We start from the raw sequence: 72,089 nt of genomic DNA, 5'->3' as shown, positions 1-72,089 counted from the left end.
CCAAAAATAATTGTCATAGCTATATTCCGAACAAATAAAAAGCGAAATCTTAATTAACACCAAATAAAGTATATTTCATTTCGTATCTTTTGCAATTACAATATACCTCTACAACCAAATGTTTCTCTAATCAGTATTTATCTCGTCCTTCCTTATTTTCTGAGAAAATGAAAAATGAAAGAATGGCAACAATAATTGTACGTAAATTCTTTAACACCTTCGTGCAAAAACATGTTAATAAGAAAGAAAAAAAGAAACAGAAAAAATAAGAAAGTGTCTAAAGTTTGAGATTGAGTATAAGATTATCCTCTGACTAATGACCAGGACCTTTCCGGCTTGGTCCAGAAACCATTATAAACGCCATGTCTTTCACTGAACGTTGAGTGTTTTTCTTAGAATCATTGGAAGAAACACCAAAAACTGGGACAGTACTGGAATCTTCAGAAATGGTGTTTTTCTTTAACTCTCGTAGTGCTCGGCAATGGACACCACCACTTAGTTGTGCAATGATAATCAAAACAACAAGAAAAACCAACGTGAAATATGAAGTTTTTCTAGCAGCCATGATACTGTATATATGAATCTTGAAAAGGTTCGTTAATTTGTGTATAATTGTGTGTAGGAAGTGTTGACGATGGAGTAGTTTGATTTTACAACTGCTGTACGTTGTATTTATAATGAGAAATTAAGTATAAGAGAGGGACGGTGAAGAGCTTTTTGAACTAGAATTCGATACTTAAAAGATCACCTTTGACTTAAGAGGAGAGAGACTAGTTTACTTTTTCTTTGTTTGTACAATTCTTTCGGCTAATTTTACTTGGAAGATTGTGGGGCAAGGACCGAGTTGGTGAGGTTGGAAGTTGAAGGCGGAGGCCTTTTTAACTTTTTTTGGAGAATGTTTAGTGTGTAGTTGGAATGTAGACTTTACACTGATGATGATATCTCATACGTAAATGAGTAGTAATATATTATGCATTGAAGAAACTAAAGCAGATGGGTTTCATTTCACACGAGAAATTTTTATTGAAGAAATTAAATGCGTGTGCGCTTTGTTTTTCTACGTACGCGGTCTCTATTGTTTTGGTCATTCCTATTGCATTTGGGGTTACAATTTCTTATTAGTACGGAAAATTCCAAAGAGAGGGGCAGACAGCCAGTTTTGATGGCAGGTGGCATGACAAGAAAACCTGTGAAAAAGGATAGCCTATATGGAGAGTAGAATGATGTAACTTTCGTGGAAAGCTCCTATTTTATATGCCAAGACGGTGCTCATTGCATACTGGTATTAATTAGTACCTAAATATATAGAAGTGTAAACCAATCCTTGATACTAAGAATAATGTTTACTTTGTTAGGGGTGCTTTGATACTAAGAATAATGTTTACTTTGTTAGGGGTGCTATACCCCTAATATAAGATTTTTCGACCCAAATCAAGATTTAATCGTATTTTAATACGAGTATCGAATACTGGGTGAAAAATAATTAAAACATTACTAGAAACTATCAAAAAGCATCCGAAAAAACCGACCGAAATCAATCAGAATCCAAGAAAAATTGACTGATTTCCGACTGAATTTAATACGTCGAAAAAATATTGGCCGCTAACGTTTGGCGACCGTAGACGGCCGATATTTCCGACCGAAGTTGGTCAGTAATTTCAACTCACCTTTGACTAAATAATCTGACACAAAACTAAATATACCAATCGAATTCGGTCGGTATTCTAGAAAATAATTTTTTAAGTAGTGACCGATCGATATCGGTCAATATCTTAATTTATTTATTTTTTAAAATTGTACGTTTGATTGAAATCGGTTGGTATTATTAAAATATATTAAATTTAAAATCAAAAAATCCGACCAATTTCGATAGGTAATTTCAAATCCTGAAAAAAAATTATTGCTGTTACCGCCTGACTTTAAATTTCTAGGAATTTTTTTTTAACATTTTCGACCGACCTCGGTAGGTATGCGGTCGATTTTTTAGGTAAAAGTTTTGCATAATACATCTGTTTTACAGTTGCACCACCTGCCAACAACCAATAACAACCTACAATGGCAGTATTACATTGCTGCCATTTAACCAATAACAACAATAACATCTATCAAAACTATATTAACAATATTTATAGATTTTCAAAAAATCCAACAACAAAATATTTCACAAGTTAAAACTTCAAACATCATTCAATGAGTATTTTGTACTACATCATCTCCATTTCCACTACTAGAAGCTTCATCATCGGCATGGTTCGAAGGATCACGACGGGAAGGATTAGCATTTGGGGAAGACTCACGAGACCGGGAAATCAAAAACCACTAGCAAGAAGATTGGCCAGCTGACCTTGAAGGACTTTAAATTGTTCGTCCCTCTTTTCTTGCTGACTTTGAAGACTATCAAATTGTTTCTCTCTTTTCTTCTCTAGCCTTTGCCTCTTCAAGCTCTACTGACAACTTTGCAATCTTCTTCTCCATAGCCGAGAGAGTCGATCTATTAAGTGCCTCACCCTGGGCGGAAGTCCCTATACCTTGCGCTCCAGTCTTGTAGCGCCAAAATGATCTCTCTGGAAAGTCGTATGCTATCCCCTTTTTAGGACCACTGACAACATCCAACCATATCTTCTGCGCTTTTTCGTCTGAAATGGAAGGTAGCTCGCCTTGCTCATTCGGTGGCAATCTCTGACTGTACTTCTCCACAGTAGTCATGTAGCGACCCTTTATTTAGAAGATAGAAAATTATTAACTATATAATATTATAAATATTAATTTTAAGTTATAGTAGTTATGAAACTTACATCTATAGTCTCTGCCTGGTCCTCGACCCATCTAGTTGGATCTTTCGGTGCCTTCTTCTTCCGGATGTGAGTCTCCATGAAGAAGTCATCATGCGTCATCTTTCTCCCATATTTTTTTCCTGCAAATATAATAAAACATGTTAACTAAATTAAAATATATAAATATAGTTCGATAAAAATAGATTTAAATACTTTAAGGAATTACTAGTAGTCTCCTCGCAGTCCACATGCTTCTTGCACCCACGCAGTGCAAGGAACCACCCTTCTCAGATGGTCGGGCCTTCTTTCCCTGTTTACTCATCTTCTCGAAATTCTTAGTGGCCCACTATCTCAGCAGATCCTCCCATAAATGCGGTAGAACCCATGAAGGCTTCTTATTCTTCTTCCGAGCAGAACAAAAGGAATCAGATAGTCTCTTACGACATTTGAACTCAAAATATGCAATAATGATATTGTTATGCCGGTCCTCTCAGGCACACTTAGTCTGCAAATGAAGTGTGTAACGTTAGATGAAAATATTGTTAATATAATTCTTAAATAAATAAGAATTATATTAAAACCTTAAATTGGTTAAAAACACACACACACACACACACACACACACACACACACACACACACACACACACACACACACACACACACACACACACACACACACACACACACACACACACACACACACACACACACACACACACACACACACACACACACACACACACACACACACACACACACACACACACACACACACACACACACACACACACACACACACACACACACACACACACACACACACACACACACACACACACACACACACACACACACACACACACACACACACACACACACACACACACACACACACACACACACACACACACACACACACACACACACACACACACACACACACACACACACACACACACACACATATATATATATATTGACCGAGTATATAGCACTACATCTTATAGCACTATACATTTTATTTTTAAATGTGATAGCGTATTGGATGCCCATACTTAGACTTGATCATTCCCACATTAAAACTCAATATTTAATTTACTAAGTCCGTCAGTATGCCTGAAGTCGGTCGGTTTTAGCCAAGATCCAAATTATAGGTACTATTTAATATTTAATTAATTATGTATGTGTGTGTAAATATATATACAGTTTAGGATGTTATATATATGTATATTGTAAATAACAATAATCTATACGTGTTTGACCATTTTGATCACTAATACCGATCGATTTCAGTCGGTAACTTTATAAATATATTAAAACTATTTTTTTTATTATCGAAAAAAATAATTGACAGCACTGGACAGGAAAAAAAAATTAGAATTTCCGACCGACATAGGTCGGTATTCTATAAAAATTTTAATTAATCTTTTCTTTGGTAGATAATATGCAAGTTTGACTAGGTTTTGATCAAATATTGATCATTTTCCGACCGTAGTTGGTCGAAATTTTTAACTGTGTCAGATAAAGCAAACTTTCTTTTTTGTGGGATCACGTTTTCCGACCGATTGTGGTCGGCATATTTATGTACAATTTGTTATTTGAATTTTTCGACCAATTTACTTTGTTTTCGACCGACTTCGGTCGATTTTCTTTTTCGATCAATTTCGGTCGGTATGCTCGGGACGAATTTTGATAATTTTTTAGTAGTGAAAGAATGATACTAAGGAGTGTAAACCAATAATTTTGAAGACCATTAAATGGAAGAGCGTATATAATTATATGAGGCTTTAACTTATATATATTGACGTGTAAAGAATTCTTAAAGGGCGTCAACATCTAGTACTTATGCATATAAAAAAAATTTACTTATCTATACAGTGTAATTTTTTTCGCAAATGGGTGTCAGTTGACACCCCTTGTTATAAGGTGGCTCAGTCATTGGTGTAAATGAATTGTTGATACTAAAAGCTGACTTTGTTAGGAAGTGTTAATTTTACCATATAATGTAAGATTCTTCAGCATAAATCATTATTTAGTTGGGCTCCGATACGAGTTGAAAAATAAAAATAAAAAGAGATACTAAGAAGTGTAAACCAATGCTTTTGGAAGACTATTAAATGGAAGAATATACATAATTATACAAGGATTTAACTTATCCGTATCATATTTTGTAAACGGTTAGTTGTAATTATCTTTAAAATTAACTTTGATAGTGTAAACTGTAAAGTTAATGTATAAAAGTTAAATTCATTAGACAGTCGTATACCTTGATCAAATGAAAAGAGTCTAAGGAAATTCTGAAAGAAAAAAAGAGTATACTTACTAATATGAATATATATAAACTAATCTAAGAGATTGTTTGAGGATAATATTTTTTTTAAAAATTATTTGACCTATTCTGCTTTTGGTTATCTGTGCATATTAAGGGGACATACAGTATGATTTACTTGTGCAGTCGTAATCACTGAAAGAAGCTTTATTCTAATTCTAGTTGATAATATTGTTGAACAGAATAAGCATAGTTGACCTTAACTACTTTTTCCTTGAACTGCCTTACTTACCCTAACGTTAGTTCACAATAGCGCTTTGCCTAGCTCTCATTAAGAAAATAAATTAAGGTTGTTGAGGGCTTGAGAATTTTTTTTTTCCAGTGCACATTATGACACGTTATATAAAATTATATGCAGTTAGGTAAGTCGATAATTAATCTACCCCAAAATCAGCATATGTCTTCCGTAACCTTTTTTTTATTTTGGTAAAATCAAACATTTATTAGTAACTCTCACCTAACATGTTTCGTTGTTTTACTCTGAGACTGAGAGTGGTAGGTGATTTTTCATCTATAATATTTTCTATTTGTTTCTTGTTATGAAATACAGACTCGACTATAATGTCATTATTATGGCATTCAACATGATGAAAACTTAATTGTGGTGATGATGTCACCATAGTAAACATTTAAATGAATTAATTTTCCAAAGTCGAACAGATACTAAATTACAACGAGTTAATTCTAATATGCTTCTATTGAGGAAAGGGGGTGTAAACTGATTTATTCAGGCCGATGACTTTAACAAATTAAATTGCTGACAGAACTGGTCTAATAAACGGAAGCTCAAATTTTACCAATTGTTAAAGTCAAAAGTTGAACAAAATTATAGTAGCAAAGATAACGGAGGCGCGGTTTCAACATAACACATTATGACTAGCTAGCTGAATATTAGGCAATTTGCTATATTTGTTCCAACATCACCCTACATACTTAGTTTTCCAACTAAAAATTCAAAGCATGTTTCTTGCCATTGCCTCTACTTTGAAATCCCTAGCTAGAATTTTAACATAGCGTGCCACCGTATTTATCGAACAAATATTCTTATTAACCAATTGGAGTCACATTGGTCAAATTGATGAGGTCGAGTTGAAAAGGAAAAGATAAGTATTAATTATCTTGGTGAATTGATAATCTATGCCCATTGCATTGACGAATTGTAGCTTGCACTTTAATTTGACTTGACATTCAAGACATTATACCTCAAGTTCTATGCATCATTGATAAATGATAATGTGATAATATTCACAGAATCATATCAGTAGAAACAATTGCAAGTAATCTTACATAATTAGCATTTATTAGCGACATGAAATAAATTGTTAAGTAACGTACTATAATATATTAATATAAACATTCTTTGAACGGTTAAGATTTGGAAAAAGAGATTAACATATATATCTGTAAGCTCTTAGTTCAATTGTGGGAAGACAAGGATATTCCGTAGATTGAGATATTCCATAGGATTAGGCTATTAGCTATCCCATCTACTAATATCATCATTTTGATATTAGAGGAATATAATTTCCCATCTACCCCATAATGTATAGAAATTTATACCTCCATTTTGCCTAAAGAGCCAAAACGCCAATTAAAGGAATTTCTACAACAAGCATACATTGGGAATTGAAAAAAGATGATTAATTATAACTTATTATTGTCGAAAAAACTAACACTACGAATTCTTTTGCATTGTAATATACATTATTTAAATACTGGAGAAAATTTTGGTAAGAAGAAGAAGACGAAATACTGCATCAAAGAGTTGGTGTAACTTGCTCCAGTATTTTATTGAAGAACTCAACTCTCTTTACCAAATTCATTTAATTCTCCGTTAATGTTAGGATGATAAGCTCTATTTAAAGAAAACTGTCAATTTTGAATTTGACTATATATTCTCTCCTCCAATCCACCTTCCCCTGATTAGTGATTACACAATAGCAAAATGCTTAGTCTGAATTAATCAAATACTTAGTTGGTTATAAGGGAACTTCAAAATCAAGTGTAAAGTTGAAGTGATCATCACAGTTAAGGTCAATTAATCACTAGCGGATCACTTAATACTGGTTAACAATGTCAATGCAAGGATAAACGAAACTGACTCCCATTACAACCCTAATTAAGTTTTACACACATAAGAGACCGAGGCGCATATTTGTTCTGGATTCTATCCCTTTTAAGTTAGCAGGTTGTAAATTAATAATTTATACATATTAAATAAAAAATTTAAGACAAATACAGATGTTGGACCGAAGTCACTGGGTTCGGTTGAAAGCATACCTCCCAGGCTAGCTTCACCCATGATCAAAAGAGAAAAAAGGGTAAGTTTTTCAGGACACTTAATTGAGTTTCACAGAAAACATAGGTTGACTTTTATTTTATTTTTAATTATACACTCGAAAATATGATCAAATTGATGCTAACATTTTTCATTGCTAACATTTTCCATCCAACGCGTGAACCCTCACATCCCAAGATTACGATCTCAATTTTTTTCCTACTTGCGAAGCACGAGGGTGACTAATCGGGCTGTTCTTACTTATAATAATAACATATTATTTCTTTAATCGAGTGCATTGTGCATCACATGTACCTCTAGCAAATTCCTCCTTAAATCCAACTTGGGGTTTTGTAAAATAAAGTATTACTGTATATATTTAATTCTGTAGAATACCGCCACGGAAATAGTTATTCTCTATCGAATCTGACATATATATATTATCAACTACTAAATCCCACTATCACGGAACGAGAATGTTAATTTTAAGCGTTAGATGAAGTAGTACGAAATCTTTATTAAATCGTTTTTAATAATCTTATATATCCATTGAGAGAATATATATATATATATATATATATATATATATATATATATATATATATATATATATATATATATATATATATATATATATATATATATATATATATATATATATATATATATATATATATATATATATATATATATATATATATATATATATATATATATATATATTTGGTTGAAGTTTAACAAAAACGTTTAAGCTGAAGTTGCAAAAAGAATTTAATTTGGACTTCAACGTTTAACGATTTTATTCATGCTCTCCTTTTTCTTTTCAAACGTCTTTACCAAGACCAAAAAAAAAGGTATCGTAATAGGTTTAGACTGCAAATTCTTAGGAATACTGTAATACCACAATTTTTTAGGATATCCAGCTGGGCCGAATATATGATCTTATACATAGAGCAGGTTGGCGTAATATGTGCTTAAATGTTACTTCCAATTTTATAGGACACATGACAAGATCTCTGATAATTTTTGTTGGTATAACCACTAACAATCCAAATTCAATAGCTAGCAGATAGGTTAAATGCCATAATAATCCTTTTGGAAAAGATATTATAGAATCGACTATTAGCGAAAACGAGTGAGTGAAAACTCTCCGATCATCTTTTAGGTGAGACGTTGTATGTTAATTCCCTTTGCATGTGACGTATAATTGAAGTATATTTGGCTTCTAATCTTTTTTAATCGTTCTTTTTGTGTAAAGAGTTTAGAGATAATTAGCCTTTGTGCACTGATAGTACTATATATGTTTTTTATATCATTAGATTATAATGACCACTATAATAGGTAAATCCCTATAAATATAGTAAACAATCTCCTACAATCGATTAAAAATACTGACCAATATAATAAATTATATACATTGTCAGTGCATAGGTTTTTTCTTTTTTTTTTTTGAAATGCTGCAAATAAATTTTGCATAGTATATACATATAGATTAGAATTTAGCTGCCTAGAAAGTTAATTAAAGGAATGGTGCGTACGTACTTAATTCTTCTTACTGGGATTTGTTTGAAAGAATTCCGACAAATCTGCATGGAAGTCAAAGTGCCTGATCACACGACCTAGTTGGTGAATATGGTGATCCCTCTATAAAACACCAACTTCATCTCTTCGTACAAGCATAACACAATTAGTTTCAAGAAGATCAAAGCAAAAGACAGAAAAACTGTTAAGTAAATCATGAAACAACATCTTAGAATAATCCTAGTAATTCTCGTCCTTGTATCCTTCCTCCAACTCCAAGTTCAAGGTTCGAGGAAACTCAAAGACCACCACCACCATCATCTTTCTTCGCCACCAAAGATTGCTGAGCAAGAAAAACAAAGATTCAATGTTAGCGAATCAAAATGGTTTAATCAGAATCGAAATAACTCTATTTCTTCTTCATCCATTGATGTTGCCATGACAAATCAAGCAGATTCTGGCCCTAGTCCGAGAGGAATTGGCCATTAGTAAAATTTCCTTTGGTTTACTGTTATTTAGCCTTTAAAATGTTGTTACGATTTATTTTGTTCTTTCGTACTTCCTATTCATTTTCCTATACAAATTTTTGAAATGAAACACCGATTTGTTTGTCGTGGCTATTGCACAAGATTGCAAAGCCAGCATGTGCCATGTCCTTTTCGCAAGAATTGAAGTGAGTGAAATGTTTTATACTAGTGAGTGATATCTTGTTGTTGATTAAGTAATTTCATTTTCGAATTGATGGTACTTTTTGCAATTCAATTTGATGATCCAAATGTATCGCATATTTACTGTTAAAGATTGTGTTCACGGTAAACCAGAGAATGTTGTTTTTGGTGTCCGAAGGGGTTAATGTTGCCCAAAAAAAAAAGCACAACATTATACTAGAACTAGTAAATTATTCATCATAAAAAACATCAATGAATTTACTAAGAGTTCAATAGAATAATAATCATGGATTTAAATATCATTCCTTTTTTGCCGTGAGAAAGAAGACACTTTTATAAAACATACATTTGGGTTAATTCACCTGTTAGCTCATAAATTTTGCTTATTTAAAGTAGAATTCAAATTGCATAAATTTTCATTTAAAACTACTAAGCACACAAGTAAGAGTATATAAATTATTATTAGTCGTATATTAGAAGATGAAAATTATAGAAATAAAATATAAAGTTTTTTATTAGCATCAAATAATCATAGGAAAGACTACCGTCTCTTGTCTTGCAACATATATTGAATTGTTTGTATTGCAATCATCATGTTCTTAGAGGGTACATACCTTGTAGATAACAAATTAATGTTTTGAAGTAAACAAAAGAATTATAAATTTGAAGAGAATATTATGATTGAGAAAAGCAAGAGTTCCTTATATTCTCTCTTCTAAATGCATATTCTAACTTAAATAAAATATATCAAATATACTTTTTATGGGGGACAAAAGATGCAGGAGTGGTCAAATCCCCCCCCCCCATCCCCCCCCCCCCCATTTTTCGGAGAGAAAATGAGAAACTATAAGCTAACTTTTTCTTAGATATATTCTATTTTTATCATCTCAAAATTTTCTTTCAGCAAAAATTAAGAAATATATGTACAATATATTATTTGTTAACTGACCCTTTATTTATAAACACAATTTAAACTTGAAAATCAAATAAGGTATTATTCTAAGCACTTTTATAAGATGCTTATTTTATTGAGTAATTGTAACATTATATTAACAAAAATGACACACGTTTAGGAATAAAAATCTAAGGTATTTACATAACATTCAAATAGAGAAAAATATTAGATACAAAAAACTTAAAATAAGAAAAGGAAGCAAAACTAACTTTGTGCAAATCTTATGACTAAAAAATTATTAATTGCCTTACAAACAGTTGATCATGCATTTCACTAATTCGCAAGGCAGAATATTCAACAAAAAAATTAAAGAAAAAATTAGTTTAAAAATATACTTTAAGAAAAGAATGAACCAAACCGGTTCTATTTTGTTTTTCCCTCGTAGCAAGATGTGATTTGTACTCATCAAGATTCAAAGTATATTTGACTCTATAAAATAACAGTTTTCAATTATCTACGACACAAACAAAAACCTAGTGCATATATTATGGTGTTGTATTCTATAATTGTTAATGCAAATATTAAAGTATTGTTAATTACCTTCAAAATCGATGGATTAATGTTTGGCCTTCTCGACACTACTTTCACAGTAAAACTCAAGGTTTAGAATGATGGTGGTGGAACTGATATTCTCCATACCACTGACATTATTGTCATATTCATTTTTCTCCAGCTTCATTCTTCTATTCTTCTTTAATAATGTATCCGTTTTTCTCCGGCGTCATTATTCTAGTCTTTTCTTAATTGGTTTTTTCCTTCTGTTCATAAGAGGATTTTTTTTTCTTGAGCATTAAGAATGACAACAGAAGGATTTTTGAGAAAACATATAGATGGGCGACGATAATAGGAGGTAAGCGAAGGGTAGAGGAAAGTAAATTGCACGCATATTTGAAGGAAATTGAAGAGTTATGATTGTTGAAAAAAAATCAAAGATAAAAACGTAAGGTGCAACCGTTACAATTATTAGGGAAGTAATGGGAGAAATAGTAGGAGAAATAGAATGAAAGAGAGGATGTAACGGTCCGACCGGTCGTTTTGAGGATTAACATCTTGTTCGGTGGCTTAAGGACTCGAGCAACTTCGTATTATGTGTTATGACATGCGTGCGTGGTCGAGTTCGGATGATTCGGGATTGATTTGGAAGAAGGATTCTTGTTTTAGAAGCTTAAGCGGTGAGAGTTAACCGGAGTTTGACTTTTATGTTGACGATTCTGAAATGACGTTTTGATGGTTCCAATAGCTCCGTATGGTGATTTTGGTCTTTTGAGAGTATCCGGATATTGATTTGGAGGTCCGTAGGTCGTTTCGGCATGAATTGGCGAAAGTTGGAAAAAATGAAAGATTTTGGAAAGTTTGACCGTGAGTTGACTTTATTGATGTCGGGGTCGGATCCAGATTCTGGAAGTTGGAATAGGTATGTACTGTCATTTATGACTTGTGTACAAAATTTAAAGTCAATCGGAGTTGGTTTGATATGAATCGACATTAGTTTTGGAATTCGGATGTTCATAAGTTTCTTAGGGTTGAATCGATGCACGATTCGTAATTCTAGTGTTGTTAGAGGAAATTTGAGGCTTCGAGCAAGTTCATATCATATTTTGGGACTTGATAGTATACTTGGTTGGGGTCCCATGGGGCTCGGGTGAGTTTTGGATGGGTTTGGATTGTGCCGCGTTCTTATTTGATATTTCGACGTCATTTCTTTTGGCACAAAGGGCACCACATTGTGCAAACAACCTTTGATTTATGATTCGATTGAACCATCAGATCCGTATCGTAATTACAGAACCATAGCAATAAGAATCAGTGCATTCTGAGGTCGTATGAGGGAGTTATGCCCATTTTCGTGTCAGAAAAGACTAATATTTTCTTGGTGTTTGAGGGAACATAGGCAAATCGCAGGTGTCAATGCGATTTATAAATCTCAGTTGTCAAATGCAACTTGCCTTGGGAGGTTTCTAAAAATGGGGGTTTAACCATTTTTAACATAATTAGAGTTGGGGAGCTCGGTTTGGGCGATTTTCATAGGCAAACTTTATAAATTGGACTCGGGTAAGTAATCTTAACTTGATTTGGTCCGTTATTCATGAATCTAACACTATTTTCAACATCTATTTTTGTGATTTGGGAGATTAGAATAGAAATTTTTTCTAACTTGATTTGAGGTTTTTGAAGGCCGAATTAGAGTCAAAATTTAGTAATTTTGGTAGGGATAAACTCGTTATCGAATGAGTATTTAGATTTTATAATTTTAGTCGGGTTCTGAGGCGCGGGCCCGAGTTGACTTTTTATTTGTTTGCAAAATCGTAATTTTTTTGTTCGAATTAGTTTCCTATAGTTTATATTTATCGTATGAAGTTGTTTTGACTAGATTCGAGCCGTTCGGAGTTGGATAATCGAGGGAAAGGCTTACTAGTGGATTGATTTAGTGTGATTTGAGGTAAGTGACTTGCCTAACCTTGTGTGGGAGAACTACCCCTTAGGAGTTAGTCATTTGTGCTAATTGGGTCATGTGAAGGTCGTGTACGCGAGATGACGAGTACGTACTCGGGCTTATTTGTAGAAATTTTGACCGTTTAGGGCTCTTAGGTTCTTATGTTCATTAGATATGAAGTTGTTTTATCATGTTAAATCTTCCATTTACTAAATTCATCCTTACATGTCTTATTTAGAATTAATTTATTCATGTTCTACCCTTATTGCCAATTAAACTCTTATGTACCTTGATTGAAGTTGTTGCCTCTTTTACTACCATGTTGTCTTTTCCGTAATTGCTTAACCTTAATTGAAGTTATGTTATCTTTTCTGTAATTGCTTAACCTTAATTGAAGTTATGCTGTCTTTTCTGTAATTGCTTAACCTTAATTGAATTTATGTTATATTTTCTATAATTGCTTAACCTTAATTGAAGTTATCGTCATCCTTTACGTAATTTGCTTAACCTTAATTGAAGTTTTGTTATGCCTTTCACTATTGACTTATCCTTATTTAGAATCATTGATTCATGCTATCTCTCTTATCGTCGAGATGTACCTACGTGGAATCAGTGTTGCACATTATCTCTTCCCTTGTTGAGCTATTCTTGTTGAGACCATTATTCCTTGTTGTGTCTTTCTTTGTGAGCTCGTTCTTCCGTTCCTTAGTGTTATGAAGTTCTTGTGTTGATTTACTTGTTGTACTCTCGTGTTATTATTGTTGATGATGTTGTACTCAGTGTTGTTGAGCCGAGGGCTATGCGTGGTTGTGGTATTGAAATTGTTTTAAGGAAAAGTTGTGGCATATGGGCACATGTGGTGAAAGACCTTATATTGTGTCGTTATATTTTGGTGCACGTGATATTGTTGAGAGGATTGTTGGAGTGTTCGCACGTGAGTTGTCCGTGCTATTATTATTATTATTATTATTATTATTGATATTTGCACATGCGGCGTGACAAGGCGGGCTATATATGTGGGTTGTGCACGTGGCGATACAAGGTGGATATATTATTATGCGCGTGTGGCAAGACAAGGCGGATATTTACTTTATTGTTACGCACGGCGCGAGACAAAGTGGGCTATGTTGGGGATGATTTGTGATGACTTGTGATGGTCTGGAGGTATTGTTGGTGCTGATATTTGTGTAGTGGTGTGCCTACCTGGTGTGAGTAATGCATTTTACGTCTTGTTGTGTTGTTTCCTGTGTGCCATTTGTCATCTCTACTCTTACATGTTGACTCGAGTTTTGATAGAACACTTGCACAAGCATACACATAATTAATCACTCATATCGGTTTGAGAAGATGAACCCTGATGTCTATTGATCATTTACATATATTCTCATATACTTGCATTCTATGTGAAAGTTATTCTTATGGCACGTGAGTTGTCTGTGTGGTCAAGGTCATTATTATTGTTGGCACGTGAGTTGTCCACGCGGGTATGAGATATTATTACTCCCTTGGCATGTGAGTCGCCCATGCGGTTATGAATTGTAATGTGGGTATAAGATGCTAAGTGATTAGGGTTTATGAGTTGGGACCCGTGAAATGTGACTATGAGGTGAAGTACCTCGGGAAAGTCCTTGAACAAATCTTGTGAGAAAGTGATTGCTCTTATTGAGTGTTACTTGTTTTTCCTTACTTGGTTTCATCAGACTTAAACTGTATTCATCTTACTCCACGACGTTATTACCTGTTGTATCTCGTTGCTAATTGCTGCTCTTAGTTTCCTATTACCAGCATTGTTTCATTATTGTTATCATACTTAGCTTTAGATTGATATTGTTCCCTGTTAGTTTCATATTTATACTTGTACAGGTTATTAAGTCTAGTAGGTGTCTTGACTGTCCCTCGTCACTATTCTACCGAGGTTAATCTTGATACTTAATGGATACCATCGTGGTGTACTCATGCTACGCTTTCTGTACATTTTTGTGCATATACAAGTACTCGGAGTTTGTTGATCATTAGCTAGGTGATCAGGCATAATTGTGGAGACTCAAGGTATACCTGCTGTTGCGTTCGCAGGCCTCGAAATTACCTTCTGAAATTTTACTTTGTACTGTTTATTTCTATACCGGAATAGTTGTACATATAGATCTTCTAGTAAACTCAGTAGAGCTTATGACTTGTACTATCGGTTTTGGGATTGTAAGTTTTGTATAGAGATTTTTATTTCATATTTAACAGTTATTGGTTGAATTTTGCTATTAATTCAGTAAGTGTTAGGCTTACCTAGTTTTAGATACTAGGTGCTGTGATGCCGTCACGATATCCTACGGAGGGAAATTAGGGTCGTGACAGAGGAGGTGCAATTAAGAGAATTGAAGAAGTGCCTTTTGGATTTTGTAATAACGGAAAAAATATGAAAGAAGTAAAAATTTGAGAAACTAGAAAAATGTGTATGATGGTTAAAGAGACTTGCCACATCATTGGCTAATGTCCCTCCATTATATAGATTTTATTGTCTAATTGAATTTTTTTTGGTAACATTGTGAATATTATCATTGATCAACCAAATTATTATACCTAAAGAGCACCTTACATCATAATCTCCTTCTAAGAATGGTACTACGAATGTTTAGCCTCAACACAAATTCTATACATCAGTGATACTCCTCAAGAATTCTCTACATCTACTTGCCTTTTGTGACATATGTATATCATTTAATCTAACTAATGTTTTCTTTTTTATCTGCTCCACAACCTCTATAGTATTTACACTTACGCCTTTGAAGATCTTCTAATTTCTTGCCTTCCACGTATGCTAGAAAACAACTCCCATAATTGTTGCAATCAAATTCCTTCTTTAATTATTTCCATCGCTTCTTTTAATGTTGTCCAGTGTGCTCGTTATGTCCCCTTCTTGTAATTGTACACCAAGTCATCGCAGAACCTTAGCACGAGCATTTTTTATCCAATTGCATTCCATAAATAGACGCTGATTTGTTTCAGTTATTTGTTTTTCACATAAGCAGCAATGCATGTTTTTACATGTATCTGCAACTTTACCAGTCTCTCCTTTGTAAGCAATCGCCTTTAAGCTCCAAGCCACAGAAAAACCTGTGTTTTGGTTGTGCTACCCTACTCCATATCAGATATGTTATATGGTCTTTGCATTCCCCCTAATAATGCAATATAGCTCCTAGTTATAGAATAGCCACCACCCCTACTCAGAGTGTAATCACCTTGTACATACCACGTATACATGTCATACTTCAAAGAGTTAATTTTCGTCCAATACCAACTGCAGTCAGCTCGAATTTTATGAGTCCATATATTGGTATCAGTTTTCATATACAAACCATGCATCCACTTCACCTATATAGCTTCCTTATTATTGAGCAGTTGCCATAATAATTTTTCCACATATGCCACATTCCATAATTTACTACCTTTAACATTCAGCCCTCCATACTTTTTAGGAAAACATATTCTTTTCCATGCCACTAGTGCCAGCTTTTTCCTGTCTTCAGTACTCCCCATCAGTGGCGGATCCACATATGCAATTATGGGTGATTAAGCACCCATTACCTTTGATCATATGTAGTAAATTTGCATAAGCAATTATAAAAATATTTACATATATATTGATGAGCACCCACAACTAAAATCCTTCTTTCTCTTCTTTTGGAATTTTTATCGATTAGCACCCATGACTTTAAAATCTCGAATTCGCCACTGCCCCCATAGGTTATCCCTACATATTCTATCCACCTCCTTAACTACTGTTTGAGGCAAAATGAATACTGCACTTCAGAAGTTGTAAATGAAAATCAGCACAGAGTTAACCACATGCAATTTGCCTGCATCTGAAAGTTGCTTTGAGTAGCTAGTTTTTATCCTCTTGGTTATTCTATCTACTAGCTTAATACAGTCCAATTTGTTCCATTTCTTTTATGAAAGGGGAAGACCAAGATATTTAATTGGAAAAGAACCTTGGGTGAATCCTGTTTTTGCTATCAACTGCTCCTTTGTCAATGCCCCATCAATGAAGATATTTGATTTATCCTGATTAGCAATAAGTCTTGTTGCCTCACTAAAATGATTTACAGCTTCAACCACCCTAGTAACTGATGCCAGATTATCTTTGCAGAAGATCATGGGATCATCTGCAAAGATCAAGTGAGTTAGCTTCAACTGGATTTCCATATTTCTTGTTAATTATGTGGAAAACATTTTTTTTTCTTCAAATTATTTAACTATGGATATACAATATCAACATCTCATAGCATCAAATTTTGAGCAACAATTTATTTATATATTATACTTCATCATTAATGAGTTTCTATGATCTAATGAATATATGTAACCCCTAATATGGACTTTTAGTAATTTTGGGGCAGCATATAGCCGCATTATGTGTATTTAATCTTAGAAGTAAGCCCATAAACTTTGACATTGGATGCACATATTGGACCCTTTTTCTCACCGAGAGGAGAAACCCGAGTTGGTAACTAGGTCCAGTTCAAGCCCATAATTGGCGGCCCAAGTAATAAGAATATCCTTTCTATCATAAAATAATTGGAGATAGACAAACATCAAGTGTTAAGGTGTTATTTTCTGAAGCGATTTCCTAAGCAGGAGCGGCCCATCCATAAAGCGGGTAAAGCAGTTGCTTTAGGCCCCACATTTATGGGGGCCCCATTTTTTAGTTATATCTATATTATATATATACATTAAAAAATATATAAAATAAAACGGAAAGTTTAAACACAAATTTAAAATAGTGGACCACGAGTCCACAACTTTCTCAAAGTTTGCAAAGTGAACACAAGCAGAACGTGTGCACTGTGCATTGTGCAATTGTGCACTGTGCACTAATACTCTAATAGCTATGCCATTATATTATATATTATATTGTGTTCTTACTCACAAAACTTTGTTGAGCAAAGTGAAGACAAGTAGACAACTTGTGCAATGTGCACTAATAACTATGACACTATATTATATTTTATATTTTGTTTTTACTTCATTTTTCAACGGTTCAACTTATACCTAACGTGAGTAACACTATTGACTATACCACTATATTATTTTTTTATACTTTGTTCTTCATTCTTCAATTAATCACACTCCATTCTTCATTCTTCAATAGCCAACGATCAAAGCTTTATTTTGGAGTGTTTTTGTTTGTTCTATTTTCATGATTCAAGTCTTACAAGTTACAACAAGCATACTAGAACAGAAAATTTAATTTCATATCAAGCTATCCGTTTTTTAACCAGGTTCTATTATTCTATCTTTTATTATTTTCTCATCTAAAATTTAATATTTTGTTATTTAGTGTATTTTTAGATTATTTATTATTATTAGAAGATAAGTATGTCAAATAGAAAGTGTGAATCTGGTTATGAAAAACTCAAGAAAAAAAGAAGAATTCAAAATCTAATACAATCTCAAAAAGGTACTCTTGACAAATTTTTATTGAATAATAAAAATCTTGAATCAGAAAAGTTGGGAGAGTATTCTCTAGATGACCAAGTTAGTAATTCAGTTGAGTTAGATAATTCGAAAATTAATAATATTCAAGTAGAAAAAGAACAAGTAAGTGACAAGCCAGAAATAGATCCTCAAAATAATACATTGATGCTTATGAATGAAATAAATAATTTAACTCCTATAAATATATATATGATCCTAGTCAATGGACTAATATAGATACAAAGTTGAGAGATCTATTGGTAGAAAATGGGCCAATTAGAATAATTGACACAAATTTTTCGAATGATACATTTTCAAGATATTTTTTTACTACACATTATATTCAAAAATTGGTGAATGGTGAAAGACATGATAGAAGATGGTTAGTTTATTCTAAAGACTTAGATAAAGTATTTTGTTTTTGTTGTAAGTTGTTTAGTTTGAGTTCCGGAACTTGTAGTAGTAAACTAGCTAGTGAAGGTAGTAATGATTGGAGAAATATTAGTACTAAGCTCAAAACTCATGAAACAACAAATGAACATATTATTAACATGGCTGCATGGATTGATTTAGAAATAAGACTGCAAAAAGATAAAACAATCGATAAAGATGTTCAAGAACAAATCAATAGAGATAGAGAGCATTGGAAAAATGTATTGTCAAGAATTATTGCCGTGATCAAAACTCTTGGAAAAAATAATTTAGCATTTAGAGGAAAAAATGAAAAGATATATCAAGAGAATAATGGAAATTTTTTAAGTTTAATTGAAATGATTTCAGAATTTGACCCTGTCATGCAAGAACATATTCGACGAATTAAGCATGATGAAATTCATAGTCATTACCTTGGGCATAGAATACAAAATGAATTGATAAACTTATTGACAAGTGAAATTAAGAATAAAATTATTAAAAAAATTATAGAAGCAAAATATTTCTCTATCATACTTGATTGCACTCCAGATACAAGTCATCAAGAACAAATGTCTTTTATACTGCGGAGTGTGGATATTTCGGCAACTCCAATAAAAATTAATGAATATTTTTTAGAATTTTTAAAAGTAGATGATACAAGCGGAAAAGGTCTTTTTGAAGTTATTATAGATGAAATAAAAAATATTGGACTTGATATTGATAATTTAAGAGGGCAAGGATATGATAATGGGTCAAATATGAAGGGAAAACATCAAGGAGTGCAAAAAAGACTTCTTGATGTAAATCCTAGATCATTTTATACACCATGTGGTTGTCATAATCTAAATTTGTTACTTTGTGATATGGCTAATTCTTGTACAAAAGCTATATCATTTTTTGGAGTGGTACAACGTATATATTCACTATTTTCATCTTCTACTAAGCGATGGAAAGTATTAAAGGATAGTGTACCTAGTCTAACTCTTAAATCATTGTCACAAACTCGTTGGGAAAGTCGTATTGAAAGTATTAAAGCAATAAGATTTCAAACTCCAAAAATAAGAGATGCTTTATTGAAATTAGTAGAAATTAGTGATGATCCAAAAATTAAAAGTGAAGCTAATTCCTTAGTAACATATGAACTCGAAAATTTTGAATTTTTATTGGGTATGGCTATTTGGTATGATATATTATTTGTTGTTAATTCAGTTAGCAAAAGTATGCAGTCAAAAGACATGCATATTGATGTTGCCATAGATCAATTAAAAGGTTTGATTTCTTTTTTTAACAAATATAGAGAAGAAGGATTTGTAACTGCTATGATTTCTGCCAAAGAAATTGCATTTGAAATGAATATTGAATCCGAATTTCGTAAGAAACGTGTGATATCTAGGAAGAAATTTTTTGATGAGAATGTTGCTAATGAAATCTCAAAGTCTCTTGAAGAGTCCTTTAGAGTTGATTACTTTTTATACATTGTAGACAAGGCTATTGTTTCACTTCAAAATAGATTTGAACAATTTGAAGCATATGAAAATATTTTTGGTTTTCTATTTAGTGGTAAAAAACTAAGATCACTAAATGATGGAAATTTAAAAACACATTGCCTTAATCTTGAATTTTTCTTAAAGCATAATAATCAATCCGATATTGATGGTTTAGATTTATTTTCTGAGTTAAAAGTATTAAGGAAAATAGTACAAGTAGAAGATAATAGTTTAATCGATATACTCAATCAAATAAAGAGACTTGATTCTTTTCCAAATGCCTATATTGCTTATAGAATAATGTTAACAATTCCAGTTACCGTTGCTTCAGCGGAAAGAAGTTTTTCAAAATTAAAATTGATAAAATCTTACCTAAGATCAACAATGTCTCAAGAGAGATTAAATGGGTTAGCTATATTGTCAATTGAGAAAGACTTATTAGGAGAAATTGATTATAAGAAAATTATTAGTAACTTTGCATCTAAAAAAGCTAGAAAAATTGACTTCAAATAATAATAAAAAAATTAAAACATTAAGGCCCCTCATTAAAATTTGGCTTTAGGCCCCAAAATACGTCGGGCCGCCCCTGTTCCTAAGATATTGTTCTGGCGATTGTTTAACTCTCCTAACCTCTTCTTCTAACTGCTTCTTGTCCTTACACAAATAGCCAACCAATTTTATTGTTTACTTTTTCTAGCTGGTATACATTGATTATACATATATTATATATTCGCCGACTATTTTTAGTTTAATTAATTAAGTGGATAGTTATTTAGGTTAATTCTTCTTTTTACTAAGTAAGCACTGATATGACTTTATTTATACTTTCTTAATATCTTTTACAATACGAAAGAGATATAAGAATTTGGTAAGATTAAGATCTCAGGTAAATATTAGGTGTGTTTCACTATGTAAGTACTAATAGATTAGATAAGAATTTGACTAGTGAGTCTTGTTACTAAGTTCTAAGGTAGATTTTCTCCTTCTATCATATTTCCACCGGCCGTTGCCGACTTGCCGTAAATATTAATCAAATAAAAAAACATAATCTTCCTTTTTTCTCCTCTATTTCATCCTTTTACATAAATTACATAAACTAAGCATTTCCATTTCAAAATGACATACAAATTTAAATGTCAAAGCATCTTTTAATGTTTAGAATCAATTCTCTTATCGATTCCTTTTTAATTATTCATTACCCGAGATCAATGGTATGACTAATTCGAATTCGCGCCCATAAGAAAAGTGAATGAATCGTCCAAATATTCTTCATTTTCAAGGCTAACTTAAAATTTATCGATAAAAATGAAATAATTTTATTCATCTCACACGCTCCTTTGTTATGGTTAAAAGCACCTAACTAGGGTGCTTATCGGGCGAATCAGACGGATAATTACGCTTAACGGTTTGGCTTCACGTTTATCGGATTATAAATATAGTAATCTGCTAGCCATCCAATAAGATAATTGGCGGATTGGTATCGGATTGACGATTATCGGACGATTTATCGGCTAAACCAAATAGAAATTTTTTGAACAATCAAGTACATACAAGAACTAGTGATAAGGAAGACATAACAAATACGAGCTAATCTATGCAAAGAACATAGTTCAAGTTCATTGCACTGTACAAAATCTAGATGAGCATCCTAAACATGAAGAAAACTAGCTTCATCTATCTTACTACAGATCCATCTAACTTTACTGTGCTATAATATGAGCTAACCGTAAAAGTTAGGGATTTAGCTAGCGTTTGGCCATAGATTCTCAAATTTATTCTGAAAAATCTGATTTGGGTGAAGTTTGGTTTGAAGATGAAAATGTGTTTGGACATATGTTTTGGGTGAAATTTGGTTTGGAAAAACATGAAACATGACTTATACCCACAAGTTTTAAAAACTATCACAAAAACCCAACAATATCATTATCAATAACATTCATTATATTATCGCAAACCATAGTCCTGAACATAAATAAATCTGATACAAAATTATCATTTTTATAATGAACTACATGATACAATATTAGATGACCGAGAAAACGAAGCAACATCGTTACAAAATAATAAATTGTGGGCTCTTTTATAAAATACAAAAGTTTGGAGTAATTTTTAAAAAATATAATAGTGATATTTTGGCCAAAAACCAGCTATTGAGCTGGTTTTGGGATTTGAGATTTGGGACTTGGGATTTGGCCAAAATGTATGCAAAATCTATGGCCAAACATGTGTTTGCCAAATAAAACCCAAGTTTATTTTGGCAAAATCTATGGCCAAACGAGTCCTTAGCCATTTAGGGTTTCAATAGTACTTTATATACATAGGGGTAAAAATATAAATATAAAAATTCTTAGCGGGTTAACGGTTTACCCGATAAGAAAATTGAGTAATTTGCCCCAAACCGTTAAGTCGTTAATTATAAAATCTTAATCCGTTCATCATTCATTACTTCGATAATCCGATACCAATAAGCAATAAGTCATCGGTTTGATTCGGTTAACGGTTTCGGTTCAATTTTGAACAGCGCTACACCTAACTCATATAAAAGGAGTGTATAGAGTCGCATGTGAAAAACAAGTGTTTAAAAGGGAGATATGCGAAAAATTCACTATAAGCATAACATCTTCGTTTACCTCAAAGAAAGTAGAATGGAAGAAAATACAATCTTCGTACCATTAATTTTTGGTTTGATTACTCTTCAAAGTCAAATCAAACTTTGTTATTTGGTACTTTTTTATAGGAGTAAATTTTATGGCGTTTTGCATCCCAACTATAAACTCTTTACGTTGTCCTGTTCCCAACCCAAAATTAGTTGTTTGACAAATAAGTTCTTTTCAAAATATGTGATGTTTTAGAAATACAGAATTACTTTTTTATAACATTATATTAAAAATTACACTTAACTGTTTCTATTAGTATTGTGTTAATTAAGTATGACATTTAGAATGAGATAAATTTATTACTGGTAGTGTTAGTGAGACCAAATACTCTTAAATTCACAAATACTTTTTAGTAGAAAATTGCGAAAGTTGCTTTTACTACCCCCCCCCCCCCCTCCCCCACCCGAATTGAGGGAATAAAAGACTTCCTCCTATTACAATTCGACGGCGGAGAAACCGATTGCGCCAATTTCGCCGGCGACGGTGAGTTGATGAAGAAGATGAAGCAAGTTATAGAGTGCGAGGAAGAGAAGAAGCTTCCGATGAAGCGGCAAATGGACGATGGAGAAACCAACTGCTCAACCTCCGCCGGAGACGGGGACTTAAGGAAGAACCTGAGGCGGAAGCTGAGGCGGTGTTGTTGGATGAGAATCTGACCATGTTATCTTCCTGTTTGCGCAAACGGTTTTTCTTCTCTGAAACTTATGGAATACTGTTTGGATCCTGTTTTGGAACGGTTTATCAGCTGTGAAGAATTCATTACAAGTTTGACGAAACTATAGATTTAAGTACTGATTTCAATAAAACTAACGCGAAACACGGCTCTGTCACTGACTATAAACCCTTAATGTGCTCGCCCTTAAAATTAAAATATTCGAAAAGCATTCATTCTGAATGCGGAGATTGCTTTTCTAAGTCTTGTATCATGTGCTTATCACCTGACTAGGAATTGCTAACGTGATTACTCCAAGTTTTACGTCAACTTAGTTATTTATATAGATTTAATTTCCAATCTCGAGATTAGATTTGCTTCTAAAAGTCGGTGAAATAGTGTGCTTCTCTGTGCTAGTCACTAAGATTCATCTTTAGCTTAATTGATGGAAATGGAAGATCATCTCAAGTCATACACTCAGAGCGAGAACAAATGCTTCTCCACAAAATTCATCAGCATTTTTGTTTCCTCCTTGTTTCTGGTTTTCATCCTTTTTCACATTCAATACTCATCCCCTTTTGATTTCACCTTATCAACGTCCCAAAGATGGGCTTTTCTTTCCCAAGAGAATAACTCTGATGTCATTGAGACCATCACTGCAGAACTCAAAGACTCTGTCACTTTTCTTCCCCTTACGGACCTTAGATTTAGAGAAACGGCCACAACTGGCCACACCTGGTTTATGAGCTCTTTGAACGACACACTCGAGGAAAATGAAGCAGAATACTTGTATTTCCCTTCTAAGGCATCCAAAGGACGGCTTCTTTGCTTTAAGGGACGGGATATTAAGGATGGCACAAAGAATTCATATGTGCTGGCATGGCGAGAAGGTCTTCCCGACTCTGCTATTCTACTGGAAGGCTTAACGTTTGTATCAGACACATATTACGACCACCTAAATCTGTGGCATGGATTATGTGCAATGGCCCCTCTAGTGAGATGGTCAATGAAAAATGAGTGTTTGAAGCCATCAAGATGGGTGCTATTTCATTGGGGAGAACTGAGATTAAGAATGGGATCATGGATTCAACAACTTATGCAAGCGAATTTTGGTGAAGTCAAGGTGGAAGGATTTGATAGAGGAGATGTACCTTACTGTTTTGAGAAAGCCATTGTCACGAGGCATGATCTAGGCCAAATGAGTCTGGACAGTAAGCTGAAGGTGTTCGACCTGCTGCGCTGCAAAGCTAGGAGTTACTGTGGCCTTAATCCTGCAGGCAAAGGTAAAGAGATGAATGAAAGAGGATTTCCAATTATAAGACTTACACTGCTGATGAGAAGAGGTTCCCGCTCATTCAAGAATGCAACTGCTGTGACTGATATATTTGCAAAGGAATGTGCAAGGGTCGAAGGCTGCATTCTGCGTGTAGTTCAGTCAGAAGATCTATCTTTCTGCGACCAGGTACATATTTTCCTCTTTCTATTATCAGTATTGAGTAATTACTCCAGATGAAATAATAGTACTTTACAGAACAAAATATACAACTAAAGCATACCAAGAAACATTGATAGACAAGATTCACATTATTCTGCTTAGAAACTTCAGTAGTATCTGAAATAATGCCAATGTCCTTTATTAGGTAAAAGTGCTGACCAACACTGACATTGTTGTGTCTCCACATGGAGCGCAATTAACTAATATGCTCTTCATGGACCGAGAGAGCAGTGTAATGGAATTCTTCCCAAAGGGTTGGTTAGAGAATGCTGGCCCGGGCCAATATGCTCACCACTGGATGGCGAATCAATCAGGGATGAAACATCAAGGTGCATGGTGGGATTCAATAGGCGAGGAGTGTCCATCTCCACAAGATCATCAACAGTGCTTTCATTTTCATAAAGATGGGATGGTTGGACACAATGAAACCTATTTTGCAGAATGGGCTAGAAGAGTCATTGATCAAGTTAAGCTAAGCAAGGTGGAGCAAGCCTCTGTTGATCAAGCAAACAAGCAACAAAATGATTCAAAAGCATGTGTATGCTAGGCCTTCTGTTAAAGCATTGAATAGAACAACTAAGGGTATATTTTATAAGAGTTAAAATCGAATGTATACACTGTTTTGCCTGACATCATTGTATGGGTCGAAATCCGCCTCAGTACTCAGGATTAAGAAGCATCGAGAAAGGAGTCGGCCGAGGTCGACCAGGAGATGACAAAGTCCGTGGTCGAGATGCGGAAGATGGTCGATGTCAAGTGCCGTAAACAGAGTAGTAACAGTTAGTTTATTAGGGTAGGATATTAAAGGGAATATTCTATTGGATATTTTCTATACCTGTACTATTAGGGTTTATTGGGGGTATGTCCCATATAAATAGAAAAAAAGATAATGAATAGAAGCATGTGATATTCATTGTGATAATAGGAGACTTTACAAAATATTCTCTCTCTTGAAAAGATACAAAGAACACTTTTTTTATCAAGATTCTTGTTCATATTATCCTGCACTTTTCCATCAGTTCCGAGAAAATTTTGTATGTTCTAGGATCTGTCTGTCATTCATCATTGTCAGGAAGAATAATCACCTAGCTCATTATTTATTGCGTGAATCACTCCTCCTATTTACTCAAATGTCATTTATTGCTATTTATTATCAGCCCTCCTTCCATTGTTATTTATATTTTATGACTATTTAATGCTTGCTATTGTCAACCCCATGGTGGATCTGTCCCACATCGCACACGCTTTCAAAACTCGCATATAGATATTTTATCATTAACTAGATTTAACCCATAATTACATAAATATAATAGTTTTAACCGAAAGTTATACTATTTGGTCAAACAATTTAGCGCCGTCTGTGGGGATTATCTAGTTTAATTTTTAGTTTCTTCTAGATTTACAACTGACACCGGTTACTAACGAAAAAAAAAAAAGAGTAAGATCTTTTTCTCTCTGCATACATAGACCTAATATGGCAGGTAACAGAGAAGAAAGAATGAGAATAATGAGTGACCTCCCAACCAATCTCACGAACATAATCAATGAGAGTTCTGAAGCAGTGGACAGGGGTGCAACGCCCAATGCCTTTCCATGCGAGGTGGATCACCCCCTCCTAAAGGTGACAGGGGTCCGGTCCGGGTTATTGGAAAAGTTGACCAGTCGGTCACCGAACCGGGTCGGTTACCGATTTTCCCATACCGGGTTTACCGGGTCTGAGTCCATCCGGTTATTTAATGAACCGAAACGGTTCCGGGCCTAAAGGGTCGGCCCTGGCCGGTTTTATTTAATTGTTTTTTGAATTTTGTATAACTACCGTAATTTATATTAAGATAAAATAAAAATATAAAACAAAAAAAATAATGTTATAAAAAGAGTGTTTGAATAAAGGATGCAAATGCTTTAAAATCCTTATATTTGAATATTTCATTAAGAATTTAATATAATAGAATACAATGAAGATGGATAAAAATTGCACTTATAATTTGCATTTTTTTTTTCAAACTTGCAAATTAAAGTTTACATTTAACAACAACTAAATTAACAAAAAAAGAGTAAATTCAAAGTTTAATTATTAAATATAAATCCAGAACTTCAAAGGTTTTGCATTGCCTTAGTAAGTTCTTTGTAATCAATATGAATTTCTTGGTCATCTTCTGGAGTGTTAAATTCAGATGGGTTACTATGTGTTAATATGTCTCCAAGTTTCTCGTCTTCTAGTTTATCAACATCTTCACGTCCCTAATTTCTTCGTTCCGATCTAATCCAATCTCTGAAACATACTAAAACTTCTAAAGCATTGCTTCCCAATGAGTGACAGGTGTCTCCTAGTTGTTGTCTTGCTTGACTAAATACACTCTCTGAGCAACAGTTGAAATTGGCACATTCAGCACGTCCCGAGCCATAGCGGAAAGAACAAGAGATTGCTTTTCATTCTCATGCCACCATCCCAACGGTGAAAATTTCTTTGTGCGAGGCTCTGTTTGCTTTTGTAAGTAGAATTGAAGTTCATTAATGTTCTTGCTACTGGTTTGAGTGAAAGGAAATGTAGACCAAATATTATAACCATCAAGGCCTTCATCTTCATCCATAGTAGCAAATGCAGTAGAAGTAGTACAATGCATAGTGGGATTAATATTGCCTACATTAATAGCAGCATCATCAACTATATTTGCATAATAATTATATAATTGTTGTAAATAATCATTTAGTTTGTTCATACAACAATATATATATATATATATATATATATATATATATATATATATATATATATATATATATATATATATATATATATATATATATATGGGTTTCAGTTGGTCCAATCTCCATATAAGTATATAAATCATTGATTAATTGGTGACAATTAGACATCTTAATAGAATGATTTAAAACAACACCAATTAAATAAATCGGAGAAATTAGAAAGAAATATTTTTTGAATTTTACTTGCATTTTTTCAACATCCTTATATTTTTTTTTCTTCTTAAATTCAGAGAGTAGAAAAGAAATTTCAGCTATATGTACTAAAGCCATAGTAACAGCAGGGTAATATGCTCCAGAAAACTGAACAGTAGCTGTATAAAATTTATGTAAAAATTTAACAACATCATTAATGGCTTCCCAGGTATTAGTTGTTAACATATAATTTGGATCAGTACAATGCGCATTAGCAACTTCAGTTATCGGTAATATATATTTGTAGCAATATTTTAAAAATAAGTATGTATAATTCCATCTAGTAACAATTTCATCTGGCATGAATCTGGGTTAAGGTTATGCTCGGTACACTTAGTCTTAAATTTCCTAATTCTAGATTGTCTATTATTTCCTTAAATAACACCACCTGTTCTTTTAACATGAGTAAACTCAGTTGAAAATAAATCAAGCCCACTTTTAACAATTAAATTATAAATATGACATGCACACCTAACATGAAAAATTCGTCAAGTGGTGGTTTCAAATGCAGTCTTAATATTGAAATAGCGGTATTATTGTTAGAACCATTATCAAAAGACATATACAATACTTTTTTATTAAGATTATAAAATTCAACAGCTTCTCAAATAGTAGTACTTATAAAAATAGCAGTATGACTTTGATCTTCATCATATTTAAAAGCGATAATACGTTTTTGCATACAATAATTATTATCTATCCAATGACATGTAGTTGTCAAATAATCATTTTCATTAACATCATGGCCAATATCAGAAGTTAGAGAAACTCTACAAGGAAGGTGGTCAAACAAATAACGTATGTATGTCTAATATTGTCCATGAAGTCTAAAGATATCAGATCTACAAGTACTTCTAGGGATACCTTTAAATAAAGGATTACAAATCCTTTGAATATACATAATAAGATATGATGAAGAAGCAAAAGAAAAAGGTAGACAACGCAAAGCAATCATTTTTGCTAACTCCTCACGATCCTTCATTTTATCATATTTCATAAGTCCTCCAGTACTAGGGTTTAGAGTTCCTTAATTTCATCTAAATCAGAGCACCATTCTATAGGATGAGTAATTCTCAGATGCCTACTAAGTGTCCCAGTCCCCACTAAACTTTCTCCAGCCTTATATTTAAAGTCATCTTTACAAATTTTGCATCTAACTCTATCAGAATTCTCTATTTCCTCAAAATATTTCCAAACTTTACTTCTCCTCAGTGTTGTGAAGAGCATGAAGCGAGAAAAAGCGACAACTCCCATTTCGCTTAAAGCGAGAAGCGAAGCGCTCGCTTTTTTGAAGTGAAGCGGATTTTTAAAAAATAAATTAAAATAAAGAACCGAAGGTAATAAGAACTAAGAATAAAGGATATAAAAATTAGAGGAATTCTCTATTAAAAACTGAGCAGTAATTTTCTGAGAAAGAACCGAAGGTAAAAAAAATATTCGTCAGCATTTCGCTGCTTTTTGGACGTTTAAACAGTGAAAGAAAAAGAATTCCGCAGCTTTTTGGACGTTTAAATAGTGAAAGAAGAAGAAGAAGAAGAAGAAGAAGAAGAAGAAGAAGAGAAGAAGAATAAGAAGAAGAAGAAGAAGAAGAAGAACCCTAGTTGATGCTTTCAGATGCTGTCAGAAATCAGAAGTCGATGAAGAAGAAGAAATCGACCAGTGTCTCTTCTTTAAAACCCTAATCGTTGTTGTTCGATTAATGAAAGACCAGTGTTTAATCACAAAATCTCATTTTTAATAAAATAGGGCTGGATCTGTTTTAAAATACAGAAGCGGGCGCTTCTCTCACTTCGCTTTCTCACTTTTCACTTTTTAGTGTGAATCGGTCGCTTTTCTACACCTGAGTCACTTCACCCTGCTGAAGTGTGCCCCTTCTCGCTTCGCTTCGCTTCTTGCTTAAAGCGAGGAAGCGGGCACTTTTGAAAACACTGCTTCTCCTTCTCTGATTATTAGTCGGGGTCACAAGTGGTCTACTACTAGCGCCACGACTACCACCCCTGCTACCAACTCCAACACTACAAGGTGTAAGTGGTGTCTCATCTTTAATTTCTAATTCATTATCCTCTATATCGAAATCTTCCTGTAATTGTTTATAATCTATATTATTATCAGGTGATATTTCAGAAACGTGTGTAAAGTCATTTAAATTACTACTAGAAGTTGAAGTAGTACTTATTTTTCTATTTCCCTGATTACCCCGATTAGCAACCTTATTATAAACTCTTTTTGCATCATTAAACATATTGTAAAAATTTAGGTACTAACAAAAAATAAATATGCAAATAAATAGTAAATAAAAGAAAGAGTTAGAGGGAGTACACCGAATTCCTCGATAAATTGAACACTTGATGATTTTTGAAGTCTTGAATATTTGAAATTGAATTTCGCAACTCTAATGTTACCACGAAAAACGTCAATTTTCAAAGTTCAAACTTCAAACTTCAAATAATACCATAAATTAAATTCCAAAAAAAATGAGAGCCAAATAGTTGATTGCAATTTAGGTGAAAAATGAGAGAATGACAATTGAGAATTTGAGTTTGAGAAATGAGAGATGAGTGAAGAAATGAAGGGGGGAGGGGGGGAGGGTGTATTTATAGTTTTTCAAATGGCTAAATTAGTAATAACTAAAAGTGTTATTTTTTTTTAAAAATGCCCAAAAGGGCTATTCTTGCAAAATATCCGTTGGGCAACGGTCAAATTGGAAGCTGACCGTTGCCAACAGTCAAGTTAATTTTTTTTTCAAAACAAATTCTGAAATAGTCGTTGGACCGGTCCGGTTAACCGGTTCACCAGTGAATTGACTTTACCAGTTTAGCCCGGTCTGATTAACCGGAATTTCGAAGCTAGCCGGCTCAACCCCTTACCCCCTCCCCCGAACCCAGCCCTGCCCTGCTCCCTACCTACTAGTCCGGTCCAGTTTAATACCGGTCTGGGCCGGTTCGGAACAGGGTCAAACCGGCCCGTTAAACACCCATACCCCCTCCCCACGGAAGCATCACAAAGTCTCTTGGCAAGGACGCCTCCACATCTGTGGCGGATGAGGCGCCACCAACAATAAAAAAGCTCCTAGAGGCCTGGCTAACTGACACGCTAATCAACGTTCTCCATAAGCCCGCTCAAGATGCGGTTACAGATAACGCAAGGACTTGCGTTATACCACCAGCGGACAAGCAACATGGACAACTCCCTCCTCCTCTGACGACAGGTATTACTCCTAATGTCGTTAATAATACAGGTGATGACACTCTCACAACCATTTTGAAAAGAATGGAGGAAATGAAAAATGAGAACAAAATGCTTCGAGATCAAATGAGAGAACACAAAAAGAGGGTCGATAAGATACTCGGTGCCCCTAAGCTCTTGCCGAAGAGAGATGCCGGACGGTTCGTCGAGCAGTCGTACAGTGATGATGCCGCCCCTCATGCCATACTAAAGACCTTTAAGATGCCGCCTTATCTGAAAATATATAATGGCACTACCGACCCCGAGGACCATGTGACTCACTACGTCACCGCTGTGAAAGGCAATGACCTTGCCAAGGAACAAGTATCTTCCATTTTGTTAAAAAGGTTCGGCGAAGCCCTCACGGGAGGAGCGTTAACTTGGTACTCACACTCTTTTGAAACCTTCGAAGAAATGGCCGATAAGTTCGTAACGGCCCATGCTGGAGCCAAAAAGGCAGAGGCGAGAGTAAACAACATATTTTCTATTAAATAGTCTCCGGGAGAAGGATTGAAGGATTTCCTCGCCCGATTCAACCAAGTGAGAATGACCTTGCGAAATGTATCGAAAGGGATGGCGGTCGCAGCTTTTCAAAACGGACTAAGAAGAAATGATTCGAGGGCGACAAGAAAGCTACTGAGTCAACTTATGAAGTACCCCCCAACTACTTGGGATGAGATACACAATGCATATTGTGCCGAAGTCCGAGCAGGCGAGGATGACCTCAATGGGCCCACCCATCGACTGACCTCGGTGCAAGCAGAATCCAGGAAAGATAGAAGAAATGATATAAAAAAAGACTTCGCAGCCTCGCAACCCAACCGGGAACGACATCTACCATACGTCAGAACCGCCATTGCGTCCTCATCACGCCACGAAGAAGGCCCACCCCAATCAAAAATAAGGACTCACCGGAACGATAGAGGTATACCCCCTTTATTACCTGATCACAATTTTTGCATGTCGCCTATAGAGATAGTCTACACCATGGAGAAGCTCGGACCAAAAGTGAAGTGGCTGAAAAAGATGAGGTCAGACCCGAATACCAGAAAATTAGATGCCCTCTACGAGTTCCATCAAGAGCGAGGACACAAAACCAAAGATTGTATCGCCCTAGGATAGGAAGTCATAAATGCTATGGAAGGGACACCTCAAAAAGAAACCGGGGAAGGATCAACTTTGCCAGAGGACGTGAACAACATCAATGACCGACCACCCTCGCCGACCCGTACCATCCACATGATCATCGAGGGAGGCGACGATACTTCCATCAACAGTGTGAAGTTCACCACAACCTACAAGCTCAAACGGTCGATCACCCACGAACGGTATGATGAACTCGAAGAAAGTATCATCTTCGCTAAGTCAGATATCAATGGTTTGGTTCTCCCTCATTATGATGCTCTTGTTATCATTTTACGAATTTTATATACTGACGTGAGGCGCATTATGGTAGACGATGGGAGCAGCACATGAATTATCCACCCTCGAGTGCTTGCGCAAATAAAACTCGAGGATAGGATAGTGCAGCGCTGCATCACACTAACGGGTTTTAACAATGCAGTTGAGCGAACATCCGGTGAGATCACACTCCCCATCCTGGATGGTGGCGTCATGCTTGAAACCATGTTCTATATCATGGACCAAGACACATCGTACAACGCCATAATAGGGCGACCATGGATACACACCATGAGACCCATCCCCTCCAGCTTGTACCAAGTTATCAAATTCCCAACTCCAGGGAGGATATTCAGTATATAAGGGGAACAACACATCCCAGGAATGCTACCACATTGCCTTAGACTGTACAGCCACCCAATAAACAAATGATAAAGAAAAAGAGGCATAACAATCAACGGGGTCGAGGTCGATATGTGATGACAACGAGGACGTTATCGAAGACCCCGATACGGTCGAAGCTGCAGGATCAACCGTAGAGGACCTCGACCCCATTCAGTTAGATAGCAACGACCACAATAAGAATTCTTATATCGGCTGCAAACTTCAGGAGCCGGGTAAGTTTTGTGAATTCTTAACTGCTAATGCAGACTTGTTTTCTTTCAGCCATGCAGATATGCCATGTATCCCAAAGAAGATTGCCGCATTGGGCTTCGACACCCCTACTTACCTCCAGCTCCTCTTCTTAATCTCTTAGCAACCCTTCAAGAACACTGCATTATTCGATGACCCTCACTATCTCGTCATCCTTTTCCTTCAGCTCGTTTCGGAGAGCTCGGAAGTTGCCACCCTCACCAAACCACCTACAAATCTCACGGTACTTGTCACGGTACTGGCGGTATTTTTGCTCCATCTTCAGAAAAATAGCCTTACGCCTCTCCTCTCTTCGGGTGTTTTCAAATTCCAAAATCACAGTCTAAAAGATAGAAAAGGAGAACTGAGAGTAACAACGAAGCAAAAACTTTGAACTTGACAAACAAAAATGAAAGAAGTCTAAAAGCTTACCCTGAGAGCGAGGTCGACTATGCTCCTAGATAAGGTAGCGTCATCTAGCGTTTCAAGGGTTTTACCCACCACGTCGGAACAGAGGGGACCAAGGGAAGGAACCACGTTCTCCGTATTAACCAACAAATCTCGATCTATGGGGATCGCAATGGTCTGCGTGGAACCCTCCGATCTTACTTCGAGTCGGGTAAATCCCTCCCCTATCATCCTTACATCATGGGCGTCAACATCAGACCTCGTCTCATAACTATCCTTGGCAACACTCTTTCCTTTCCTGTCGGTCAACGAAGGAGGACCCCCAGTCAGTCGCGAGGCCGATGGCTCATCTTCCCGCAAAAGATCAGAAACTATCACCGATGGCCCTTCAGCTTCCATCGTGGCTTCGGGAAGGGACACACCCTCTGCGGCCTCAGCCAATGGCGGAATCTTGGACTGAAACTCAATGTCGTCTCCAAGCACTATTATCACCGTCTCACGAATCACATAGTCTCCCCTTCCTGAATCCACAACCCTAGCGATCCTGTCACCGATATCAACCGACCTTCTCTTACGGGGAACTAAATTCTCACCGCTCGGTGATGACTCTTCCTCCTCATCCACTAGATGATACAAGGGGAAACCGTAAGCTCAACTGCCGATATGGCCGCAGGCGGAGAAGAAACTGATGTTGAGGCAACAGTAGGTGGGGCCAACAACCAAGCAGTCCTGGCCGCAGTGGAAGAAGGAACAGAAGTAGATGACCGGGCAGGACTAGCCGCGATCACGATGGGAATAGACTCCGAAGAAGAATCAGCCTTCCTCTTACGAAACGCAGGAGGAGGAGCCATTGGCCTCCTCGAAGATCCTCGAACTGAAAAGGAATGAAGTCTATCACTACCAAGATTAAAACTGCAACGAGTAAGCAACCATGAGGTTGAGATGGAAAAATTATGTACAGATGAACTCACCGGTCAAGGAAGAAGCATGCCCGAACTTCTTGAGAAAGACCGACCATTCACGAATCCCCGAACTCTTTTGTACCATATCGCGTCCTCCTAGGACTAGATCGATGTGGGCAGATATGTTAAATTTTGCCCTAAGCTCAGTCAGATCGACCTCTTTCATCGCTGACTCCGAAACCTCGAGCTCGCCTTCGGGCGCCTTCGATTTCTCACTACGAGAAATTATTTCTTCCATCGTGGGAAAATTCTCATCTTCAACGGCAATAGAGACGCCACCAGCGCGAGAGGTCATAAGTACTGCCAAGGGGGCAGGGGTCAATTCTCGCACTAGAACCAGAGGATACTTTAACCATATTTCTTTTTCTTGAAAGAGGATATTCGGGCTAGGAAGTATGAGAGGTAATAAGAATCGCTAAGACCAATAAGGAAGATATGTGGCAAGGGAAGAAGAAGAAGGCAAAGGGTTTTTTATGAGAAAAATAAGGAACAAACGAACGTCGATGCACCTCTCTTTATAAGCACTCAGGCACCAAAACCAAGAGACTATACCATCATTACCTGGCATTGGAATTGAAACGGCAGCCCTCAACTGACAGTCGCATGGGAAACAACGCGAAACATCGGGATATTGCGCCATAATGACGCATGAAGTTGTGACGTTATTTTGGTACAGAAGCGACACATCCCTAAAAGCTGCAGTTCACGAAAGGTAACAATGTCATCTCGTCCGAAATGTCACTTTTCGACTCGCTCGCGCAAATTTTGCCAACCGCAGAAAACAGAGTTCGCCGATTAAGGTCGCCTGAGGCCGGCCTTAATAAGCGGATGGACTAACTGTATGGACTAACTATATGGGTCGAAATCCGCCTCAGTACTTGGGATTAAGCAGCACCGAGAAAGGAGTCGGTCGAGGTTGACCAGGAGATGACAAAGCCCAGGGTCGAGATGCTGAAGATGGTCGATGTTAAGCGCCATAAACAGAGCAATAACGACTAGTTTATTAGGGTAGGATATTAAAGATAATATTCTATTGGATATTCTCTGTACCTGTACTATTAAGGTTTATTGGAGGTATGTCCCATATAAATAGGAAAAAAGATAATGAATAGAGGCATGTGATATTCATTGTGATAAAAGCAAACTTTACAAAATATTCTCTCTTGAAAAGATACAAAGAACATTTTTTTATCAAGATTCTTGTTCACATTATCCTCCACTTTTCTATCAGATCCGAGAAGATTTCGTATGTTCTAGGATATGTCTGTCATTCATCATTGTCAGGAAGAATAATCGCCTAGCTCATTATTTATTGTGTGAATCACTCGTCCTATTTACTCAAATGTCATTTATTGCTATTTATTATCAGCCCTCCTTCCATTGTTGCATATATTTTATGACTATTTAATGCTTGTTATTGTCAACCCCCAACCGAATCTGTTCCACATTATCCACATGTTCAGAATTCGCATTTAGAGATATTATCATTAACTAGGTTTAACCTATCATTACATAAATACAATAGTTTTAATCGAAACTTATACTTTTTGGTCAAACAATTTGGCGCCATCTGTGCTCTGATGTTTAAACAAATGAATTATATGATCAGAAACCAAGTTTGATTTTCCAACCTCTGGAAAGTCCAGCGAATTATTGGATTGTCAAATGCTTGAATTTTACTCCTCGTTTTCTGACATGTTTTGAGCACGGGGAAAGTTTAACTTTTTTGCATGCATGAACACTTGAACAGATTAGATGGGATTCAGAGTGAATATCGTTCGGCTGATTTGACCTCAATCCTTTGTATTGACCTGAATAGGCTAGCCATACTTTCTGATTAAAAAAGAAAAACAGTTACTCCAAGATTTTCTCTACAATCCAAAATGCAATATTGAAGGATAAAGTTCGGCACATAGATCAATCAAGAAGGTTGCTACAACCAATCGGGCGGATCTAATGCAAGGTTTACGGGTTCCCGTGAACCCAGTAAATTTTGTGTAGACTCTGTATTTATACTAAAACATTCATTAAAAGTAAAAATATTTAGCTTGGAACCCACTTCATTGATCAATTATTATGTATATTAACTTGAGATCGTTGTAGGAACCCATAAACTTAAAATTCTAAATCCGCCTCATAAAAGACAAACCTTTTTACAATACATGAATCAACTTCTTAAAACAGCATAATATTTACCTCTATCGAGCCACGCTGCTTCAACCATTTGGAAAAGTAGTATTCACATAATTTTATCTTACGGCGGACATTACTGCTTACATGCTGTGTAAATTATTAATTTCGCTCCATGGCTAAAGGCCTAAAGTGCATTCTGCTCCACTTCAACAAATGGCAGTTCTTGTAAAACCGGTGAATTACGTGTAGGACAAATGGCTTGTTGGGCTTTGTTCTTGTACACCATTATTTAGCGTGATTATGAAGTGGATTAGAAGATGCCAAAAACTAAATTATCAGCAGAATTCAATAAGATAGTCAAAGTACACTAGAGAATAGTGACGATACATAAAATTGAATGCTAATTGGAATTGAAGTCAAATAAAATTTGGTAAGTTGAACTGTTTAAGTTATGTTGAGACGCAAACTTCACTTGGTACAAAAGTTAAACATATTTTTTTATTAACTACATTAGGGGTGGAAAAGGAGGAAAGAGGAAGGAAATGCTACAATGCACGGATTTGAACGAGGGGTATTCTAAACCGAACCGAAACCGAAGCTTAATGGCTTATTGGTATCGGTTTAATGGTTTAACGGATGGGGAACGGATTGAAATTTTTTTATTAACGGCTTATCGGTTTGGGGGCGGATTATTCAATTTTTTTAACGGATAATCCGTTAACCCGTTAAGAATATATATATATATATATATATATATATATATATATATATATATATATATATATATATATTTAACCCGTTAAGAATATATATATATATATATATTAAATAATCAAAAACCCTTCTTCCACTTCCAGTACTCTATCTATTACTAATTTACTATTAGATATTTAGTTATAATTTACTATTCCAGTTAGTTACTATTAGATAATTTTGATGTCATGTGTTATACCCAGTGTTCTCTTCTATTTCTTCTGATAGTTATAAATTGTTAATAGGCTCATCCCCAGAGATGATTCTACTGGGAAATATGCTGGAATGTAGCTCTATATTTCTTATATTTAGCTCTCTTCTTAGGTGCCATATTCTATAGATTGGAATGTAGTCTGCTGAGCATAGGAATTTTAATTTGAGTCACAGCGGTCAGCAAATAATCCGATAAACCGCCCGATAATTGCCCGATAAGAGCTAAACTGATACCAATCCGCCTGATATCTTATCGGGTGGCTAGCGGATTAATACATTTAAAAGCCGATAACCGATAAGCCAAACCATTAAGAGTAAATAATCGTCCAATCCGCCCGATAAGCAGCCCTAATTTGAACCTTTCACCTCAACTACGAAAGGCATGGAGCTCACAATTGACCCCCCAATCCCTTAAAAAAAGATTTTATGGGAGCTATCACCTTATTCTACACTAGTTAATTCTCCTAGCAAACATTTTTTAATGAGATTTTTTTTAATACAATATTTAAAACTTATTTTCTAAAATTGTCCTAATTTTGTATATTACCCGTCCTAAACAAGGATTACTTATAAATTATATACAATCTATTATTAGTGCCTTAAATTAGTGAATTTAGTTACATATTTTTCCCTTTTTTTCTCTCCTCTCCTCTTTCCATGTTCTCTGCCACCTCTCTCCATATATAATACATTATTAGTGCCTTAAAATATGGGGATTCAATTACACCTTCTTCTTTTTTCCCCTCTCCTTTTTCCCATAGTGTCTTAACTGTAGTATTTATGTAAAATTAAAAGGAGGAAAGTATTATTTTAGAATCACTTCCTCTCTAAAGAAAAATCGGAAACATTGAATCCCATTCTTAATGGAAAGATTATGCCGAATGCCGAACGTCCTTATGGACAGATTTTCACGACAATTCAATTCAAAATTGGATTGACTTACATGTCCTTTACTTTACAACTATTCAATTTCAAATTGGATTAAGTATTTACTAATATTTTATATACAACTATTATATACACTAGTATCTATGAATGTGTGTTGCATGTTAATAATGGCACTTGCTGATTTAAACACTTATTTATATGAACGAACAATAAAATTTAATTAATGAGAGAAATTTTATGTATAATAATACAACAATCATCTAAATGCCGAAAAATATTATGACATTAGCATAATACATGAATTTAAAATAAATGGACATCATCAAAAGTTAGACAACTGATCAATTTTATCATGTTAGTTAAATAATTATATATTATAGTTTAAAAGTATTTAATGTGATTGTATCTTAACGAACCCTTCTTTGTGGACAATATTTTTTTGTGTATGTTTCCTCCTAATGCTTTGGTTGTTCTGCCTTAACCAGAACTCTTGTTGTCGATCTTGATATCCCTCTTGAAAGTGCAACATATAGTTGTTCGTGCAAGAAAACATATTGCGGTAAATATAGTCCAATATTTAGGATGTTTGTCCTTGTTCTTTATTTATTATATTTGCAAAACATAAACATACTAAAAATTATTTTCATACAAATTTAAAAGGATATTTCTTAGTTTCGAAAAACGAAAGTTGAATTCGGGGATAAGAATATTATTAGAAGCACATTGACCAGTATCATAATTTTTGCATGTATGACATTATTGTCAAAACTTCTATATACTACCTGTGTATTATTACATAAGCTAGTCGGCGTATTTAACTTTTTCAGAAGCATGGCGGGCATATTTTTCTTCAAAATCAACTTATATACAATGGAAGATCAATTTTAACTTAGTCTATTATATATACGATGACACTAATATACGTAAGAAATAATAAACTTGACAACAAACATATATGGTAGAAGGCCAGTTGGTATTAAAGTATTTAAATATTCTTCTTGATAGTAATTATTGGTATCATTTTCTGCTGAGTCAAAAATAGAAAAATATTTTGTTTTTTATATAAAATTTTACAATAAACCTTTTATTTAGTTGATCAACATTTTTATTTCTGCTAGCTAAGATATCTTTTTAATTCTATCATGCGATTTGCACAAATTGCGTTTTAATCTAATGATAGAAATATTTCTCTTATTAAATGCATTACTATTACCATTGGGATTAATAACCAAGTATTCAGGAAGAACCAAATCATCTTTTATTGGATGCTCTTCTTCGTTTCCGACACGAAGCAAGAAAGCACTGAATGCTAGATCTGTTCTTACTTTATATTTCTTGTAAGTTGAATCTTTTTCATTTGAGGCCAGAAGTACAACTCTGGCAAGCTAGCTTTTACAGTCTCTGCTTTTGTCAATTTTGGAGCTACTAGTAATATATAAATAAATTACCTCCTAAACCATTAAATTTTCACCAAACAGTTCATTAATATTCAATATATCTCTAGAACTTTGAAAAATTATTTTGATCGTTTGACATTTAGCTATAAGTGTTTCATCCCATATTATGCTTTCCTTATAAATTTAGCACCGTTGCTCTGATTTAATATATTTGTGATGGTTATTTAAGTTGTTTGAAGAGGCATATCTAATCTAAAGTGGGTGGTCTCACAATAAAATTATTGTTGGTACACCACTTGCTATTATTGCTAACAATATCATACCTCTTGATATGATATTTGCAAGTAATGCATGACATAGAAATATTATTTCAATTCCGCTTGAGGCATCTACAAAGAATAATCCCGTTATAGTAGAGTCGATTCTTTATAATATAGTCTTGAAAGCTTGTTCTTGTTTAGGATTTAGCTTTGATTGTGCTTTCTCAGACACTTGTATTTGATTCTTAATAATATACTAACATTTTTACTTTGTGTTCTAATTCCCTTTTTATGGAATAAATTTATGTACCTTAGGATTATTTTTTTTAACTTGAATATGAATTTTACTCATATGATGAATTTAAAAAATAATTGAATTGGATTCTCTTGCTAAATAATTAATTAAAATATTTAATTATTTTGTTTTAACATAAAAAATAATTTATTCTACGTTGATTCAGATCTTAATATGTAATGACCCAATCAGTTATTTTGACTTTTAGAACCCCGTTTCCCTAAATAAAATTCCTTGTATGTGATTTTATTAATTTATAACTTGCGGGGATGGTGGGTTCGGGATTTGGAAGTGTTCGAGTTGATATCGGAACACTTGGTTCCTTAAGTTGGCCTTAAAATGGTATGTTTGACTTCGGTCAATATTTTTAGAAAATGACCCTGAAAAAAGAATTTTGATGATTCCAACAGCTCCGTATGGTGATTTTGGACTTAGGAGCATTTTGGAAATTTTATTTGGAAGTCTGTAGTTAAATTAGGCTTGAAATGGCTAATATAAGAATTTAAGTTTGAAAGTTTGACCGGGGAGTTGACTTTTTGATATCAGAGTCGGAATCCAGTTCCGAAAATTTTCATAGCTCCCTTATGTCATTTATGAATTGTGTGCAAAATTTGAAGTCAATCAGACTTGATTTGATAGGTTTCGACATCGAATATGGAAGTTGGAAATTTTAAGTTTTATTAAGCTTGAATTGCAGCATGATTCATGGTTTTAGCGTCGATTTATGTGATTTGAGGTTTCAAATAAGTTTGTATGATGTTTTATGACTTGTTGGTATATTTGGTTGAGGTTACGAGGGCCTCGGGTGAGTTTTGGATGGTTAACGGATCAAAAGTTGGACTTAAAACAGCTGCTGCAATTTTTCTTTTCTGCTGGAAATTCGGGGCTGAAATTGAAGTCATGGTCGAGCCCAGGATCGAGACCCAAGATCGAGGCCATGATTGAGGGTCATGATCGAAGGCCCGTGATCGAGGGTTATGATCGAAGGCCCATGATCGAGGGTCATGATCGAAGGCCCATGCTCGAGGGTCATGATCGAAGGCCCAGGCTCGAGGGTCATGATCGAAGGCCCAGGCTCGAGAGCCATGATCGAAGCCACGATCGAGGCCGAGGATCGAGGCCATGACCTAGGCAGGACCGAGGGCTTCCTGGGCAGAACTATAAAGGAGGGGACTTCGTCCCATTCTCCATTTTTGACAAATTGATGCTTGAGCAGAGGCAAGTTTTGATAAATTTTCAAGGAAAGACATTGGGGTAAGTGATTCTAAGTCGGATTTGGTCAATATAAACGAATATATCATTGTTTTCACCATTTAATTAGTGTTTTGAGATTGAAATTTTGGAAACTTTTAGAAATCTCATAGAAATGATTTTTTGAGAATTCAGTATCGATTCGGAGTCGGATTTGAGTGAAACTAGTATGGTTGGACTCGTAATTGAATGGGTTGTCGGATTTTATAACTTTCTCCGAATTCTGAGACGTGGGCCCCACAGACGAATTTTTAATTAATTTCGGATTTTTATTGAAAATGTAGTATTTTCTTATGAAATTGATTCTATAATTTTTGGTGACAGTATAGAATTATTTTTGGTTAGATTCGAGCCATTCATAGTTGGATAATCGAGGAAAGGGTATACTAGTAGATTAAATTGGAGCAAGACGAGGTAAGTCTCTTATCTAATCTTGTGATGGAAAAATTACCTCATAGGTGATTAAATTAATAATTGTTGCTAATTGTGGGGGCTACGTACGCACGAGGTGACGAGAGTCCGTACGTAGCTACTATCTATGCTAAGTCCGGGTAGTTTAGGACGCAAAGCATGAATTATATGTGTAAATTATATTCTTTATTTAATTAAATTATTTAAAATATATTGTGAATTGTTAGGGAAAGATAGTAAAAGATGGGAATCTCATATACTTAATTTTATGTTTAAATTAATTAAATATTAAAAGAAATTATTCATCTTCTCGAATTAATCTTATAATAAATACACTCTCATTCCGGAGGTACATAAGAAAATGTACTCCTTTCTTGTGGAGCGGGCCGAACGCCTCGGCAGTATAGATGCATCTATGGATCGCGCCGCACGTCTTTCGGCAGTATACACGACACTCTTGATCGGGCCGTACAGCCTCGGCAAAAATCGTGTCTAATAATATTAATTATTATACGATACCTTTTATTTTAATTGAAGTTTGTGAATTTAATTAATAGATTGAAAATTATTGCATTTGAAGGAATTTAATTATTTCTGCTGGTTAAATAAAATTATTGTTAACTCTGTGAATCACGCCAATTTAGATATTCTAGTTTTATTTCAATTATTGTTACTGACCCTTAGTGAGTGTCAAAGTCGGCCATCTCGTCTCTACCTCTTCGAGATTAGGCTTGATACTTACTGGGTACACGTTGTTTACGTACTCATGCTACACTTGCTGCACTTTTTGTGCAGGACCCGAGACAGGTGCTATAGTCTGACCTATCGGCACACACCCACGATATCCAGAGGCTTAGGGGTGAGCTGCCCTTCTGAGTCATTCTGCAGCAACCAAAGCCTCTTCCTGGAGACTTTATTCTGTCTATTTTATTTCAGATAGTACTTGAAATTTTTGTATAATCTACTAGATGCTCATACACTTGTGACACCAGGTCTTGGCACACACACTGGTAGAATTTGGATTTGTATTATTTTCTTGGATTAAATTTATCAATATTTTTTCTATTTTCATTAAATTATTACTAGGAAGAGAATAAAATCACTTAGAAAATTATTAAATAATGATTGATATATGTTTAATTTATTAGTTTGGCTTGCCTAGCTGTAGTGTCGGGCGTCATCACGGCCTTTAGGTGAAATTGGGCCGTGACATAATATTAGTTCATTTCTTGTTTTGAATATTTAATCTTAATTATAATTTTATCCACCATAACTTTTATTTTCAAAGAGTAAACGATTGATATGACATTTCACTTTTAGATCTTTATGTCTGTAGAATCATTAGTTGTATTGACTCTTACCAACTATTTTTTTCTCTTTCTCACACATTTATATTCGTAAATATTTTCTTAGTTGTTGTTTAATAATTGGGTATTTTTTAATATTACACAAAAAATTGATTAAAAAATATTATTTAAGTAGAAAAATAGTTCAAATATAATATAAAAATATATTATCATGGCGGTATTTTTTATCTCAATTTCAACTCTTTATGCAGTCCATTTAATATTATTTTTATTTTTTCTTGATGTTGGACATTATGAAGTGGTAATGTATTGACAATACGGAAAATTCTTATGAAATTGATTTTATTAAACATTCCTACATATTTTTAATAAGAATTTAATAGACAAACTTTATTAATTTTAAAAACTTAAATATTAAAAATTAGCATAGAAGTTATTGTAGTCCAAAAAATAGGTTATTACAGTTATGTTCTTTCCTTATGCGTTCTTCCGTTTAATATTTTAGGGCTATTTTGGTATATTAATATTGTATTTATCCATTTATAATAATATATGCTCTCCTTTTTCTAAATAAATTTGGACAATGTAATACATTCTCAAATTAACTTAGTAATAGGACATTATAATACGTTTTCAAATTAAATTAGTAATAAGAATTTTTAAGAAGTATATCCTAAAAGTAATAAGATTGCATGACTAAAGATATTTACTTGAGTAATTATACTAATTGGATTCCTAAAGGTAATCATATAGGATTTCTAATGTGTAGTATTATGTCTTAAAACTAATAGGATTATAAGACTAATATCTCAAATTTCGGTTATGTCCTTTTATTATGAGTTATTATTCTTAATATTATAAGGTTTTTCTGAATATTCATGCTTTTATAATAATATAGATAAATATTAATTGGGAGTGCTAAATATATTTCACATATATACTTCAACCAAGAGATATAATTTAATTTTCTATTCCAAATAGAACTTCAATTTGTCCACAATATTAATTATATCCTCTATGCTAGCAAATAATATAATAATATTTTATTTGGACTAATAATTTAATTTGTTTGACTAATTAAATTCTTTAGTTTAATTATCAAACTAAATTCCGAATGTCAGAATATTTAATTTTGATACAAATTTGATACATTTATTATATATAAACTAAGAACAAATTTTATACGACTAATTATATAGTATACAACTTTTTTATAACTTATCTACGACTAAGAACAAATTTACCCGGTTAAATACAACTACAACATCATACAACTTCAATACAATTTTCATATAAATTTTATACAATATGTCTTTTGTATGTATTTTGTATATGATTTGTATATATTTTGTATGTGGTGTGTTCTTCTTTCTCTCGGAAATTCAATCAAAAACTCCTCTCTTAATATAATTTTGATACATATCAACAACTTTATGTAAAAAGATAGTATTTATAACTTAAATACAAATTTCATACAATTATTCATACATTATACAACTATTTTTCAACTTTCATACAATATTCAAATAAAAAATATACAAGTACAACAAAATACAATTTAAATATAATTTACATACAACTATAATACAACTTTAATATAATGTTGTAAGTATATTGTATGACATGTTTTCTTCTTCTTCTTCTTCTTCTTCTTCTTCTTCTTCTTCTTCTTCTTCTTCTTCTTCTTCTTCTTCTTCTTCTTCTTCTTCTTCTTCGTCTTCGTCGAGTTTCAATCTGAAATTCAGCCAAAATCAAATCTAATCTTCACCAAACACCCTCAAAATTGAGATATAATTCAAAAGAATATTTTTAATTATTTGCAACAACACCCAATCCAAACAAACAATAGTTTTTGAAAACCCAAATAATTCAAAGCTTCAGAGCTTTTTAATGGTTCTCAATAATGGGGAATCAAAATATCTTCAAAATTTATTGATTTACAATTTTAATTCGAACACCAATTGTACAATATGAAAAGGAAATTGCTAAGTTAAAACTCTATCTTGTAATAATTGAAATTTATTGATGAATTTCCTCGAAAAAAAGGATGAAAAGCAGAGAAAAATGAAGGAAGATAATTGGAGAATAGATAGATAGAGAGAGAGAGAGAGAGAGAGAGAGAGAGAGAGAGAGAGAGAGAGAGAGAGAGAGAGAGAGAGAGAGAGAGAGAGAGAGAGAGAGAGAGAGAGAGAGAGAAGCATAGGGATGGAGAGTCTCTATTCAATTCCTAATATAAAGGGATACTCATCTAAAACTATTTTGTATATAATTGGTAAATTGTATATGCCTATGTAATTAAGTTAAAACTTGATTAAGAAGGGTAATAAAATCTCATATATAGTATAGGGAGGTAAAAATCCTTTTTTTTTAATTTTTGGGATCCAAATACAGAAGGCCCAAAAACCAGTGTTCCAGGATTCTAGCAAAGCCCAACCAAGAACCCCAACTGGGAAAGTCGAATGATACCCATTCCAATCCTATAAAGGGATTTTTACCTAGTTATACTATATTAGAAACTTATTTACCTATTTTTTCTATATTTTGTTGTTAAGTATCAAGATTTTTCTTACAAATTGTATACATTGCTCCTTAAAAGGCACACATCCCATTATTAGTGCCTTCAATTAAGGGATTATCCTCTCATTTTTTCTACTATTCTCTCTCCTTTTTTTTTCTACGTCAAAATCCCTGAATCTACACCCAGAATCTCCATCTTCTCTCTTTCCACCATTGCCGACAACTTTATGTTATTAAAAATCGTTAATTGTATCTTTTTTTGCTGAGAGACTGGACAACACCGAAAATGAAGAAATATTCAGAAATTATATGATATTTGTATGATAACTGTTGTAGCAACCCCTTGGCGAGGATGCTACTTATGAAATAAATCTAATTTACTGTCACGGCCCAATATTTCCTCCGTTTGGGTATCGTGATGGCACCTAGTCTTAGGGACTAGGTCAACCTAACATTAATTGAAATAACAACATTATTTAAATAACATCTAACAATTTGAAATAGAAATTTCTTAAATTTTATAATTTTCAAAACCAATAGTACAAGTCATAAGCTCTACAGAGTGTTTGCTAGAAAACTTCTAAATATAACTGTCGAGAAATAAGAATAAACAGTGCAAAACGAAAACTTGAAGGTGACTCCAAAGCCTGCGAACGCAGCAGCAGGTTTACCTTAAGTTTCCACAGCAACGACCTGCACAACTACTAATAAACAAATACCTGGATCTGCACAAAAATGAGCAAAAGTGTAGAATGAGCACACCACAACGGTGCCCAGTAAGTATCAAGACTAACCTCGGTGGAGTAGTGACGAGGAACAGTCAAGACACCCACTGGTCTAATAAACTGAACAAGTATAAGTATATGAACAACAGAAATATGATATCTACATAAAGACTATGTAATATGGCTCACAATACAGTAATGGCAATAAGAAAGAAAACATCAAGTATCAGCGGAATACCATAAAAATGACACAGAAAAGTGAATGGATCACAACCTAAATCCGGAATCACAATACAATAAGGACAAGTAATAATTCAGCAACTATATCCGCTTTTACATCAGGTTTTAGTCAACAAACTCCACGAGGTACCAAACCTCGGACAAATCACAACTCACGGGTCTCAATACCTGAATCCTAACACTTGGCATCATGTGCCCTCATAACACTTCATAACTGCACTGACGACTCACGTGCCAATAGAGTCATTCTCACATAGAAGGCAAGTAAACAATGGTGAGCATCTATGCTCAATAATATCAAGAACACCTCTTATCCGATAAGAGTGCTTAACTACGTGTATGCTTATGCAAGTGTCCTAACATAATCCATACCAGGAAATAAGCATAAGGAAAAAGAACGGACAACACGTAGAATATTTTCTCACAGCTTTCACAAGATAAAGCTCACACAGGTAAGTGTACCACTACACAATATCAACAACAAGAATGCCCCCATACTATCACAAATCAATCCCTGACACAGCCCACCTTGTCTCGCCATGTGTGCAGTAATAAAGTAAGTGCCTGCTTTGTCTCACCACACGTGCATAACAATGTTCCCACCTTATCTCGCCACATACGCAACCCATATATATATATACATATCCCACCTTGTCACGCCACATGTGCAATTATAAATAGTAACAATAGCACGGCAGAAACCTCGTGCAACCCCATAATAACAACCGCATGACAGAAACCTCATGCATCATAATAATAACAACCGCACGGTAGAAACCTCGTAAATCACCACAACAAGTACAACAACAACAACAATGGTAATAATACAAAGTACAATAAGTAAATCAACTCAAAAACTTTTAAATCACAAGAAACGGTAGAACCAATTCACAAGGAATAACCACAGTAAAGAATGTAAGGCGTAAAGAGAACAACTCAATAAGGAAAAACTAATGTGTAGCAACGATCCCATAATATACATTTCAACAACAGGGAAGCTAACACGAGTCAAATAATTCCAAATAAAATAAGTCGACTAAAATATAGGATATCTAAACTTCATTTAAGGTTGATAAATTATGAAGGATATTCAAAAATTTAATTAAGGATAAGCAACGTAAAGATAATCATAACCTCAATTAAGATTGAACAATTATAGGATGAGATAATAATGATTCCAAATAAAGATAAGCAGATATGAAAAGATAGCATGGCAATAGAAAAGGTAATGTAACGACCCGACCGGTCGTTTCAAGAGTTATAGCCTCATTTTCTCCATTTCTACTTCTTTTTATATTATTCAGCTATATTATGTTATGTCGGGTTAGTTGGTTCGGGACCGGAGTGGTGTCAGAGTGAATTGAGACACTTAGTCTCTTAAGTAGAAACTTAAGTTGGAAAAGTCAACTGGATATTGACCTATGTGTAAACGATCTCGGATTTGAATTTAGATGGTTTCGTTAGATCCGTTAGGTGATTTTGGACTTAGGAGTGTGTCCAGAATGTGATTTGAAGGTCCGCGGTAGAATTAGACTTGAATTGGCGAAATTAAAAATTTGGCAATTTCGGTCGGCAGTGAAAATTTGATATCGGGGTCGGAATGGAATTTCGGAAGTTGGAGTAGGTTTGTAGTGTCATTTGTGATGTGTGTGCAAAATCTGAGGTCATTCGGACGTGGTTTGGTTGGTTTCTGTATCGGTTGCCGAATTTGGAAATTTAGAAGTACTTAGGCTTGAATTCGAGGGTAAATTGATGATTGGATGTTGTTTTGAGTGATTCAAAGGTTCGACTAAGTTTGTATGTTGATATATGACTTGTTGGCATTTTTGGTTGAGGTCCCGAGGGCCTCGGGGTGATTCCGGGTGGTTAACGGATTTGTCGAAGTTGGAATTTGCAGCTGGAGCTGCTGCTACTGCTATTTTCGCACCTGCGGAAGAAAGCCTCACAGGTGCGAGGCCGCTGGTGCGCGTGGGGAGTGCGCATGTGCGGGAAATGCTGGGCCAAGGTTGGGAATGCAGGTGCGAAGAATTGGCTGCATCTGCGAGGCCTTGAGCGCAGATACGGAGATGAGAATTTTGGGCTGGTTTCGCAGATGCGCACCAGGGACTGTAGATGCGAGTCCGCAGGTGCGAGAAAGGTGTCTGCAGGTGCGGAAGCTGGGGGATTAAGTGATTTGTGCAGGTGCGGCTCCTTAGACCGCAGGTGCAGTCGCGCGGGTGCGAGAAAATGGCCGCAGGTGCGAAAAACCTGGGCAGAAACCATAAATAGAACCCTTCGCGATTTTGGTGCATTCTTCACCATTTCTATTCGGTTTTTGGAGCTTTTGGGAGATAGTTGAAGAGGGAATCAAGGGGGTTTTGTTAAGGTAAGTTACTTGAGCCCTAATACTTGTATATATGGTTATTTTCCATTGTTTAATCATGGTAATTAGTGAAAATGAGGGGTTAGGGCTTGGAAATTTTGGAAAGTAATTTAAGAATTTTAAGGACCAAACGATGTCGGATTTTGATGAATTTGGTATGGTTAGACTCGTGAGTAAATGAGCTTTCTAGTTTTTTAAATTTTGTCGGATTTCGAGACGTGGGCCCGGGGGCCGGGTTTGAGCCAATTTCGGATTTTGGTCTAATTTTGAAGCTTTTCTTGTGGAATTCATTCCATTAGCGTATATTGATGGTATTGTACTGATTGTGAATAGATTTGGAGCATTTGGAGGCCGAGTCCAGAGGCAAGAGCATTGCGGGGTAGAGATTTGACCGGTTTGAGGTAAGTAACGATTGTAAATCTAGTCCTGAAGGTATGAAACCTCGGATTTTGTATCATTCTACTATTTTTAGTGATGCAAATGCTAGGCGACGGGCGTGTGGGCGTACACTGTTGGGGATTTGTGACCTGGTCCGTCCTGTAGCAACTGTAAAGTTGCATACTTTGTTGAAACTATATGATACTTATATGTTTTAGAAAGAATTTCTGTAAATTGGGCTGAATGCCATGTTTGGTCCTTGCGCCAATGCTGTTTGGACCCTTAGGGGTTGTTTCTTACCATCCTCTCATTATTTTCGATTAAAAATCTATACTCAGTCATGTTTATACTTGTTTACCGTATAACTCAGTTTTATGACTCTATTTTGATGCATATAAATGTTTTGGGCCGAATGCCCTGTTTTACTGAAATGCCCGAGTGGCTTGAGAGGTTTATGACTGAGTGAGGCCGAGGGCCTGATTTGTGAGGATGAGTGTGGATCGGGGCTGCCCTCCTGCAGCATACTTTATTATTATGGCACGTGAGTTGTCCGTGCAGATTATAGCGCTTGGGCTGAAGGAGCCCCTCCGGAGTCTGTACACACCCCCAGTGAGCGTAGGTACCTACTGAGTGCGAGTGTCGAGTGCTGAGTGCTGAGTGACTGGGAGGCATGAGTAATTGTGAGGTATTCCCAAGTGGCAAGAGTGATTGTGAGGTATGCTTTAATGGCACGAGTGACTGTGAGATTTGCCCGAAGGGCTGTTTATGAGTGGTGTTTTGCCCGAGGGGCTATTTATGATTTCATCATTTTTTTTTCTCACCTTTGCATTTTTCCTCTGTCTGAAAACTGTTGAAAAATATCTTTAAATGATTTTTACTGGAACTTGGTTAAACGAGATGTTTTGATTCAAATCCTGATTTTTAAAAGCATATGGTATTTTACTGAGATTTTTCGATATGAATGTTATATGCTTTATTGCTCGTCACTACTGCTCAGTCTTTATTTACTGTTGTTGCTTACTGAGTTGGCGTACTCACATTACTCCCTGCACCTTATGTGTAGATTCAGGTGTAGCTACTTTCGGTAGCGGTTATTGAGTGTTCTGGTTGCAGATGTTCTTGGAGATAGCAAGGTAGCTGTTTGGCGATCGCAGCCCCTTCTCTTTTCCCTCTTATCTTCCTCTAATTATATTTAGCTATTTTTCAGGCTGCGTTAGCCTTGATATTGTTAGACAGATTGTAGTAGATGTTCATGACTAGTGACAGCCCGATGTCTGGCTTTTCCTTCCGCACTTTTATTTTGATTGGAACTCCTTTACGAAGGTTTTTATGTTAAATAAACTTTAAATTATCTTTAAAATGAAAATATCGATTTTGTTTGAAATAGGCGCCATCACGACAAGGGTTAGTTTTGGGTCGTGACATATTGGTATCAGAGCTCTAGATTCATTGGTATCACGAGTTATGAGCGGGTTTAGTAAAGTCTTGCGGATCGGTACGGAGACGTCTGTACTTATCTTCAGGAGGCTACAAAACCTTTAGGAAACTCCACATTCTTGAATTCTTGTCGTGCGAATCTGTTGATTCTAGTAACTAAACATCTATTGTTTCATTCTCTCACAGATAGTGAGGAGTCGTACTACCGGTCAGGAGGGCTAGCCACCAGTACCACCAGCCAAGGCCACGAGAAGCTGAGGCCGCGGTAGAGGCGGTGGTAAGGGCAGAGGTGTAGCCCGTACAGCAACTGGGGCAGTACCTGCAGATCCACCGGTTGTCCCAGATCAAGACCAGGTTCCAGTTGTTGATACACCAGCTCAGGCACCACCTGTGCCTATTGTGATTCCAGGCCTTCAGGAGGCCCTAGCTTATATTTTGACAGCGTGTACAGGCCTTGCTCAGGCAGTCTCTATTTCGACGGCCACAGCCACTTCTCAGGCCAGGGGAGGCACTCAGACTCCCGTCGCTCGCACACCCGAGTAGGTTATTCAGGGACTTTAGCCACCGGAGGCACCACCAGCCTACTCGATTGCTGTTTCTTAGGATTATGTGGTTTCTGCTATGCCTAAGGATGATCCGCGTAGGTTGGAGAGGTTTGGGAGACTTCAGCCACCACCTTTCAGTGGCACAGAGAGAGAGGATGCTCAGGACTTTTTGGATATGTGTTAGAGGATACTCCATACTGCTGGTATTCTGGAGACTTGTGGGGTCTCATTCACTACCTTTTAGTTTTATGGGGCTGCACTCAGATGGTAGGAGACTTACGAGAGGCGTAGGCCTGTAGGCGCAGCACCCCTTACTTGGCAGCAGTTCTCCGTGGTCTTTTTGGAGAAGTTCGTGCCTCGATCCCGCAGAGAGGAGCTACGCAGATAGTTTAAGTGGCTTCGCCAGGGTGATATGTCTGTGACACAGTATGAGATGCAATTCTCTGAGTTGGCCCGTCATGCTATCTGGTTGGTTCCCACGGACAGAGAGAGGATCATGAGGTTTATTGATAGCCTTACTTATCAGCTACAGTTGCTCATGACCAGGGAGCGGGTTTCGGGTGCTACCTTTGATGAGGTTGTCGACATTGCTCGGCAGATTGAGATGGTTCGCGGTCAGGAGAAGGTTGAGAAGGAGGCCAAGAGGCCTAGTGGTCAGGGTAGATTCAGTGGTGCTCCTTTTGGGGGTCAGTTCCAGCCCGTAGAGGTCGTCATTTCAGGCAGGCTCAGTCAGCTCGGCCATTTCATTGGGGTGCATCATCTGGCCATGGTTCTCACAGTTCTCATCAGGGCCACTCATCACTTAGTGCCCTTCCAGTTTAGAGTACTCCCATGCTCCACCAGTTCAGGGCTCTTCTATGCCAGGTTCTTCTACGAGTCATCCCGGTGCTAGGGGTTCCCTTCAGTTTCTGCCGCCAACACCAGGGAGTTATTTTGAGTTTGGGGAGCTTGGGCATATGTGGAGGCAGTGTCCTCGTCGTCATGGAGGTCTATCTCAGTAGAGAAGTCAGACTCCGACTACATCACCAGTTACCTCACCACCCGCCCAGTCAGCTCAGGGTAGAGGTCAGTCAGCTAGGGGTCGCCCTAGAGGGTGAGGCAGATCAGGGGCTGGTTAGGCCCATTTCTATGCTCCCCCGCCAGACCAGACGCTATTGCTTCAGATGCTGTGATTACAAGTATTGTCTCAGTTTGTCACCGAGATGCCTCAGTATTATTTGACCCTACTTCCACGTATTCATATGTTTCCTCGTATTTTGCCCATTTTCTGGATATGCCCCGTGAGTCCTTAGTTTTATCTGTACATGTATCTACTCTTGTGGGCGATACTATTATTGTGGACCGTGTATATCGGTCATGTGTGGTGACTATTGGGGGTCTGGAGACTCGAGTGGATCTATTGTTGCTCAGTATGGTTGACTTTGATGTGATATTGGGTATGGATTGGTTATCTCCATGTCATGCTGTTCTAGATTGTCACGCTAAGAGGGTGACGTTGACTATGCCGGGAATTCCGAGGGTTGAGTGGAGCGATTCTGTAGATTATGTACCAAGTAGGGTGATTTCATATTTGAAGGCTCAGCGTATGGTTGAGAAGGGTTGCCTATCTTATTTGGCTTTTGTGAGGGATGTTAGTGCAGAGACTCCTGTCATTGATTCTGTTCCGGTGGTACATGGTTTTCCGGATGTGTTTCCTGCAGACCTACCGGGCATGCCGCCTGAGAGGGATATTGACTTTGGTATTGATTTGGTGCTAGGCACTCAACCCATTTCTATTCCACCGTATCATATGGCACCGGCGGAGTTGAAGGAATTGAAAGAACAACTTCAAGAACTCCTTGATAGGGGGTTTATTCGGCCTAGTGTGTCACCTTGGGGTGCACCGGTTCTATTTGTGAAAAAGAAGGATGGTTCCATGAAGATGTGTATTGATTACAGGCAGTTGAACAAGGTCACAGTCAAGAACAAGTATCCTTTGCCTCATATTGATAATTTATTCGACCATCTTCAAGGAGCGAGGGTGTTCTCTAAGATTCATTTGAGGTCCGGTTATCATCAGCTGAAGATTCGGGATTCAGATATTCTTAAGACAGCTTTCAGGGCCCGATATGGCCATTATGAGTTCTTGGTGATGTCTTTTGGGCTAACCAATGCCCCAGCAACATTCATGCATTTGATGAACAGTATATTCCAGCCCTATTTGGACTCATTCGTCATTGTATTCATTGATGACATCCTGGTGTACTCTTGTAGCCAGGAGGAGCACGCTCAACATTTGAGGATTGTATTCCAGCGATTAAGGGAAGAGAAGCTTTATGCAAAGTTCTCCAAGTGTGAGTTTTGGCTCAGTTAAGTAGCATTCTTGGGACATGTAGTGTCCATCGAGGGTATTCAGGTGGATCCGAAGAAGATAGAGTCGGTGCAGAGTTGACCTAGACCGTCCTCAGCCACGGAGATTAGGAGCTTTCTTTATTTGGCGGGTTACTACCGTCGCTTTGTGGAGGGATTTTCATCTATTGCATCGCCCTTGACCAAATTGACCCAAAAGGGTGCTCCATTCAGGTGGTCAGATGAGTGTGAGGAGAGCATTCAGAAGCTCAAGACTGCTTTGACCACAACTCCAGTGTTAGTTCTACCATCAGCTTCAGGTTCTTACACCGTGTATTATGATGCTTCGAGGATAGGCATTGGTTGTATTTTGATGCAGGAGGGTAGGGTGATTACCTATGCCTCGCGCCAGTTGAAGACCCATGAGAAGAACTATCCTGTCCATGATCTTGAGTTAGCAGCCATTGTTCACGCCTTGAAGATTTGGCATCATTATTTGTATGGGGTTCATTGTGAGATCTATACAGATCACCAGAGTCTGCAGTATCTGTTAAAGCAGAAGGATCATAATTTGTGTTAGCGGAGATGGTTGGAGCTTCTTAAGGACTATGATATCACTATTTTGTACCATCCGGGGAAGGCCAATGTGGTGGCCGATGCTTTGAGTCACCGGGCAGAGAGTTTGGGGAGTTTAGTATATCTTCCAGCAATAGAGAGACCTTTGGCATTAGATGTTTAGACCTTAGCGGGCCAGCTTGTCAGATTGGATATTTCGGAGCTTAGTCGGGTATTGGCTTGTGTGGTCTCCTGGTCTTCTCTTTATGACCGTATCAGGGAGCGTCAGTATGATGACCCGCACTTGCTCATTCTTCAGGACAGGGTTCGGAGAGGTGATTCTAGGGATGTGACTATTGGCGATGACGGCATGCTGAGAATGCAGGTAATATTAATTCTTGAATTCCTGCAATAATTACTACATGCTGATTTGATTTATGTGCATTAATTGCTACTTGACATTTAGCATATTAAATAGTAAACTGCCTATTCTCTCCCTGATTTTCATAATAAATTGCTATTTATTATTGTTTGTTTCATAATTAAATCATAATTATTGTATACTTGTTGTCTTAAAAGTTTTATATTAATTGTTGCATTTATTGGGGCATTTTCTTCTATAAGAATTGGTAAATGGATATATTGGAGGAGCGGGTTGCATGCCGCAATAGAATTGATTGAAATGAATATATTGGGAGATCGGGTTGCACGCCGCAACAGACTTATTAAAAGTCCATATTGGGGGATCGAGTTGCACGCCGCAACAAACTTATTAAAAGTCCATATTGGGGGATCGGGTTGCACGCCGCAACAAACTTGTTAAAAGTCCATATTGGGGGATCGGGTTGCACGCCGCAACAGACTTATATATATATATATATATATATATATATATATATATATATATATATATATATATATATATATATATATATATATATATATATATATATATATATATATATATATATATATATATATATATATATATATATATATATATATATATATATATATATATATATATATATATAGATTAAAATAAATATATGGGAGGATTGAAAATGAATATAATGTGTGAGCTGGTTGCACGCTGCAACGGAAATTGATTGAAATAATAATTGGTTATGACTGTTGAGTTGGCTTCAACTATAAAAAAAAAATGGGTTACCTGATTTATTTCTATTATTGTTGTTGTTACTATTATTGCGTACAGGTTAAGGTAAGTGACCTGCCTTAGCCCCGTCACTACTTCATCGAGGTTAGGCTCAGCACTTACCAGTACATAGAGTCTGTTGTATTGATACTACACTCTGCACTTCTTGTGCAGATTTCGGAGTTGGTCCCAGCGGCATACCATAGACTTGCTCGAATTTCAGCTACCAGAGGAGACTTGAGGTATAACTGCATGACGTTCGCAGTTCTGAAGTCCACGTCTACTTTACTTTAGTTGTGTGTTTGTTTCCAGACAGTTTTATTTTATTCAGACATTTATTTGTATTATTCTAGAAGCTCATGTACTTGTGACACCAATTCTGGGATGGTATTTAGACACCGTAAATATTTTTATGGATTATTCACTACATTTCAGACTTTACTTCCTCATTTGTTTCTTGGTTATTAATAAATTTAAAAATTATTTTAAAATGGATAATATTATTCTAACGTTGGCTTTCCTAGCAAGTGAAATGTTAGGCGCCATCACGGTCCGAAGGTAGGAATTTCGGGTCGTGACAAGTTTGTATCACAAATATATGATAATTGAATATTAATTTATTGGTATTGTATCAGATATTATTTTGGGTATTAATGTACCATATACAAGTAAGATACAATTGTGATACAAGTATGATACAATTATGTTTTTTAGGCATTGATGTATCTGATACAACAATTATGATACAGTTGTAACACCCCAAATTTTTACTAATATTTGCATTTTCGATTGAGCATCTTTATAACGAGGAGATATTCTTTAATTCGCACTTCCTAAACGTGAAATTGACTATACATGAAAATTTCTTACTTTAGATTGTGTTAATATTGACAAAGAAGTTTCATGGTGTTGCTATATGTAACACTTAATATTATTTTAATGAATTGTTGTTAAATATATTATAATTAAGGTTTTGGATTTTGTATTTATCTAAATATATTTAATAGGTTGGGCACCCACATTTTTCATATTTATTCAAAGTTTTTATATTACTTTTGTGACATGCTTTTTCATAACCTCATCTCATTTTCAGTCCTTAATGCCAAATAAAACCCCATCTCTCTCTCTCTCTCCTTCTTATCACCCAAAAAACTTCATTAAAACCATCATAAATTTCAACTAAACCAACCAGCAAAATTCGTTCTTGGTGAAGCTCAAGTTGCTCCTCTCTTTTGTGGTAAGTTACTAAACCCGTTTTTATACTAGATAACTATTAGTGTTTTCTTCATATCTTTTTATATATAGATCCATTTTAAGTGATTCAAGACTTTATGGAAAGATATTTCATAGATCTATAACTCTTATGAAGGAACAAAAATCTGGTTTGTCTTTTATTTACCCAAAAATAGGTGATAAAATACAGCGCAGGTGCTGTCCAGATTTTCTGTTTTATAAACCCTCCCTGTATTGTTGTTAGTAAGTTTAGCATAACCTTTTATACAAAATTGATATGGGGGTGATTCAATATGTTCTGAAACACTAAGACATATATCTAAAACTGTAAAGAAGACCACACAGTCTAGTTTGTCCCTTTTCATCTTCAAATCTGAGTCACAACACGAGACAATGATACCGTCCAGAATTTCTGTTTCAAACATTTTGGGTAATTTTCACCAATATCATGTTTAGTTTGACATGTTAAATCACTGAACTTATATAGATATTTGATTATGTATTTAAGGTATATATATACCCTTGTAAAATTTAAGGAGAAGTATTTAAGGAAGTGGACGGATTTGGTTTGTCTATGGCGTAGATGATTCGAACGTCCTCAAGTTGTGGTTGAATTGTTTTGTGGTAAAATACCAAGGTTGTGTATAAACTTTGTACTCTTTTTACTTGCTGGAATATTTTGAAATAACCTGATATTTTGTTTTTCTTGTCTTTAATTAATAGCATTGTATTCGTGTTATATCAAGTATTGCAAGATATTTACTAAATCGCCCACTCGTACGGATTGTTTGATTATTTTGCATTCTTGTTAGGACTTTGTCCTTCTTGTGGCAGTGACTTTTTCACTCATCTTGGCATGCCTCTTGATTTAGATCTTTTGCCATGTTGACTTTGGATTTGTAGTTCGTCTTAAATTATGGAACTTGTCAGCGTTAAGTATGAACTAGGAAGCCATTTTAATATGGTTCTTGATTCTCTTGACTATTGGGTTTTGACCCTACTTGATTTGGGGCTTCGGTCCATCTTGATATCTGATTTTGCTTAGTGTGATGGCATGAAGTACACATTGGGCGAAAAATGGATATTTGACAAACTCTCTTGGATTGATAGTATATGCTTTCTCAACTCTTGATTCTTGAACATTGCTATTGATATTTGAAAACATTTCAAAGGTTGATATTTGATACTTTTGATATATTTATTCACTTGTTTTAAATTATATTTTATTTTAGCTACCTATGACTGAAAATGGGAATGCACATAAATCAAATCAGCATGTAAAAATTATTGTATGAATTCAAGAATTAATATTTGACAAAGAATAGGAGAGAAACAATTATCATAACAATTAATTCGTGTATTAAAACAAATTTAGGATTTTTAAATAATTATGCAAACAATTAATTTGACGACGTATAGACACTCGTCACCTCGCCTATACGTCGTTCACATGCATTTCACATAACAAATAATTTAAGGGTTCTATTCCCTCAAGTCAAGGTTAACCACGACACTTATCTCGCTTTGCAAATTCTAATAATTTATTCGACCACGGCTTTTCCTTTTGAATTTATCTCCAAATGCGTCAAATCTATTCATAAACAATTTGATATACTCAATACGAATCATAGGAATTAATTTCATATGAATTTACTAATTTTCCGGATAAAAATCCGAAATTCATTTAAATATTCGACAGTGGGACCCACATCTCAAATCTCAAAAAACTCACAAAATCCGAACACTCGTTTTGAGACAAGTCCAACCAAACAAAAATTATCAATTCCGATGCTAAATGGACCTTCAAATCATTAATTTTTCATTTTTGGAAGATTTTATAAAAATCTGATTTTTCTTCCATAAATTCACGGATTCATGATGTAAATGAGTATGGAATCATGAAATATAATCAATATAGGATAAGGAACACTTACTCCAATATTTTCCTGTGAAAATCGCCCAAGGATCGCTTTACCCGAGCTCAAAAATGGAAAATGATTGAAAATGGGACGAATCCCATTTTCCAGAACTTAAGTTCTGTTTCTCGGATTTTTACCTTATGCGATCGCGTACAATGCTTCGCGATCGCGAAGCACATTTTTGGCTACCCAGTTTTTTGCTCTTCGCGAATGCGTAAAACACCACGCGAACGCGATGCTTTGACTCACAGACTTACGCAAATGCGAACGACCTCACGCGATCGCGATGAGTAAAGCGCGTGGCTCAGCTATAGCCTCTTTAACTCTACGCGAACGCGACCTTGGCCACGTGTTCGCGAAGCACCACTTCACACCCCTACGCGATCGCGTCCTCAAATTCGCGAACGCGAACAACAACTTTGGCTGGCCTCTCAGATTGCCTTACACGATCGCGAATGACCTCACGCGATCGCGATGAGTAAAATTTCTGCAACAAAACACCAGAAATCTGCCATCTTCCTTAAGTCCAAAATAGTCCGTTGACCATCCGAAACTCACCTGAGCCCTCGGGGCTCCAAACCAAATATGCACACAAGTCCTAAAACATCATACAAACTTGCTCTCGCTATCAAATCACCAAAATAACACCTAGAACTACGAATTGAACAAAAAATCGAATGGAATTTTCAAGAAAACTTTAAAACTTATATTTTCACAACCGGACGTCAGAAAAACCGTCAAATCAACTATGTTTCTCACCAAATTCAGAAGACAAGTCATAAATATTATAGTGGAACTATATCGGGTTCCGAAAACAAAATACGGACCCGGTGTCAATAAATCCAACATCAGTAACTTCTTAAAAATCATTAAAACTTTCAAACTTTTAATTTTTCATCAAAATTCTATATCTTGGGCTAGGGACGTCGGTATTCGATTTCGGGCATACGCCCAAGTCTCAAATCACGATACGGACCTATCGGAACTGTCAAAATACTGATCCGAGTGTGTTTGCTCAAAATCTTGACCAAAGTCAACTCAATTGAGTTTTAAAGCTCTATTTCATATTTTTAATCTATTTTTCACATAAAAGCTTTTCGGAAAATTGTACGGACTGCGCACGCAAGTCGAGGAGTGATAAATAATTCTTTTCGAGGTCTTAGAATACAGAATTAATTATTAAATTTAAAGATGACACTTTGGATCATCACATTCTCCATCTCTAAAACAAACGTTCGTCCTCGAACGGAGTTAGAAAAAGTACCTGAGCTGGAGAAAAGGTGTGGATATTTACTCCGCATGTCCGACTCGGACTCCCAGGTAGATGCCTCTACCGGCTGACCTCTCCATTGCACCCGAACTGAAGAATAACTCTTAGACCTCAACTGCCGGACCTGCCGGGCTAGAATAGCCACCGGCTCCTCCTCGTAAGTCAAATCTTTGTCCAATTGGACTGAGCTAAAATTTAACATATGAGACGGATCACCATGATATTTTCGGAGCATAGACACATGGAACACCGGATGAACCGCTGATAAACTAGGTGGTAATGCACGCATGTAGGCTACTTCACCCACCCTTTCAAAAATTTCAAAGGGTCCAATATACCTAGGGCTCACCTTGCCCTTCTTTCCGAACCTCATTATACCTTTCATAGGTGAAACCCGGAGTAATATTCTTTCTCCAACCATGAATGCAATATCACGAACTTTACGGTCGGCATAACTCTTTTGCCTAGACTGAGCTGTGCGAAGTCGATCCTAAATAACCTTGACCTTATCCAAGGCATCCTGTACCAAATCGATACCCAACAACTGAGCTTCTCCCGGTTCAAACCATATGACTGGTGAACGGCATCGCCTTCCGTATAATGCCTCATATGGAGCCATTTGAATGCTCGACTGGTAGATATTATTATAAGAAAACTCCTCAAGTGGCAAAAACTGATCCCAAGAACCTCCATAGTCTATAACACAAGCGCGAAGCATATCTTCCAATATCTGAATGGTGCACTCTGACTGTCCATCTGTCTGTGGATGAAATGCTGTACTCAACTCAACTCAACCCGCGTGCCTAACTCACGCTGTACAGCCCTTCCAAAAGTGTGAGGTAAATTGCGTACCTCGATCTAAAATAATAGACACGGGCACACCATGAAGACGGACAATATCACGAATATAAATTTCAGCTAACCTTTCTGAAGAATAGGTAACTGCCACTGGAATGAAATATGCTGACTTGGTCAACCTATCCACAATGACCCAAACTGCGTCAAATTTTCTCTGAGTCCGTGGGAGTACAACAACAAAATCCATAGTGATAAGCTCCCATTTCCACTCAGGAATTTCTAACTTCTGAAGCAAACCACAAGGACTCTGATGCTCGTACTTAACTTGCTGACAATTCAGACACCGAGCTACATATGCAACTATATCCTTTTTCATTCTCCTCCACTAATAATGTTGCCGCAAATCTTGATACATTTTGGCGGTACCTGGATGAATAGAATACCTGTAACTGTGTGCTTCTTCAAGAATTAATTCATGAAGCCCGTCAACATTAGGCACACAAATACGACCCTGCATTCGCAGAACTCCATATTCCCTCACAACAACCTATTTGGCATCACCGTGCCACACCGTATCCTTAAGGACAAGTAAATGAGGATCATTATACTGCCTCTCTCTGATGCACTCATATAAAGAAGATTGAGCGACTGTGCAAGCTAGAACCCGACTGGGTTCTGAAATATCTAACCTCACGAACTGATTAGCCAAAGTCTGAACATCTGCAGCTAACGGCCTCTCACCAACCGGAATATACGCAAGACTGCCCATACTCATAACCTTTCTACTCAAAGCATCGGTCACCACATTGGCCTTTCCGGGGTGATACAAAATGGTGATATCATAGTCTTTCAACAACTCCAACCATCTTCTCTACCTCAAATTAAGATCTTTTTGTTTGAACAGATACTGAAGGCTACGATGATCAATAAATACCTCACACGAGACACCGTAGAGGTAATGCCTCCAAATCTTCAGCGCATGAACAATGGCTGCCAGTTCTAACTCATGAACAGGATAATTCTTCTCGTGAACTTTCAACTGTCGTGATGCATATGCAATCACCTTTCCATTTTGTATTAATACTGCACCCAGCCCAATGTGAGATGCGTCACAATATACCGTATACGATCCTGAACTTGTGGATAACACCAACACTGGCGCCGTAGTCAAAGCAGTCTTGAGCTTCTGAAAGCTCAACTCACACTCGTATGACTATCTGAATGGGACACATTTCTGGGTCAGTCTGGTCAATGTGCTTGCTATAGATGAAAACTCTTCCACGAACCGATGATAATAAACTGCCAAACCCAGAAAACTCTGGATCTCTGTAACTGAAGTAGGTCTAGGCTAATTCTAAACAGCATCTATCTTCTTAGGATCCACCTTTATGCCTTCTGTCGATACAACATGCCCCAAAAAGGCAACTGATTCTAATCAAAACTCATATTTTTAAAATTTGGCATATAACTGATTATTCTTCAAAGTATGAAGCACACTCCAAAGATGCTGCTCATGCTCCTCTCGACTACTGGAGTAAATCAAGATATCATCAATGAATACAACCACAAAAGAATCCAAATAGGGCTTGAACACCCGATTCATCAAATCCATAAATGTTGTTGGGGCATTTGTTAATCCAAATGACATCACTTGGAATTCATAATGCCCATATCGAGTCCGAAAAGTTGTTTTAGGGACATCAGATGCCCTAATCTTCAACTTATGGTAACTAGACCTCAAATAGATCTTCGAAAATACGTTGGCACCCTGAAGCTGATCAAATAGGTCATCAATTCTTGGCAACGGATATTTTTTTTTGATAGTGGCCTTGTTCAACTGCCGATAATCTATAAATATCCGTATATAACCATTTTTCTTCTTTACAAATAATATTGGTGCACCCCAGGGCGAGACACTGGGTCTAATGAATCCCTGATCAAGCAGGTCTTATAACTTCTCCTTCAATTCTTTCAACTCCGGCGGGGCCATATGGTATGGTGGGATAGAAATGGGCTGAGTGCCCGGAGCCAAATCAATACAAAAGTCAATATCCCTGTCGGGTGGCATCCCCAGCAAATCTGCAGGAAATACTTCTAGAAATTCACGAACAATTGGTACTGAATCCATAGAAGGAACATCCGCACTGGGATCACGAATATAAGCCAAATAGGTTAGACACCCTTTCTCTACCATACGCCGAGCTTTCATATAAGAAATAACCATGCTGGCAGAATGACCAGGAGTTCCTTTCCACTCTAACCGAGGTAACCCCGGCATGGCTAGGGTCACTATCTTGGCATGACAATCCAATATAGCATGATAAGGGGACAGTCAATCCATACCCAAGATGACATCAAAATCTACCATATCAAGAAATAGAAGATCCACACTAGTCTCAAGACTACCAATAGTAACCACACACAAACGATAGACATGATCTACTACAACAGAGTCTCCCACCGATGTAGATACACACACAGAAACACTCAGAGAATCACAAGGCACAATTAAATATGAAGAAAAATAGGACACAAAGGAATAAGTAGATCCTGGATCAAATAGAACTAAAGCATATCTATAGCAAACTGGAATAATACCTTTGATCACAGCATCAGATGACTCGGCCTCAGGCCTAGCTGGAAAAGCATAAAATCGGGGTTGGACCCCCACCACTCTGAACTGCATCTATAGGACGGCCTCTAACAGGCTGGCCTCCACCTCTAACGGTCTGACCTCCACCTCTAATGTCCTGACCTCCACCTCTAATGGCCTGACCTCCACCTCTAGCTGCCTGACCTTCACCTCTAGCTACCTGACCCCTACCTCTAGCTGGCTGAGCAGGCGGTGAAGCAACCGGTGCCGGTATGATGGCACGAGAATCCTGCCGGGATCTGTTACTCAATAACCTAGGGTACCTCCTGATGTGACCAATGTTCCCACACTCATAACACCCATCCTGATGTTATGGCTGCCGAAACTGAAGCTGACCCGAATGGGCCGGATAATCTGTAACGACCCGACCGGTCGTTTTGAGTAATACAACCCTGTTTCTCCATTTACTGCTCAAATTGTACTTTACATTTGTTTTGTAAATTGTCGGGGTAATTGATTCGGGTCCAGTGAGGTTTTGGAAGGAATTGGAACACTTAGTTCCAAGGTTTAAAGCTTAAGTTAAAATAGTGACCGGATGCGAACTTATGTGTAAACGACCTCGAATTTAAATTTTGATGATTCCAATAGCTCTATATGGTGATTTTCGACTTAGGAGCGTGTCCGAAAAATTATTTGGAGGTCCGTAGTGGAATTTGGCTTGAATTGCCGAAAGTTAATTTTTTGGGAAGTTTGACCAAGGATTTGACTTTTTGATATCGGGTTCGGAATCCGATTCTGGAAATTTGAATAGGTCTGTAATGTGAAATGTGACTTGTGTGCAAAATTTAAGGTCAATCGGACGTGATTTGATAGGTTTCGGCGTCGTTTGTAGAATTTGGGAATTTGGAAATTTATTAGGCTTGAATCCGTGTGTAGTTCGTATTTTTGAGGTTGTTAGGTGTGATTTGAGGCCTCCAGTAGGTCCGTGTTATGTTATGGGACTTGTTGATACAATTGGTTGAGGTCCCGGGGGCCTCGGGTGAGTTTCGGACGGTTAACGGATCAAATTTGGACTTAAGGAAATGCTAGAACTGCTGCCTACTGGTGTGATCGCACCTGCGAAGATTTTGATCGCAGGTGCGAAGCTGCATGTGCGCGAGATCAGTTGCAGAAGCAGCCAAGTGTGGAACTGGGCAGTGCTCACAGGTGCGAGGAATTTGCCGCATCTGCGAGGCCGCAGGTGCTAAGGTGTTGGCGCAAATGCGGACTGGGGCTGGCGTGAGGCGACCGCAGGTGCGAAGGGGAATGCGTATCTGTGAGCCCGCAGATGCGAGATTTTGGAAGGCTGGCTGTTTTTGTAGGCGCATATTTTTGTCCGCAAATGCGGATGCGCAGGTGCGAGCCCAGGCACCGCAGGTGCGGAAATGCCCGGGCAGTGTTTAAAACGAGGGTTCCGAGATTTTTTTTCCCATTTTCGGATTTTGGAGCTGGGGTTGGGAAATTTTGGAGAGGAAATTTTTCACATAACTTGGGATAAGTGTTCTTAATTCCCTTGTGATTATATTCCATGAATTAATCTTCATTTTTGGTGTAAGATTATTGAATCTTCAAGAGAAATATAAGGAAATTTCTATAATGTCACAAAATGAATTTTTCAAGTTTGAATACCGATTTGGATTCGGATTTGAGTAAAATTAGTATGGTTGAACTTGTAATTGGATGGGTTATCGTATTTTGTGAGTTTCGTCAGATTTCGAGATGTGGGCCCCACGGGTATTTTTGGGGCGCAATTTCGAATTTTTGGAAAATATTAGTATTTTGATATGGAATTAATTCCTATAATTTTTGTGGGCTGAATTAAATTAATTGTTACTAGATTCGAGCCATTTGGAAGTTGATACGCGCATAATGGGATTTTTGGAGCATTGTTTAGCTTGCTCGACATTGTATTTGGCTTGTTCGAGGTAAGTAAGTCTTCTACTCTTGGAGTTGAGGGTATGAACCCTAAATATATGTATTTTGTGAATTGTTGGGAGGTGACGCACATGCTAGGTGACGGGCGTGTGGGCGTGCACTATAGAAATTGTGACATAACTATTTCTATGGAATTTTATAGTTAAATAATCTTGGCATTTTCCATGCGTTTTTATGTGTTCAAGAAATTGAGCTGAAAAACATATTAAAAAAATCATGTTGAGGCTATGTGCCAGTATTATTGGGACCCACAGAGGTCATATTACTGTGAATTATTTGTTTAAATTGAAAATTCATACTCAGTCATATTCATTTCATTGCATATCATATCTCAGTCTCTGTTGTTATTTATTGATGCACCATATCATCATTTTTAGGCTATTCTCATGACATTGTGAGCCCATGAGAGAGAGACTGTAGAGATTGATGACTGAGGGAGGCCGAGGGCCTGATTGTGAGGATATTTTGGGATCGGGCTGCACGCCGCAGCAGGCCATGTTGGCTTTATATATATTATTACTATTATATTGGGGTTGCCCGCCTGCAGCAGGCCTTATTGGCTTATTATGGCACGTGAGTTGTCCGTGCGGATTCTGATATGATATTATAGCACGTGAGTTGTCCGTGCAGCACGTGAGTTATCCGTGCAGCACATGAATTGTCAGTGCAGATTATAGTGTTTGGGCTGTAGGAGCCCCTCCGGAGTCTGTACACACCCCCAGTGAGCGCAGGTACCTACTAAGTGCGAGTGCCGAGTGCTGAGTGACTGGGAGGCATGAGTGATTGTGAGGTATGCCCGAGTGGCAAGAGTAATTGTGAGGTATGCCCGAGTGGCAAGAGTGATTGTGAGGTATGCCCGAGAGGCACGAGTGACTGTGAGGTTTGCCCGAGGGGCTGTATATGAGTGTTGTTCTGCCCGAGGGGCTGTTTATGATTTTATCACTGAGTTGCATCGCATTGGCATGCATACATGACGTACAGGCATAGAGATGTATTTTTCCTCATGTTGTACAACATCACATCATTCATGATTTCTCACATATTTTGACAGATGGGCATAGTGATGCATTTGTTTTATACGGGTTATCCGGAAGGAAAATGAAACATATTATTTATTATTGAAAGGATTTTTGGAGAAATTTATTGTTTTCAAACTATTCATATTATTGGCAACTTCGGCAAAAGAATTGAGTTTTCACTGGTGAATTTGAAAGGAAGAACTATTATTTTTGAAATCATGATTTGGGTGAGCATTTTATCTCTGAGTTACTTCTGGTATTTGCTTTATGTTGTTATGGATTATTGTGGACTATTGGTTTTGGACCCGACCTTGGTGGAAGCTCGTCACTACTTTCAACCTACGGCTAGGTTTGTTACTTACTCGGTACATGGGGTCGGTTGTACTGTTACTATATTTCTGCACATTACGTGCAGATGTTGGCTGTTGTTATTGCTACGCTCGATGGTTGCGGGATTTGAAGATGTGCCTGCGTTCCTGTTGTAGCTGCCTCTTGTTCAGGGTAGCCTTAGATTTATAAAAGCTCTGTTTATGTATTATTCAAACAGACTGTATTTATTTCATTTCCGCTTTGTATACTCTATTCTTAGAAGCTCATGATTTGTACTACCAGTTCTTGGGGATTGTATAAGATTAGGATCTTTATTCACTTAAATTGCTTTAATAATTATTATTAAAATTGGTTAGTTGGAAATTGGCTTACCTAACGGGATGGGTTAGGTGCCATCACGATTAGTTAGATTTTGGGTCGTGACATAATCGCTATAGTAACTCTAGAGTGGTGGTGAACTGATAGGAGCTGAATGTGCACTAAATGTTGGCTGCCCAGAGTAAGGCATAATAGGACCGTGACTCCTTGAAGCACCGTGAGATGCATGAAGTGCTGAATGAAACGGTCTGGGAGGATGACCCCTACCAAAATTACCCCTGCCTACAGACGAGGCACCACTGAAACCACCGAACTGACGAGGCCTCTTATCAGACCTCTGCCCTCTCTCCTGTGCAAGAACCATCTCGATCCTCCTCGCGACATTAGCAGCCGCCTGAAAATAAATCTCACTTCCGGTCTCCTTGGCCATCGGAAGCCTGATAGGGTGAGTGAGTCCCTCAATAAACCTCCTCATTCTCTCTCCCTCAGTAGGTAGTAAAAGGAGAGCATGACGGGCCAAATCCACAAAACGGGACTCATACTGAGTAACAGTTATACTGCCCTGCTGTAGACGCTCAAATTGCTTGCGAAAATCCTCTTTTAGTGTGATAGGAAGGAACTTCTCTAGAAATAGCTGAGAGAACTGCTCCCAGGTAAGTGCAGGCGATCCAACTGGTCTGACCAATGTATAATCTCTCCACCACCTCTTGGCGGAACCCGTCATCTGAAATACAGCAAAATCAACCCAATCGGTCTCAACTATACCCATATTCCGTAGCACCTCATGGCAGCGGTCAAGATAATCTTGTGGGTCCTCAGGAGGTGTACCACTGAAGTGAACTGGAAAGAGCTTAGTAAACTTATCCAGTCTCAATAAGGTCTCAAAAGACATGGCGGGCCTATCACCGGTCTGTGCCGTAACAACTGGCTGAACAACCCCAACTGGCGGGGCTGCTGGAGCCTGATTCTGGGGAGCCATCTGCTCCGGAGCGGGAGTAGTGGGAGTTTGTGCTCCTCCCCCAGCCTGTGAGACGGCCGGTGCCACTAGAAATGTACCATTCTGGGCCACGCCCTCCATAAGACTTACCAAACGGACTAGAGCATCCTGAAGTATTGAAGTGGCTATGAATCCTTCCGGGACCTGAACTGGTCCAACTGGTACATTCTGAACTGGAACCCCCTCCTGAAGGTCCGCCTGAGGTTCTACAACAGGTGCAGCTGCTCGAGCTCTGGACTGAACTCTACCTCGGCCTCTGCCTCGACCTTTGGCATGACCTCGGCCTCGACCTCTACCCCTGTCCATAGTTGCCACCGGGGGCTTTGGTCCCTGTCCATCGGTAGATGTATTACGTGTTTTCACCATCTGCGATAGAATAAGAGTAGAATGGTTCAATCATCGATGATAGAATAAAATCGCACGACAAAATAAGAAAGAAGTGATATTGTTCCTAAACTTCATAGCCTCTGAGAGATAAGTACAGACATCTCCGTACCGATCCTTCAGACTCTACTAAGCTTGCTCGTGACTCATGAGACCTATGTAACCTAGTGCTCTGATACCAACTGTCACGACCCGAAATTCCCACCTTCGGACCGTGATGGCGCCTAACATTTCACTTGCTAGGCAAGCCAACGTTAGAATAATATTATCCATTTTAAAATAATTTTTAAATTTATTAATAACCAAGAAACAAATGCAGAAGTAAAGCCTGAAATGTAGTGAATAATCTATAAAAAAAATAACGGTGTCTAAATACCATCCCAGAATTGGTGTCACAAGTGCACGAGCTTCTAGAATAATACAAATAAAGGTCTGAATAAAATAAAGCTGTCTGGAAACAAACACATAGCTAAAGTAAAATAGACGGGGACTTCAGAACTGCAGACGCCGTGCAGTTATACCTCAAGTCTCCTCTGGTAGCTGAAATTCGAGCAAGTCTATGGTACGGCGCTGGGACCAACTCCGAAATCTGTACAAGAAGTGCAGAGTGTAGTATGAGTACACCCGACCCCATGTACCGGTAAGTGCTGAGCCTAACCTCGACGAAGTAGTGACGAGGCTAAGGCAGGTCACTTACATTAACATGTACGCAATAATAGTAACAACAACAATAATAGAAATAAATCAGGTAACCCATCTTTTTTTATAGTTGAAGCCAACTCAACAGTCATAACCAAATATTATTTCAATCAATTCCATTGCAGCGTGCAACCCGCTCACACAACATATTCATTTTCAACCCTCCAATATATTTATTTATATCAAGTATATATATAGACTTTTTAATAAGTTTGTTGTGGCATACAACCCGATCCCTCAATATGGACTTTTAATAAGTCTGTTGCGGCGTTCAACCCAATCCCCCAATATGGACTTTTAATAAGTCTGTTGCAGCGTGCAACCCGATCCCCCAATATGGACTTTTAATAAGTCTGTTGCGGCGTGCAACCCGATCCCCCAATATAATCATTTCAATCAATTCTGTTGTGGCATGCAACCCGCTCCTCCAATATATCCATTTACCAATGCTTATAGAAGAAATTGTCCCAATAAATGTAACAATTAATATAAAATTTTTAAAACAACAAGCATACAATAATTATGATTTAGTTATGAAACAAACAAAGACAAATAGCAATTTATTATGGAAATCAGGGAGAGAATAGGCAGTTTACTATTTAATATACTAAATGTCAAGTAGCAATTAATGCACATAAATCAAATCAGCATGTAGCAATTATTGCAGGAATTCAAGAATTAATATTTAACAAAGAATAGGAGAGAAACAATTATCATAACAATTAATTCGTGTATTAAAACAAATTTAGGATTTTTAAATAATTATGCAAATAATTAATTTGACGACGTATAGACACTCGTCACCTCGCCTATACGTCGTTCACATGCATTTCACATAACAAATAATTTAAGGATTCTATTCCCTCAAGTCAAGGTTAACCACGACACTTACCTCGCTTTGTAAATTCCAATAATTTATTCGACCACAGCTTTTCCTTTTGAATTTGTCTCCAAAAGCGTCAAATCTATTCACAAATAATTCGATATACTCTATACGAATTATAGAAATTAATTCCATATGAATTTACTTATTTTTCGGATAAAAATCTAAAATTCATTTAAATATTCGTTAGTGGGACACACGTCTCAAATCCCATAAAAACTCGCGAAATCCGAACACGCGTTCGCTACGAGTTCAACCATACAAAAATTATCTAATTCCGATGTCAAATGGACCTTCAAATCTTAAATTTTTGTTTTTGGAAGATTTTATAAAAATCTAATGTTTCTTCCATAAATTCACGGAATCATGATGTAAATGAGTATGGAATCATGAAATATAATCAATATAGGATAAGGAAAATGGTTGAAAATGGGACGAATCTCATTTCCAGAACTTAAGTTTTGTTTCTCGGATTTTTACCTTATGCGATCGCGTACAATGCTTCGCGATCGCGAAGCACATTTTTGGTTGTCCAGCTTTTTGCTCTTCGCGAACGCGTAAAACACCACGGGAACGCAATGCTTTGACTCACAGACTTACGCGATCGCGAACGACCTCACGCGATCGCGATGAGTAAAGCGCGTGGCTCAGCTTTAGCCTCTTTCACTCAACGCGAACGCGACCTTGGCCACGCGTTCGCGAAGCACAACTTCATACCCCTACGCGATCGCGTCCTCAAATTCGTGAACGCGAAGAACAACTTTGGCTGGCCTCTTAGATTTCCTTACGCGATCGCGATGAGTAAAATTTCTGCAACAAAACACTAGAAATCTGCCATCTTCCTTAAATCCAAAATGGTCTGTTGAGCATCCGCAACTCACCCGAGCCCTCGGGGCTCCAAATCAAACATGCACACAAGTCCTAAAATATTATACAAACTTGCTCGCGCGATCAAATCGCCAAAATAACACCTATAACTACAAATTGAACACCAAATCGAATGGAATTTTTAAGAAAACTTTAAAACTTATATTTTCACAAACGGACGTCCGAATCACGTCAAATCAATTCCGTTTCTCACCAAATACGACAGACAAGTCATAATATTATAGTGGACCTATACCGAGCTCCGAAATCAAAATACGAACCCGGTGTCAATAAATCCAATATCAGTAACTTATTAAAAATCATTAAGCTTTCAAACTTTTAATTTTTCATCAAAATTCCATATCTCGGGTTAGAGACCTCGGAATTCGATTTCGGGCATACACTCAAGTCCCAAATCACGATACGGACCTACCGGAACTATCAAAACACTGATCCGAGTCTGTTTGCTCAAAATGTTGACCAAAGTCAACTCAGTTGAGTTTTAAAACTCTATTTCACATTTTAATCCATTTTTCACATAAAAACTTTCCAGAAAATTGTACGGACTGCGCACGCAAGTCGATGAGTGATAAATAGTACTTTCGGGATCTTAGAACACATAATTAATTATTAAATTTAAAGATGACACTTTGGGTCATCACAAAACTGTTGAATTTGTCACGAACTCACAACTGCTCCTAACAATATACAATGAATATATAATTATCATACATAAGTAATACAATTCTTGCAACAATTTTGATACATATACAATTATAATACAATCGCGATATATTTCTAGAAAATTGTAATATAATTATGATCTTCATCTTCTAGTTTCAATCACAATTCTACACTAAAAATATAATATAATCATATTATAATTGTATTAGTATTGTAGCGAGTATTATTTTGGGTATTGATGTATC

The 72,089-nt window shown here is 36.5% G+C and overlaps 2 protein-coding genes across 2 annotated transcripts; both read left to right on the top strand.

The window, feature by feature from the left end:
• Positions 1-18,844: 18,844 nt before the first annotated feature.
• LOC142167042 (uncharacterized) lies at positions 18,845-23,644 on the top strand. The gene is made up of 2 exons (XM_075227195.1): positions 18,845-20,322; positions 23,345-23,644. The coding sequence occupies exons 1-2, from the start codon at positions 18,982-18,984 to the stop codon at positions 23,642-23,644; spliced, it is 1,641 nt and encodes a 546-aa protein (XP_075083296.1). The 5' UTR covers positions 18,845-18,981.
• On the top strand, positions 23,351-26,118 carry LOC107759754 (uncharacterized). Its single transcript, XM_016577753.2, has 2 exons — positions 23,351-25,102; positions 25,281-26,118. Exons 1-2 carry the CDS (start codon positions 24,086-24,088, stop codon positions 25,680-25,682), a joined length of 1,419 nt encoding a protein of 472 aa, XP_016433239.1. The 5' UTR covers positions 23,351-24,085; the 3' UTR covers positions 25,683-26,118.
• The last annotated feature ends 45,971 nt before the right edge of the window (positions 26,119-72,089 follow it).

This window comes from Nicotiana tabacum, chromosome 12, assembly GCF_000715075.1.
Source record: "Nicotiana tabacum cultivar K326 chromosome 12, ASM71507v2, whole genome shotgun sequence".
NCBI lineage: Eukaryota > Viridiplantae > Streptophyta > Magnoliopsida > Solanales > Solanaceae > Nicotiana > Nicotiana tabacum.
This window is presented reverse-complemented; position numbering and strand designations above follow the sequence as displayed.

Bases quoted from the DNA above. Each gene is read 5' to 3' on its own strand.
- LOC142167042 (XM_075227195.1), top strand. From the start codon at position 18,982: ATGGCTGCATGGATTGATTTAGAAATAAGACTGCAAAAAGATAAAACA. The intron at 20,323-23,344 runs GTAGACAAGGCT...ACTTTTTAGTAG, and splicing joins TTGATTACTTTTTATACATT to AAAATTGCGAAAGTTGCTTT.
- LOC107759754 (XM_016577753.2), top strand. From the start codon at position 24,086: ATGGAAATGGAAGATCATCTCAAGTCATACACTCAGAGCGAGAACAAA. The intron at 25,103-25,280 runs GTACATATTTTC...GTCCTTTATTAG, and splicing joins ATCTATCTTTCTGCGACCAG to GTAAAAGTGCTGACCAACAC.